The sequence below is a fragment of the Nicotiana tabacum genome, chromosome 23, assembly GCF_000715075.1.
Source record: "Nicotiana tabacum cultivar K326 chromosome 23, ASM71507v2, whole genome shotgun sequence".
Classification (NCBI taxonomy): domain Eukaryota; kingdom Viridiplantae; phylum Streptophyta; class Magnoliopsida; order Solanales; family Solanaceae; genus Nicotiana; species Nicotiana tabacum.
In genome coordinates this window covers 140326553-140387500 of record NC_134102.1, presented here as the reverse complement: position 1 = coordinate 140387500, position 60948 = coordinate 140326553, and the positions used below count along the sequence as shown (strand labels likewise).

The 60948-nt window shown below is 38.4% G+C and overlaps 1 protein-coding gene and 1 non-coding gene across 16 annotated transcripts; both read left to right on the top strand.

Annotated features, from left to right (window-relative positions):
• Positions 1-6845: 6845 nt before the first annotated feature.
• Positions 6846-15364, top strand: LOC107766807 (copper-transporting ATPase RAN1). Of its 15 annotated transcripts, none has more exons than XR_012705887.1 (7): positions 6846-6983; positions 7164-7302; positions 8360-8496; positions 9028-9132; positions 9228-9304; positions 9414-11210; positions 12467-14802. XR_012705887.1 is itself a non-coding variant. In XM_016585680.2 (7 exons), the coding sequence occupies exons 2-7, from the start codon at positions 12492-12494 to the stop codon at positions 15120-15122; spliced, it is 612 nt and encodes a 203-aa protein (XP_016441166.1). In that variant the 5' UTR covers positions 11010-11210; positions 12467-12491; the 3' UTR covers positions 15123-15364. The 15 variants fall into 15 exon arrangements, 13 of the variants coding, with proteins under 13 accessions (XP_016441164.1, XP_016441166.1, XP_016441167.1 ...); XM_016585680.2 differs by lacking the exons at positions 6846-6983; positions 7164-7302; positions 8360-8496; positions 9028-9132; positions 9228-9304 and adding exons at positions 14888-14986; positions 15087-15364 and having other exon boundaries at positions 11010-11210; positions 12467-12540; positions 14208-14450; positions 14521-14568; positions 14661-14797; XR_001643786.2 differs by lacking the exons at positions 6846-6983; positions 7164-7302; positions 8360-8496; positions 9028-9132; positions 9228-9304 and adding exons at positions 14888-14986; positions 15087-15364 and having other exon boundaries at positions 11016-11210; positions 12467-12540; positions 14208-14450; positions 14521-14568; positions 14661-14792.
• A 33457-nt stretch (positions 15365-48821) lies between these two features.
• Positions 48822-48928, top strand: LOC142177757 (small nucleolar RNA R71). Its single transcript, XR_012706314.1, has one exon. It is a non-coding gene; the product is annotated as a small nucleolar RNA R71 (small nucleolar RNA).
• Positions 48929-60948: the final 12020 nt, after the last annotated feature.

Genomic DNA, 60948 nt, shown 5'->3' with positions numbered 1-60948 from the left:
CTGAAGCAACAACATCTGGTATAGCAGGAAAAATGTAGAATCGGCCCTGACTGCCACCATATCGGTCTCCTCCTCTTGGGCGACCCCTAGCTGACCGAGCCCCACCCCGAGCTGGCTTAGCGGGTGGTGGAGCAACTGGTGCAGAAGTAGTAGCTTGACTCCTCTACTGAACTGAACCTCGCGTATGGCGGGGACAATATTTCCTCACATGACCCAACTCTCCACACTCATAGCACTCTATCTCGAAGAATGGTGGCGAGTTCTGATGCGGACCTCGGGAACTAGAATAACTACCAGAAGGACCTGGTACATATGATCCCTGAACTGATGGTGTACAAGGCATACTCGGGGCTGGAAGTGCATTGAGAGATGACTGACTCTGATAAGAACTGTATGAACCATGGCTAAATGATGTACCATGGTGAATTGGACGACCCCTGTTGTGGTATAACTGCCCTCCAGAAGGTACCCCACCAAAACCGCCCGAACCTCGAGGCCTCTTAGCCTCCCGGTCCCCACGCTCCTGGCTATGGACTATCTCTATCTGTCGAGCAATGTCAACCACCTCGTCAAAAGTGGCACCGGATACCCTCTCCCTAGTCATAAGCAACCACAACTGATACGTGAGGCCATCAATGAACCTCCTAATCCTATCCCTATCAGTGGAAACCAACCAAAAAGCGTGACGAGCCAACTCAGAAAATCTCATCTTATACTGCGTCACAGACATGCCATCCTAACTTAACTACTCAAACTGTCTGTGCAGCTTCTCTATGCGAGACTACGACACAAACTTCTCCAAAAAGAGAACGGAGAACTCCTACCATGTAAGTGGTACTACACCAACCGGTCTGCGCCTCTCATAAGCCTCCCACCATCTGAAGGCAGGCCTAGAAAACTGAAAAGTAGTGAACAAGACCCCACTGATCTCCAGAATACCTGTTGTTCGAAGCATCCGCTGGCACTTATCCAGAAAACCCTGAACATCCTCTGACTCAACACCGCTAAATGATGGAGGTCGAAGCCTCCCAAATGTCTCAAGTCTTCTCTGCTCATCATCTGCCATAACAGGGACTACCAGGGCCTGAGCGGCTACAACTGGCTGGGCTGGTAGTGCCTCCGGTATTTGGAGGTCCCTGTACTACCTGATATGGAGTACGGGCAACAAGGGTATGAGTACCTCCCCCGGCCTAAGAAGTGGTAGGTGCGGTCTGAGCCGAAACCACCTGAGCAAGACCAGTGCAAACTGTCAATATCTAAGCCAAAGTCTCCTGAAGGCCTGGAATCTCAATGGGCACAACTCATGCCTGAGCTGGTGCAACTGGTGGTACTATAGGTGCTGGCCCCACTGTGGTACGAGCTACACCTCGATCTCTACCTCGGCCCCGGCCTCTTGCGCCCCTAACTGGTGGCTGACTGTCCGATCTGGTAGTACGTGCCCTCACTATCTCTAAGAGAATATAATTACAGGATTTTTAGTTTCCGGAATCAACAAGTTCGCACGACTGAATACAATAAAGTGAAATTTCCTAAGGGTTCGACAGCCTCTCGAAGATAAGTACACACGTCTCAATACCGATCCGCAAGACTCTACTAAACCTGCTCATGACTCGTGAGACTTATGTAACCTAGGATGTGATACCAACTTGTCACGACCCTAAATCTCACATATCGTGATGGCGCCTATCTCAATACTAGGCAAGCCAACAATCTCAATAAACCACCATATCTTTTAAGTTTGAAAACAAAATAATTAAATTTAGCGGAAGAAACTCACAATTTCAAATATAACACTCCAATAAACCGGTGTCACTAAGTACACGGGCATCTAATATGAATACAAAGTCTAACGGATAAAAATCATTGTCTGAAAATATAGAATAGTACAATAATTAAACAAGAAAGGAATCAAGTCTGTGGACGTCAAGCAGCTACCTTAATAGTCCCCAACAGAATTAACTTCGAAATCTAGTAGCCGTCGTATCCGGAAGCACTTAGATCTACACACGAGGTGCAAAGTGTAGTATGAGTACACTTAACTCAATAAGTAACAAAACTAATCTCTGGGCTGAAAGTAGTGACGAGCTCCGCATGTACAGTCCAATATAAATAATAGTACAAAAATGTAGGCATGCTTTCAAGTTCAACAGTTAAACTTAGTACAAGTGGAATAGATCAATACTGCATGATATGAGGAATATGACATCTCAGTAGAAAGACCTCACGTAAATACTGGTCACAAATTATTCGGTCACTCGGTACAGTTTATGCCCAATCCAGTCCAGGGGTGTTCCAACCCGTATATAAATACACATCGACTAACAGTCAGTTACTCAGTACCGTACAAGGCCAATCCATCCCTAGGGTATCCCCAAATATAAATGATACGAACAAGATCTATGTCCAGGTAAATTCATTACAATATAAATAAGTAAGGCAAGTCCATGCCCTATAAAATCCATCCCGAATATGTATAATCATTTATGCTCACTGGGGTGTGTATAGACTCCGGAGGGGCTCCTTCATCCCAAGCGTGATATAAAGCCTTTATAGGCCTACTGCAGGCGGGCAATCCCGATCCGTATAATAATAAAGCCTATAAGGACTGATATAGGCGGACATCCCCGATACATAAAATAGTAAAGCCTATAAGGCCTACTACAGGCGGGCAACCCCGATCCAATAATAATAACGTATAAAGCCATTCTGGCCTGCTGCAGGTGGGCAGCCCCGATCCATTTAATGATCACATATATAAAGCCAATATGGCCTGCTGCGGCGCACAACTCGATCATATAAATATTCTCACAATGGACGAATATGACTGAGTGTGAAATGTATAATTTTGAAATAATTAATTCAATAACAACACGACCCTATGGGTCCCAAAGTATTGGAACATAGACTAAACACGATATTTAATAAGAGCCTCGGCTCAATTTCTCACACCTGGAATACGTTCAGATAATAACATGATTCATTAATTTTACAATTGCACAGGATTTATTCAAGACACAATTTCTGTGGTGCACGTCTACATGCGCGTCACTTATCGTGTGTGTCACCTCCAAACAATTTATATCATACCAAATTTCGGGGATTCATACCCTCAGAACCAAGATTAGAAGTGTTACTTACCTCAAACCGTGTAATTCTTTACTTCGGTATGCCTTTGCCTCGTGAATTGGCCTCCAAACGCCTCTAATATCGCTATAATTAATTCGATTAAGTCAATAAAATTTATTGAAATTAATCCCATAAGAAAATACTAATTTTCTAACAAAATCCGAAATTTAGCTAAAAGCTCGCATGTGGGACCCACATATCGGAATCCGATAAAAATTACAAAATTCGAAAGTCCATTCAACCACGAGTCTAACCATACTAATTTTACCAAAATCCGACCTCAACTCGACCTCCAAATCCTCAAATTTTATTTTCAAATCCTTAGGTTTAAATCCCCGATTTACACCTCAAAAACACATAATCTAGTTGGATTATTCGATGATAATTCAATATTATGGAGTAGAAATGATCAGAAGTGACTTACCTCAAGATTTCCCGTGATTTCTCGCTCAAGAATCGCCCAACCCGAGCTTGAAATGCCCAAAAATGGCAAAAGCTCGGAACTCCTCCAATTTTATTCTGTCCAGGGTCTGTAGCACCTGCAACTAGATTAGCCGTATCTGCGGTCTTGCAGGTGCGACGAAATGTCCGCATCTGCGATCATCCAGAATGCTCCCTCCGCTTCTGCGCGTTTCTTTTCGCACCTGCGACCTCGCAGGTGCGAAAATTTCTTCGCACCTGCGACCACTGCCCCTCTTTACGTCTGGTCGCTTCTACGATGGCTGGTGCACACCTGCGGCTTCGCACCTGCGATCAGTCCTCCGCAGGTGCGAAAATACTATAAGCAAAACTTTCAGCACTGGTTTTAAGTCCGAATTTGATCTGTTAACCATCTAAAACTCACATGAGGCCCCCGGGACCTCAACCAAATATACCAACAAGTCCTAAAACATCATACGAACTTAGTCGAGTCTTCAAATCACATCCACCAATATTAAAAATACGAATCACACATAGATTCAAGCCTAATGAACTTTGAAACTTCTAATTTTTACAAACGACGCCGAAACCTATCAAATCACGTCCGATTGACCTCAAATTTTGCATACAAGTAATAAATGACATAAGGGAGGTATTCAAATTTTCAGAATCGGATTTCGACCCCGATATCAAAAGTCAACCCCCCGATCAATCTTTCCAATAATTCGATTTTTGCCATTTCAAGCCAAATTCCACTACGGACTTCTCAATAATTTTTCGGACACGCTCCTAAGTTCAAAATTACCATACGGAGCTATTGAAATCATCAAAACTCTATTTCGGGATCATTTACACATAAGTCGATATCCGGTCACTATTTTAACTTAAGCTTTAAACCTTGGAACTAAATATTCCAATTCATTCCAAAACCTCACCGGACCCGAACCAATTAACCCGGTAAGTCATAAAATAACTGTAAAGTATAAATTGAGCAGTAAATAGAAAAACGGGGTGGTAATACTCAAAACGACCGGCCGAGTCGTTACAATATGATTCTAAAGGAGAAGCAAAGAAATAAATGAAAAGAAAATTATTTAAAACCTTTAATTATATACATATCCAACTGCTTAGCACATTAATGGACTTCACATGATTTTTTTCAATGGGAACTAATAGTGTTTTAATATATAACGATAGAGGTAAAATATTAGCAAAAACTATCGTTCCATTGTCAAATTTGCTTAATAAATTCGAGTTATAGATCATAATTAATAGGAAAAACTACACCGTATAATTTTTTTTAAAAATAATATCATGTAAATATATATTAAAATATTAATGTATAATAATACATATTTTTATATATAATCAATGTATATATTTTTATATATTTAACTAGCGAATATAATTATTTTTAGCCGACCGTCCAAATATATACGTGGCGGATTAAGAAAATAACACATGGCAAAGTTAAAGTCAAAAAATTGACCAGGTTAGTTCTGTTAGATATAGGGGTAAGTTTGAGCCCAAAAATAAATGTTAGAGGCATTTGCGGACCAAAAGATTAACGAGGGATATTTTTGAGTCATTTTCAATACGTTAGAGGTATTGTTGGCCCTTCTGTTAGATATAGGGGTAAGTTTGAGCCCAAAAATAAACGTTAAAGGTATTTGCGGACCAAAAGATTAACAAAGGGTATTTTTAAGTCATTTTCAATATGGGGTGTTGTTGACCCTTTTCCGTTTCCAATTTAGTGTTTCTTCCCCTTTGTCCTTGACGTGGATTTCCCCCCCCAAAAATTGTTGGATCTCACGTGAAAGCAAAACAGTTGCAAAATCTGAAATACAAGGAGCGAACGAGCTCTCATATCTCAAAAATCTATTTTACCTGAGAAATAGCAATATATAGTAGTAGTGGAGGTAACCTCATGCTTAATTTTATTTTTAATCATATATTGTAATTAGATATATTTTACTGGATTTAATTATGCGTATTATCTATAACTTAGATTATTTTCAAGTACAATGTTCTTATTTTAGTATGCATGTTGGTTTTTTTCTTTAGTCTTTTTAATTTTTTTGGTGAAAATATTTGATTTCTGATGTTGTGATAGTACGTCTACCTTTTACCCATCGTAAAGACAAAAAAGAAAATATAGTTTTAATTTGACCGGCTATGAGTGCACTAGCCCCCTTATGCAAAAGAAAAACAAAAAAACAAGTAAAAGAATTTACCAAACAAGCGTTCACTCAATCGCTTAAATTAAAAATAAACAGCGAAAATATAATATATATGCATAATTTTCGTTTAATATAGCCATGTAAAATCAAAATATAATTTACGGCAAAGGGCCAAATATACCCCTCTACTTTCGAAAATGGTCTAAAAATACCCTCGTTATACTATTGGGTTATCTATACCCCTGCAGTCATACTTTGGGTTCAAATATACCCACCCCTCATTTAAACGAAGGGATACGTGTCATCGTCCTGTTGGTCAATTCTAAATACCTCCTAATTAATTAAAAAGACCCATTACCCATACCCGAAAAATATTTTTTTTTTGTAAAAACTGGAAAAAACTAATTTTTGTTTTACTAAAAACTGGAAAAAACTAAAATATTTTTAACTAAAAAATGAAAAAAAAGAAAAAATTTATTTTTTCAGTTTTTACAAAAATATTGCTTTAGAAAATTACTTTTTAGTTTTTTTTCAGGTTTTACAAAAATATTATTTTAGAAAATATTTTTCAGATTTTTTTAAAGCAGTTGTTTTATAAAAACTGAAAAAAAAAATATATTTTCATTTTTTTTTTCAGTTTTTAGTAAAAACAAATTTCAGTTTTTTTTAGTTTTTACAAAAAAATTTCTTTAGAAAATTGCTTTTCAGTTTTTGTTTTTCAGTTTTTATAAAAATATTGTTTTAGAAAATATTTTTCAGTTTTTTTGTAAAAACTGGAAAAAAAATATTTTCGTTTTTTCAATTTTTAGTAAAAAAAGAAATTAGTTTTTTCCAGTTTTTATAATTTTTTATTTTTTGGGTATGGGTAATGATTCTTTTTAATTAATTAGGAGATATTTAGAATTTACCAACAGGACGATGACACGTGTCCCTTCGTTTAAATGAAGGGTATATTTGAATCTAAAATATGACTGCAGGGGTATAGATAACCCAACAGTATAACGAAGAGTATTCTTAAATTATTTTTGAAAGTAGAGAATATATTTGGCCATTTACCATATAATTTATATATATTGACTAGGAAAAATAAATAATAAATAGGACCGGCTATTCGGACAAAGATACCAAAGAAAGTAGTATAATGTCCCATGTCCCATGTATGGGTCTGGCCCAAAAGTGAATTAGCCATTTCCAGGTTCCTCCGCCGGACTTCATTGCTGCATACGACGCCGACGTGACCCCATCCCGTGACTTTCGGTAATTGATATCTTGACATTCTATGTTCTGTGAACTAACTTGAACACTATTCTAGCTTCACATGTGTTTATAATCAATTTCATTAAGTCTAGAGTTTCCTCTGCTGAGGAAATCTAAAATTTATTTATATTTCCACTGCCGCGAAGATCATTTCTGTAAATTTGGATAAAAAATTGTCAGGAAAATGACTAGAGAAGAAGTTGATAATGGGAGAGACGACATGTTAATAGACGGAGATAAAACTGAACAAAGGAGGCTAAAAACGCCGTTCCAGATCGATGGAATCAATTCAATGCCAATTATCTAAAAGCTTATTACGGTAAATCTTTATTTTCGTGCATGTTATTACTTGTTCATTTGTACACTCACATATGGTTATGAGGAGTTTATTTTTCTCTGTTAGACACCTGTATATGCAGCACTTCGAGCATACAAAGTAGGCTATTGCATGACTATATAGCCTATTATATAAACTGCCATTACAACAACTATATGAATCCTCACTTACTATAAGCCTATTATATAAACTGCCATTGGTACTGATTATTTCAGTAGGAAGTAATGCATGTAATATGCCACTGTGTGACATTATTATGGAATTATATTGATAGAGTAATGTTGGAAGGCCACGCTGAAGTTGGTACTTTTTATCTTCAAGCTTCGAAGATAAAAAAAATTCCCAACTAATAAGTAGAAGCTATATGGATCTTTCTCTTCTATTGTGCCCTATCTTTAGCTAAGTCTGCATTGATCCCAAGGATTTGTAGGTTTTTTTGTTTCATGTCATTCTGTATTGGAATAAAATGGGTCTGAGTAGATCAAGATGGATACAGGTGTTCCATCTTGTGAATTCCGACTAGTTTGTGATTGAGCCGCAAGTGACTGACTTCTCTGATGTCCACTTAACAGAATAGAAGTTGGCAGTTAATGTTGACGCAACAAACAGTTGCTACTTGAATGCTTGTTTTGGAATTGTTTATATGCCTCTTCAGGTTGGAAATTTTGAATTGCACTGTTTAAGTACAATCATATGTAAAATGTTCTTTTACTATCAATACACTCTGAAGGAAACCGTAGCATTTTCTCTGCCTTGAATGCATTTGAGTTTAGGAATTTGAAATTGATATAATAGAGCTACGTTGTGGCAAATTTCTACCTTCCCCAATCCCTCTTCCTCTGAGAAGAGGTCAGTAATTTTCTTCTGGTCTCCAAAACCATTTATGGATCCATATCTCAAGCTAAGTCTTCTTTGTTAGCAGGAAAGTTTTTCCCTTAATGTTGATATGTTCAGGTGGCTGTCTTATGCCAATGGTAAAAGCAGTTTCTCATTTCATATTCTATAACAGTGTGCTAATTGTGGGTTGGAAAGCATCCAGGTTGTGTTCACTTGGGATTTTTCTTTCACATTGGATAATTATCTTTACTTGCGATTTCAATCATTTTATACTGCATCCAAGCTGGAAAATGCTATCAAGGAGGAGTGTTGGACGTTGGGCCTGTCTGCAGCTTAGATGTAAGATCTTTGCAGCTGTCTTTCTCCCTGCATTGAAACTCCATTTTAGTGCTATGAACAAGGAAAAAGCTACTTATAGTTAGTCTGCTGCATTTGTTGCTATTATGTGTCTGAAGTAACTGGTTGTTAGTTCAGTTCAAAAGAAAAAGGGAGTTTCTTTTACCTGAACATGCATAATGGCTATACATATATTGAGTTAATTATATGCTTAGTCTCATACTGATGCTTCCCCTTAGCCTAAGCCCCAATTTCACGGTCTTCCTTCTTTGGTTTGTGAATCAGTAAGTTGTTTCAGCAGGATAGGTATATTTTGACCTTTTACTTAATACTTAGAATGCTTTCTTCTGTGCTTAAGCCTGCAAATTAAAGGCATGCCTATTCACAAGGCGGTGATAATATTTTCTGCCTGTTGAAAGAGACCTAGTTATTTATATTGTAAGCTCATCGAAACTGAAAATATCATTTTTTTCACAGAAAACCTGCCAATTCATGTTTCAGCTGAAAGTTTGCCACATACATATTTTACTGCAGGATATGTCAGATTATGATGATGTTAGATATTGCTGTTCAGGAGCTAATGTTTGTTCAGAGTGCTGATGGCAATTGCTATCAAGGTCATTGATACTTCTCTCAGAGGTACAGTATGACATGATAAACAAGCTGGTCTTTTGCCCTTTGATTTTTTATCCGGGAACAAATGTTGTATACACTCTCATTTTGTTGTTTAACAGATGACTTTGGGTTCAGCCAAATCCTGTGGGTATCCAGTGTTAGGCATGGTGTTCATTGTTGGGTTTGTGTCGAGAAGGTACTGCTCAACAAGTGTATTCTAAGATTGCTTTTTATTCTATTTATACTGATTGATGTGATCATTGTTCTAATATTTCTACTGTTCTTATAACCATCATCATAATCAGGTCGAACAATGAACAGAGGTCCGCAATTGTTGTCTAAAAGATACTTAGAGATGCTTTACATGCCTGCTAGCGGAAATTATGATAGCTTGAGGTTCTAACAGAAAAAAATATAGTATGTTTGGAGAATAGCAGTCAAGAAGGTTTCTCTAATGGGTCTCCCGCTTCATCCGTTCCTTGCGTAAAGTTTTATCCATCAATTTCCTCTTCTTTAGGTTTAGGTTGTACTCTTAGTCGTATTCTACTTTTGCAGGAAGTCGTATACTAAAGTCTTGAATGATTACTTTGAGAACAAACTGTTATCAAGTAAAGTTTGTTCTTGAATGAGGAGAGATTTTGAGAAGATACTGGAAATGATATCTGATGATTGTATGCAAGTTTATCTTTCATTATTTATTCTAATTCTTGTAAATCTCATTGAGTTTTTAGTGAAGTTGAGGTGATTTTGCAGCTCTTACTTCTGAGCTTGGGGAAAGGTGGCTGTCTAACAAGTGTTCAAAAGAAGAGATTAATGTTGCTTGCTGGGAACAACTAAAACACCTATTGCGATCCAGTTAACAGAATGTAGCAATCTTATACTAACTTGTACTTGGGGAAATAAAAGTTTTCAAATTGCATGACTCGAGTCTGGCCTAATTATTAGTCTTGAACCCATTTGCCCATTGAGATTCTTGTATTGTGTGTCGTTTCTCCAGAACTCAAGATCTATCACGTTCTTTTGCGAATTGAGTGAACCATGTTTTTTCTAATACTGTAGTAAATTAGCTAAAAGGTGTGAATGCATTTCTTGCTCTTGTAAGTTCTTATACGTGAAATTTGAACAAAGTGCTTTTTCAGTTCCTATTTTGTATTTTTCAGGTCCAGGGTTACATACAGTCTTATAAGTAAATTAGAGTTAATTAATATTTTTTTACCTTAATTTATACTTAACCATGGTAAATTAGTATTATTTAATGTAAGCGAGTAAGCTTTTACATATATTCATTGTCGCGAGTGACTTGCTGGGTGTTCCTATAGATTAAAATCTTAAGGCAAGATGAAAGGCAAAGAAAACAGACTAGGAAACATCAAGAATTGTTATATTCGTAAACATGGTTTAGATTAATGTTTTCTAATTTTTCTTTATGTTTGTTGGTCAAAGTGTTTCCAAGAAAACAAGTTCCTTAGAAATCAGGAAAATGACTTAGTGAGAGTAACTCCCCATCACCCTGACCCCACTCCCCCCGTCGCCTTCACCCACTCTCGTAGTGTTTTCCTTAATTATTCTACTTATTTAGAGCCCGTTTGGACATAAAAAAAAATTTCACTTGAATATGAATTTTGTAATTTTTTAAAAATTTAAAAAATTCCAAAAATATATTTTTCAAAATTTTTACTCAAATCACTCGCAAAACTTCAAAAATAACCAAAAATAATATTCATGTCCAAACACAATTTTTACTTAAAATTTTTTTTTACCTTTTTTATTAAATTTTACAATTCTTATGTCCAAACGCCCGCTTAGAAGCGGGAGTTAGCAGCTCTTCGTCGTCTGTAGGGGTATTTTGGTGCCACGATTCAAATGACTGTTATGCCCTATGTAATAATTTCTGACTTCATTCTTTCCCTGGCTTTTGTGTAAATAAAAGTAAAAAACAAGGGCAACACTAACCTAAAAAGGCGGCCGTACCGACGGACCCATCATATTTACAAAGCAATCCGTCATGTTTGACATGCAAGTTCACCCTCTCTCTCTCTCGTTCCCGGATATACCCTCTTTGTTGTTTGCTTTGGAATTGAAGGAATTTCTGGGCTGCATATGTAAGATTTTCTAAAATAATTCTTGTTTGTTGCTTTATTTTTTAATAAGTTTGTGTTTGTTCCGATTTTACTGTTAGTCGAATTGAAGGTTTTGATACTAGCTTCGATTTAGATTTCTTCTCGCTATAGGGAAGAGTGTCGTCATAGAGAATTTAATTAGAAATGGTCAAGGAATTGTTTGGAGCTTATTATTAGAACATTTAAATGAAAAAAATATGCTTCATAATCTCTATTTAGCATTTCCTGGGGTTTAGGGCCATTTCTTCAATTGGAATGTAATTATGTTTGTGTTTCCTTTATGTTTTGGGATACTAAGGATTAGAATGCATTTTTTTTTTCAATTTTAAAGTTTTGGAATTTCATGTCAATCTGAGAATTGTTTTTTGATAATTTTCTCAGTGTCTGAGCAATCCTTTAATCTTCTGTGAATGAAATCACTGTTGAGGGAGGTCTAATGTTTCGTCCCCCAGTCTTGTGAATGAGATGAGAACGTTTATTGAGTTGTTAGCGAATGCATAGAAGCTGCTTGATAAAATAATCTTGTATGCTTATATCTAAACCCCCTAACGGTAATCGTTCAAAATTCTTTTTTTCTTATTAACTGCAAAGGAAAGGGAAAGAACTGCTAAAAGATTCTGAGATTCTGCTTAACAACATGACCTGGCAACATAATAAAGTGACAAAATATATCCACTTCTCTGGAACTTGCTCTTGGTAAAATGCAAGGAAGTTAGATTTGTCACAATATTATGTAAGTTAGATTTGGTTGAGGTTCGCCACACTTAGCCTTGTCTATTAACTGTGGACCATGAAGAATGCTACCTTATATTGAGGCTGGTTATAATATACTCCCTCCATTCACTTGGACTTTGCACACCCCTTAAGAAATAATAAATGGAGTGCATAATTTACCATGATACCCATATTAATTGATGCATATTTTTAATGGATTTGAAAAAAGGATTTGAAATGAGTAGTTAATACTGTGGGTATAACAAGAAAAAAGAAATTGTCTTCTCTTGATATGCTAAAAGTGACAAGTAAAAGTGTCTATTTTTAGAATACTTGACTAGTAAAAGTGAACGGAGGGAGTAGATGATTACACTTCAAAATGATTAATGATTTCAGCAACTATGCTTGTTGAACCTTCTGAATTAACAATTGATAAATCCTACTTCGTCTGGTACCTTGAATGTTAATTATTTTTTCATGTCGTGATACGTGAAAGCTAGAAACAAATGAGGTTTATTGTGCAGCAGATGAATTGGCCAGATAACAGTGATGGAGCTTGGGCTAGACGTCGTCCTGTTCAGAATTTTATTAGAGAAAGGTATATTTGCTAATTATAAACCCCTCCTTTTCTTGAGAATACATGTACGAATATGAGAATATATTGGTGCTTTTAATTTGTTATCAAAGAGCAAAGTGTTGGATTATTTTCATTCCCAAATTTTCAATGTTTGAGGTCAGGGAGTTCCATTTGATATGAAAGCTACAAAGTAATCAACCAAAGCGACTAAATGCAAGTAAAGATGCTTCCAAGGGATAATCTATTGATAAATTTTACAACTTGAGAGATAACTTACCATCCTCTTATATTAGGAAGAATAAACTTCTATATAATTTTAAGGGCAAACATATGTGGTTAAATTGATATGAAGGATATAAAACATCTGTTGTCCTTTGTCCATACATCAATATCAGTTCAGCTTTGACTTCCGTTGTCTATTTAATTTTTAGCTGCAAATACAGTAATATCAGTTGTCTTTTTTCTTTTGGTTGTTTTCTTTTTTTGATAATATATAGTGAAGAGAGATGGAATGAATTGAATTCCTGTTTTATGTTTCATCTCCCGTAGTTGTAGTGATGTAGTAGCTTACAAAATTGGAAAAGGCATTACTTGGTGCAAACTGTTTGCATATATGATCCTCGTCAATATGGTATGTGGTAGTGAAAAGGTTGTACACTATGGATGATGGTCTTGTTTTTGAAAAGGATCCAAATATACCATCAGAACAAAATTTGCCTACTTGAGTATGTTGTTGTCCATTGTTCAACTGGAAAATTTTAAGGTGGAGTCTGGACAATTATTAGGATAAAGTTTATATATTTGTGCCAGGCTCCTCTAACATACCTCTGCTTTATGCTTTATTACTTTGGCAGTGTGGTCCCTTCCTAATGGGTGATTGGTATGATTCAGCTTGAATAACCTGAGAATGAGGATTTTTTTGCGATAAGCAAAAATACCTGGTAATATAGCCTATTAACCAATAGGTGTAAAGCTTACACACAAAAAAAGAAATTATGCCGAACTTCCTTTCCAATTTGATCAGTGTTAATAGCTAAATACTAATCATAATTTTCCTTTCTTGTAAAGCTAGTCAAAGTCATCTATGCTGATATGGGGTCTTTGAAAAATCTATAAGACCAATGAATTTAACTGCTAACATTTCATTGAAGTCCAAAAGTTTCAACATATCACTCCATCTTTGCTATGCAAGTGCCTTGACAATGGTGCAACCAAATAACAGGACTCTATGGTAATCTAGAAATATAGAAAGCAATGTAATAGAGCAAATTCGAGAATTATTTTATAATGGAATTGCAGTGTTCTTTAGTAGAGATGGATTCCTAACTACAAAATTCTTCCATTATTGCATATGTATCTTGTTTTTTTAAAAATCACTCTTGTGTACTATCTTTAGATCTCATTTAGAATTGCCTCCTCGAAATATTTTTATACACGAGATAAATTAGGGTTAAGTATGACAGCTAACTAACTTAAACAATAGAATTACCATATTGTTGTCTAGTAAGCTTAATTGAATGAGAGTACCTTGTTGATAAAAATTTCTCCTATATCATCAGAAAGCACCGAGTCTAACTCGGATACTGCTTTATGCTTTATTACTTTGGCAGTGTGGTCCCTTCCTAATGGGTGATTGGCTAAAGTGACTGTTGTCCAATTTGTCATTGGTAAGCATTTTTACGTTGCAGCAGGAAGAGCACTTCGAAATGGTTCCACAAACATGGATGTCTTAGTTGTAGTGGGAACTACAGCTTGCTATGTTTACTCTGTATATGCACTACTTTATGGTGCAATTTCTGGATTCTGGTCTCCAACTTACTTTGAAACAAGTGCCATGTTAATAACATTTGTACTTCTGGGAGAGTACTTGGAAACTCTTGCAAAAGGAAAGACATCAGATGCTATCAAAAAGCTCGTAGAACTGACTCCAGGTACTACTATATTGCTTGTCAAAGGTAAAGGTACATGTATTCATAATTTCTTTTATTGTTTCAATAACAGTGCCTACCAGGTTTTTTCGGTCAGAGATGCGATATACTACTGGCAAATGTATGTAAACAACCAACAACTTTTCCCAAAGTGAAAAAACCAATTCTGATAACAATGGACTCACTTTGAAGTTATGTTTGATCTGTCTATAGGTGGAAGAGTCATAAGTCAAAGAGAAATAGATGCTTTGTTGATTCAACCTGGCGATGTACTAAAAGTGCTTCCTGGTGCAAGAGTTCCTGTTGATGGCGTGGTTGTATGGGGTTCAAATCATGTTAACAAGAGTATGGTAACTGGAGAATCTGTTCTTGTTCTGAAAGAGGTCAATTCAGTAGTCATTGGTAGTACAATCAATTTACATGGTTCGCTTCACATACAGGCTACAAAAGTAGACTCTAACACAGTCTTGAGTCAAATTATATTGGTGGTTGAGACATCACAGACGTCAAAAGCTCCGATTCAGAAGTTTGCTGACTATGTGAGTATTATTTGGCATGTCTTTTGTCAAAATAGTGTCATGACACTTGCAAATTAACTGTTTCAGTGGTGTTGAACTTTATTATATCTGCTTGCTCTAGGACAAATTACCGACGGCCTTGGAAAAGCATTTATGAATAGAATTCACGAATTCTAAGAATGCCCAGATAGGAACTATAAACCGCCTTTCTTTCCGTTACATATGCTCCATTGTATGCTGTCAGATGTTCTCCCACCATTTCTATCTAAATGTTGTTGGAGACTCTTATGATTTATCCTCATGGATCTGGAAAGTGGTGCTCTGCGAAGCATGTTTCAATGTCTCAGTTTATTCTTTTGACCACATCAAATATTAGAATGCCGAAATGAGTTTTCAACAGTTTTGAGTAGCTGAAAATCATATCAGTTTAGGTTCGACTAATGAATTCTTTATTTTCAGTTTACTTATTGTTTCTTGACCACTAACATATGCTATTGAAGTTGTATAAACTCCAACCCTGTAACAAATTCACTCTTTACGTAGTCCCTTTATCACTGACTTTTTAAATAAAAATTCATTTCATTAGCAAGAAATGACAAGGACAGTGAAGGATAGAGTTTGAGCCATGGCCATTGATGTACAAAAATCTACCAAGTGTGATCTGCGATGTAATTTTTTTTTCTTTTTTTATTCACTCCTCATCACCTTGCTCTTGGGGTGATTCGAACTCGTTGGAACTGAAGGGTGCTCACTACTTGAGCAACCTACTCTTATCTTAAACAAAGGACTTGAAATCTAATATTACAATTGAAAGTCTACTACACAAAAACAACCAAACACAGAAGCAAATCGTCTATAGAAAGATCTATTGAATCATTAATACTCTCTTGACCACTCATCTTAAGAACCAAGAAAATTAATTTTTAAGAAAAATATTTTTAATGTACCCAATACAATATATTAAATAGATACTTCATCTGCTACTGTAGATAGACTGAAATTTTTAATCATGCCAAATCTTAACCTATGAGAAGATACCAAAAATAAATAAATAGGATTAACTCTACTTTTCACATTATCATTGGTAAGGAGCAAATCTGACTTCTGGCCTCATTGACTTCACCATTTCATGCTACATGAGTCAATACCAAGTAAAAGATATGAGCTAAAGATGATAGATGCATTAACTCATTTCTCTACTGGCCTACTCGATCAAAAGCTCTAGAAGCATAGACACCACTGCTAATAAATGTGGAGTTGCAATATTGCCACAAAGGACTATATCCCAAATAACACATAAACTCCTGTATTACAGTTCCTCCACAATTTGATCTTAATATACTCTATGAAAAATTATCCACTAAAATAATATAAAATTTTAACCTAATACGTTCGGGCTCGGGCTCAGCACGGACCAATCTCCACTAGTATATAAATATTCTTGAGATAATATTTTTTACTTACCAAAGATTAGAAAATAAGTTAAAATTTTTTTTTATTTTCGATAGAATATTTTCTAAGAAAATATTTTTCGTAAAAAACATTTTCCTTCGTAGAAAATGTACCCCAAGTGTGCAACAAAGAGGATAATAAGGTTAAGTTACAAATAATAGAGTAGCTAAACCCTAATGCATAGTTACTTAGGACCAAATGCCATGACTTTTTGCTTAATAGGAAGGAAAATCGAGTTTCTCGTTTACTTTATTTATAGTCTATAAGAACGTATTTTATACCACATTGTAATAGAAGTCAGCATTAATTTTTAAAGACTAATTATTACTTGATTAGTATTACATTTTTAATGTGATTTTGATGGCTAAAGGTATAATAGCTCCTTTTGTGTAACACTATAATTTTCCAAGTCTAATTTGGCATGGATGTTAAACAAAGTTTGGAAGTACATTTTATGGCGATTGAGCTAGTACTGTTTGGACATAAATTTCTCGAAACTTGAAAAAAGAGTGTAAAGTTGTGTTAAAAAATAATTTTTTGGAAGTTGAAGTTGTATTTGGACATGTATTTAATTTGAAAAAAAAGTTGAAGTTGTGTGAGTGGAAGAAAAATTTTGAAAACTTGATTTTTTTTTTCTTTTCAAAAATTGATTATATTCTACAACAACAACATACCCAGTATAATCCCACAAGTGGGGCCTGGAGAGGGTATTGTGTACGCAGATACCCCTACGTGGCGAGGTAGAGATATTGTTTCCGATAGACCCTCGGCTCAAGAAAAGGTGAAAAGAGAGAGAAGGGAAGAAGATGAAGAAGAAAGAGGAAGAAAAAAGAAAGAATAGGGAGACAAAGGACGATAAGGAAAAGGGAAAAAAGACGACGACGACAACAACAATAACAAATATAACAACAACAAAACAACACGTAAAAGAAAAAGTAGCATCAAACAGTAACAAACTAGAAAATACAATACACGGAGCGAACAAAACAATAAGCAGATACTAGAGGTCAAAGAATACGAAAAAAATAAGAGAGCTACTAATACTACTAAAAAAGAACGGGGAACTCTCGACTACCTACTAGCCTACTACCCTAATCCTCGACCTCCACACCCTTCTATCTTGGGTCATGTACTCAGTGAGATGAAGTAGCGCCATGTCCTGCCTAATTACCTCTCCCCAATACTTCTTCGGCCTACCTCTACCCATTCCCAGCCTCATCATGGCCATCCTCTCATACCTCCTAACAGGAGCATCCATACTCCTCATCTGCACGTGCCCGAATCATCTCGGCCTCAACTCCCGTATCTTGTCCTCCACGGGGGCCACTCCTACTCTGTGCCAAATAACTTCGTTCCTAATCTTATCTCTCCTGGTATTCTCACACATCCATCTCAACATCCTCATTTCTGCCACTTTCATCATCTGAATATGAGAATTCTTGACTGGCCAATACTCAGCCCCATACAATATAGTAGGTCTAACCACCATTCTGTAGAAATTACTCTTAGGTCTTGGTGGCACCTTCTTATCACACAAAACACTGGATGTGAGCCTCCATTTCATTCACCCCTCACCGATACGGTGGGAGACCTCATCATCAATCTCCCCGTTACCTTCGATTATAGACCCGAGATACTTGAAACTACCCCTTGTCGCGCCCCGTTTTCTCGCGGAAGCGGGCTTCTATGATTGACAACTCTTTTAAATGGGTATTAAAAGAGAAAAGTCGCCACCTAACAATTTTTAAGGTGCGTTAGGGAACCTATTTGAAAATAACTTTGTTTGACTAGTCAACACCACCAAAGATCGGGTAAGGGCTCAAATTACCTCAAAGAGAAGGTGTTAGGCACTCTTCGAGGTCCACAACTGTGGGTCCCGGTCGAAGTTTAAACTATGTGGATTGGATAATTAAGCTAGGTGATCAAATAAGCAAAGAAAGATGTAGAAGTTGAAAGCTCTATAACATAAGAATTAACTATATGACTAATTGATACAAGTCTTTAAAAAAATCACAAGGAGCACAATTACGCTGATCTATGACTAATGACTAAATGCGAACAACAAGCATATAAAGAAATGGGGGTGCTAAGTATTTTAGCCTAAAGGATCACCCCGTACAACATAAATAATACTTCGCAACTCCCTTGAGGTAGGGTTGTTGATATTATTCAGCGGGTACAGACTATCATCTCCTGCTACCCAATTACTATGTTGAAGTTATTACTTAAAGGTTCTCTAATTCAATTCTAAACCGTATCCTATGTGTGCACTACCCGTCCTATGCCTATGGTCCATGAAGCTTTGGACCTACTATTAGGTGGTTCTAGACTTTACTTAGGCTACTCAAAATGGTAAAACTAATCACACATTCAAAACAAATAGGACTGCACATAATAGCAATGAGTGGCTCATGTTAGCCTCCACACATAATAGCAAAGGCACGCAAATGGATTTCAGGTTATACAGTAGATATATATTTTTTAGTCGCATTAGAATCATTAGGTCTATTAGCATGATTTCTATATGATTCCGATTTCCAGTATTATACAGGCAATACTGCAACTTTTAGGCTAACATATAGGCAGATTAAAGCGTTACAAGTCCTATAGGCATGATTTCTAATTGTTGCATAATAAGGCAGTGAAGTCGCTTGAAAACACAGGATTAGCAGCATCGATAAACAGTTTCTTATGTAAATCATGACATCCTATAGGCAGGATTTCTAACAATTGACAATTAGGCTTGATTTTATAACACTTTATCCCTATAGGCATGTCATCTAAGTGAGGCAGTATAAAAGTAACAGAAAGCAGTTGATCAATTATTAAAATCTTATAGTCATTATATCTAGATTAGTGAAGGCATGTATTATCGTATCCTATAGGCATGCTATCTAAAGGCGTTGAGTAGTAGACATGGAAACAAGTGTAGCAACATATTTTGACAAGTTGAGTGAAGTGTGTGCGTAATTCCTATAGGCATGATTCCTATTAGTGTGCGACACACACTAAACGAAGCAACAAATAAGGCATGTTGGGCGTAATAGCAAATAGAACACATAGACCCTATAGGCATGTTTTCTACCATGTCATGCAGGTATTAGAATACCCCAGCCCCTCTTTATTAATTTCCCCATCATTTGTTATTACAAGTTATTACATACCATATTAATGATTACATGTCCAAATACGAATACAGAATAACCCAGTAATACATCTGGGCCTTCAAACAAGCTTAGGACTTCATATGGACTGCATGCCCAAACTCCAGATGCAGACAATGCATTTCAGACTTTCAGTACCACAACAGGTCCAACATACAAGGCCCAAACGAATAACTTACTTACCCAAATGGATGCCGAATTCAGCCATACAGGTGACAAAATACTTATAGAATTTAACTGAACAGCTAAAACACTTAATTCTTATAGCTATAGTTAACAACATCTCTAGTCAAGACATATAAACAGGATCATGGTAAATTGAAAGGTACGTAAGACACATATGAGGCAAGTTTATGCTTGTAATTACAGAAAGAAAGTTTAAGCGTGCCAGGATTGACCACCATAGGATAGTAAGCCATTCAAAAGAGTTTCAAAATGAAGCATGTTTCAGAATCAACCTGTAGAACCTTAGATCACAGACAAGAAACAAACAAAGCACAACCTTTAAATGAAAGTGTCTATCAAGAAAAACCTAATGAAAGGGACAGCATAACAGAACAAGTTCATGATCAAGCAATTACTTAACTCCAGCATGCTGAAAATCAGCCACAATATAAGAGGCATGTCAGTTTCCAGAAGCAAGTATTAAACCTGGTACTAGTTGGCCACATATAGAAGGAGAGGCTAGTTATGAGATTTATCTTAAGGTCTCAAATAATACTAAAGAACACAGGATTGCACAAGTCAAAGACATACACTAGAACTCAAATGATATAGAAACAAACCTTAGTTAACAGTCCAACCTCAGGAACTTAGCAGGTTGGACAGGAGTGACTCGACAAGGTCTAAAACACATGAATTGATTTATCATAAAGATACAGAACAAGGCAAGGAGATGAATTCAGGATGGGTAGAAAGTATAAACATTCAAACACACAAAAAAACATACTAGTATGGGCATGCTTAAAGTAGTGAGAATCATTCATGCTGGACACATATAGTAGGCATATATCAGAGTAAGAAATTGGACAAGCTCCGATGCTAGCAAAGTCCCGAGTCAGAAAATAACAGGGGTAACACAGTAGCATATATATTCACAAGGTTTAAGTGACATAGATGTACAAAGCATAAAAAAAGCAAGAGATAATGAAATTGTGAGAATCAAAGGTACTTACTGGCTACAAATTACGAACAAGCAAATGAGAAGAACAATTTCCAGCAGTAATTCGATTAACAATAGCGAAGAGCAGCAGAATCCCAAAATCCCAGTGCGTTAGAGTTCTCAAGGGTTTCAAATGAACCCCAGGCAGTGCTCACACTGAGAAAGAACACAATCGAATTCTAAAGGCCTTGGCTTTCAGCCGACCAAGGTCTCAAGTTTCAGAGTATAATAAGTGAGAGTGAATGAATAATACAGTGATTAAGGTCTGTCCAAAGGGAATCAGAGAAGGGGTTTATATAGTAGTGAAATTCAAACGAACAAATAAAGAAAACCGTCAATCAAACATAATAAAGGAAAGAATATCATGCAAAAATCAATTTCGAATTAGATTAGGAGAAAACCCAAACAAATCCTAGTTCAACAGAAATCAAAAATCGACCAAATATCTTGGTGGATCGGCCCCATATCACCTTGCTATGAATGTATACATACGGAATACCATCTAGATCTTGAAGATTGAAGATGATTGTACACGATTCAGGGCCTGGTACTTGCCAAAAATAGGCAAGTATTAGGTGATACCATAATCGTGTAAGTAACAAAGAGACAGATCATATATGGAAAGAAAATCATGGAGGGATTCCATATTAAGGTCGGAATCGGAGAGGATTAAGGGATAAGACGGCTAGGGTTTCTCAGAGAAGAAGAGAATAGAGAGGATTCAAGGGCGGCGGTTAGGCGGAAATGTCTCTAGGGTTTGGGTTAGGGAGATATAAGGAAATGAGAAGGGTTATTGTGGTCCGTTGATCATCTAAGATCAAAGGCCATGATTCAAGGGGAAGTGGGGCGGGTTAGGAGATGGGTATAGGGTAATGGGCTACTGATACTGGGTTAAAGGGGTATTGGGCCAAGGTTTTGGTCCGAAAATTAGCCCTACATTAGGCTAAGAATTAAATACATGAAAATCGTTTTAAAATAATTTATAAAAAAATCATTAATAAATAAAAATGTTACTTATGCAGTAAATGCTTGAAAATAATAGCCTAACATTATAAAAATAAAAAAAATGCTGTTTTAGCATGAATAATATAATAAATGTAATTATGCATAGGATATAGGCTATTATTGCAAAATTATGTAAATAGCTCAAAAATACAAATATAATTATATGAAATGAAGTAAAAATATTATAAAACATATATGTGGATGTAAATAATGAATTTGAATGATTAAGTCATTACAAAGTAATTTGAAAGGGTAATTAATAAATATTTGAACAATTTAAATGCAAAAAAAAAAAAAAAAATCAATTTTAAAGCTTTGAAAATTATGGAAAATACTTATATGACCCTTGTAAATTAGGTAATAATGCAAAAATGATATTTTGAAAGTATATAGGATATTGATATGAATATGAGAGCAAAATTGGGTATCAACACCCCTCCTCGGGATGACTTGGGTATCAAGTTTTACATACATGTCCTATTCATGAGTCTTGTCACTGAACTTACGCTCCAAGTATTCCATTTTGGTCATGCTCAACTTGAAACCTTTGGACTCTAGGGTCAGTCTCTAGACCTCCAGCCTCGCGTTAACCCCACCTATCGTCTCATCCATCAACACTATGTTATCGGAAAATAACGTGCACCATGGCACCTCCCCTTGAATGTACCGCGTCAGCACATCCATCGCCAGAGCAAATAGGAACGGGCTAAGAGCCGATCCCTGGTACAACCCCATCACTAATGGAAAGTGATCTGAGTCACCTCCCATTGTCCTCATCCGAGTCTTAGCACCATCATACATGTCCTTGATTACCCTAGTGTATGCTACCAGAACGCTGCTAACCTCCAAACATTTCCACAGAACCTCCCTCGAGACTTTATCGTACGCCTTTTTTAGGTCTATAAACACCATGTGTAGGTCCTTCTTTCTCTCCCTATACTGCTCTACCAATCTCCTCATCAGATGAATGGCTTCCGTCGTCAATCACCCCGGCATGAATCCGAACTGATTCTCCTCCTCACCCTGACTTCCACCACCCTCTCCCAAACTTTCATGGTATGACTCAGCAGCTTGATACCCCTATAGTTATTGCAGTTTTGGATATCATCCTTGTTCTTGTACAAGGGAATCATCGTACTCCATCTCCATTCTTCGGTCATCTTCTTCGTCTTAAAGATAACATTAAACAATCTAATAAGCCACTCCAAGCCTGCACGACCCGCACTCTTCCAGAATTCTACCGGGATCTCGTCTGGCCTAGTCGCTCTACCTTTGCTCATCTTATGCATCGCTCCCATAACCTCTTCGACCTTAATACGCCTACAATAGCCAAAATCACGCCGACTCTCGGAGTGATCCAACTCACCCAGCACAATACTTCTGTCCCCCTCCCCGTTCAACAGTCTGTGGAAGTATGTCTGCTATCTTCCTCTAATATGAGCGTCTTTCATCAATGCTATGTCGTCCTCATCTTTGATGCACTTCACTTGGTCCAAGTCACGAGCCTTTCTCTTCCTCACTTTGGCTAACCTGTACAACTTCTTGTCCCCGCTGTTGCTCCCAAGTTCTTCATACATGCATCCAAAGGCAGTAGTTAGCCGCCGTAACTGCTAACTTCGCCTCTTTCTTTGCCTTCTTATAACATACCCAATTCGTCCTTTTTTCCTCCTCGCTTGTGCTCTCCACTAGTTTCAAATAAGCCGCTTTCTTGACTTCAACTTTACCTTGGACCTTGACATTCCACCACCAATCCCCTATACGTCTCCAAGTGTATCCCTTTGTAACCCCTAAAACCTCTCTCGCAGCTTCCCTAATGTTTCGTTGTCATGGCCCACATCGCAATCGTATCCCCACTATTCTTCCAGGCCCCCATTGCTAGCAACCTCTCCCCAACTCCTGGGCTTTGTCCTTAGTCATGTTTTCCCACTTGATTCTAGGTTGACTGCACATTGCTCTCTTCTTTCTATTCCTCTTGATCCCCATATGCATTACTAGGAGCCTATGTTGGGTCGTGAGACACTCACTCGGTATGACCTTGCAATCCGTGCAAAGACCTCTATCACATTTCCTGCAGAAAAAATAGTCTATCTGAGTCCTGGCCACCGTACTCTAGAAAGTGACTAGGTGCTCCTCCGTCTTTGGAAAACTCGAGTTAGCTACCACCAAATAAAAAGCTCTAGCGAAATCCAATAACGAAGTACCTCCCTTGTTCCTACCTCCAAATCCGAACCCTCCATGCACATCGTCATAACGCCCAACATTAGCCCGGTCATTGAAATCCCTTCCAATGAAAATCTTCTCGGTGCGCGGAATACTACGCACCACTTCGTCCAAGTCATCCCAGAATTGCCTCTTGACCTCCTTGCCCAAGCCTACTTGAGGAGCATAAGCACTAATCAGACTTAAAGTAAGCCCCCCAACCACAAGCATAACAGCCATCACCCTGTTGCTTACCCTCCTAACCTCGACCACTAGCTCCGTAAGATCCCTTTCAACTAAGATACCGACCCCATTCTTGCCCCCAACACCTCCATAGTACCACAGTTTATACCCGTTAACATCACGTACCTTAGTACCCTTTCACATGGTCTCCTGGACACACGCTATGTTGATTCTTCTTCTCTAAAGAATCCTACTCAACTCTATAGTCTTACCCGTCAACGTCCCTATGTTTCAGGACCCAACTCTCAGCCTAGAAGCTTCCTTGTCCCCCTTCCCACCCTTACCCGAGGACATGACTTTACTCTCACATCGTAAACCACAACTACTATAGACTAGGGGCACTACTTAATCACTATCACTCAACCAATAGAGAGCTAGAATAGAGGAAAATATGCTAAGAATATGAAAACTTAATAAGTTAAAAGTGTCAAGAATAAGTACAGAAACTCAAGCAAGTATTAACACAATTAATCTACCTGAAGAGACAGATGTAACATGCAAGGTTGAATTGAATACAAGGCACTACCAATAAAGAAAATATGCTAAGAATATGAAAACTTAACGAGTTAAAGGTGTCAAGAACAAGTACAGAAATTCAAGCACGCACTAGCCCAATTAATCTACCTAAAGAGAAGGCAAGGTTGAATTTAATACACTGCACTACCAATAAAAAAGCAGGCGGATGTAACAGGGAACAAATAAACTAAAACATTGCAACTAAAAATGGAGAGATAGAACCCGAAAATCGGAGAGCTGGCCGGAAGTTGGGTGGTTGATTCCGCCGGAAAACCCTAGGTAGTGGTCGCCGAAAATCTTCCTGAAGGTGTCGCCGATTGTGGGATCACCGGCGGTGACCTAGTATGCGGTTACCTGTGGCCGCAGAGACTGCAAACGGAAAGAAGAAATAGACGGGAGGGAGGAGAAAAGAGTGAAGGCTGCCAGAAAAGAATCGCCAACAGTGTGTCGGACTACCCTTATCTAGGGTTTAAAAACTTAAAGAGGGTAAAGAAAGAGACGAGGAAGAGAAAAGAGGCGATGCAGGAAGAGAGGAGAGAGAGACGAGGAAGAGAAAAGAGGCGATGCGGTAAGAGAGGAGAGAGAGATGAGGAAGAGAAAAGCCAATTATATTCTATGAACAAATATTGTTTTCAATTTTTTTTTTTTTGTAAAAGAAAAGATAGCTAAAATCTATAAACAAACGGGAGCTCAATGTGTAGTTAGAAGAATTAGAAGACATCTCAATGGGATATCTCTAGATTGAAGGGAGAGCTTTGAAATTATTTGATCTCTAACTAAAAGAAGAAAAGACCTAAAGGAAAGTGGTAAACAGGTAATGACGGTAATTAGCTAAATTGGGTAACACAAGCCATACGTTAAACACTTTAATTTCAGAACTCCACCAGACTTGGATTGGATCCCCCTCTACTGCTCAATTCCCATACACACAGTTAAATAAAAAACATTATTATGAACAAAAGTCAAAAGTATCATCCATCCAATTTAATTCATCCTAATGCTAAAGATTTATCCATAATGGAGCTAAAGATAGACTTCTTGTTCTTTAATGTACGTTTCAATTGAGATTTCCACAGTGTCCTTTAAAGTTTTTAAGATTGAAGTTAGCTGTCAGTATAGACGTATCTAAAATTTGAAGGTGGCGAATGTCATAATTTCCTTTAATGTATACCTTGTAATGACTAATATGAAATTTATTAGGAATATTTATTCGATTTTTTTGAATTTATCCGGATCAACCTAATAGGTATTTTTATTGCAAGTACAAAAATTACATCTCAGATATTAAAAAAATAAAATTAATTAGCATTTTTAATAAAGGATCACATCTTTATTATAATAACACAAGTAAAATCAATATTTTCACTAGAAAAATATCTTTTTCTGTATATTAAAAATAAATTTACATAAGTAAAATAACATCTTCAACAAGGGAATTACATCAATTAGAATAATAAAATTTAAAAAACTATCTTTAATAGATAAATTATATCCCATAAGTATATAATTAAATAAACTACAAGTTCCTAAAAATCAAAATCATAAATCTCTTATTTTAAAGCAATGCTTACAAAATTTTTATCATAATTTAATAGTAAAGAGATTTAAATTATATTTAATAACTATAGAATAACATAAATTTTTATTATATAATAAGTAAAGATGAATATTTTTTTTTATCTCAATCCAAAATTCCCATTAAGGCCCAAGTTTTTCTGATTTGAAAGAAGAAAACGCATAAACTTGAGATAAAGAGGAATGCTTATTTTATGGAATTTTAAATTTTTGGAATCTCTTTTTTGAGTGTTCTTGCTATAAAAATAATAAAACGATAAATAAAAAATTGGGAGGTAACCGAAAGAGGAATAACCGGGACAAATGAAATAAAAAGTACAAAGAAAAGGAAAAGTCGGACAAGGTTCAAGATAAATTCCAACTTGAACTTTACACACGAAAATAACTTTTCAAAAAGGTCTATCAGTCATGACACCTTTATCTAGTTTACGGATGTGGGTGACACGATCATATATTTAACCTATTTTAAGAAAATTTCAGCATAGGTATGTAAAATATTTATCATCTTAGCAGGTGCCATGCCACCTCCAACCTAAAGGGGTGGATCCGCCCTGTTTATCAAAACTTTTTATATGAAATTTTTTTGACAATTGCCATGAAAGTTTTAGGCGATTTTCATGAAATTTTCTGGCAATTGCCGTGTTTTTGCAAATCCTGACGGTTACCATATGAAAAGTTCTGGCGCTCATCATGCTTTTTTGTGACAATCCTCTATTGGCTTTCGCTTTGTTAAATCGGATCGGAGATGATTCGAGCATGTGTGTTTATATATATATATATATATATATATATATATATATATATATATATATATATATATATGAGAATGAGATTTCATATCAATATATGGGTACACTGATCTCCGTGTGATATTTATTTTGTAATTTTCTTTTTACGATATTTCTACTCATCTTGAAAAGAAGCCTCTCTTAAGTTCAAGAGTTTAGAAAGGCTCTTAGCATGGGAAGGAGCTCAGACTTCCTTAGAAGGAGATAAGCTAGAACTATCTTTGTATGTACGGGTCTCGGTATCGAAAATTCTGACGACCGCTTTCTAAAATTCTAGCGTAAATTATTTTCTCAAGACTTTTCTTCAAGGGTGCCAAAAGTCAATAGCGACATAGAAATGTCCTATTTCTGTCAATTTCCCAATTCGTCTAGCGTAAGTTTATGGATTATGCCTTGGAACATTTGAATTCAATATTTGGGGTTGCTGATTCCGACCATCACTATTTGCTCAACCAAGAGTCACTGGGCCCTTCCTATGTGCAAAGGGCCTTCTACATGAAGCCCAGTTAGGCAGTTGATTGAAATTTTTTTCTATATATACTAAATTATAAATTTATTTATTCCTTATAAAGAGGTTATTACTTAATTACATTATCATATACAATTTACTATTTATATCCAAAATAATATATTAGACTCCAATGTTATCCATTTTGGACTTTATTCTTCTTTATTTTTCTTCTCTTTATAGATATTTCTCTCTTAGTTCCTTTTCAATTCGCCTTTTGTAGATAAACATGTTCGGAGCTTTGAAGAATGATAAAGATAAATGATTCAACTGGTTAAAAGCCATATAATGCATACATTAAGCACCAATACAAATGGGTTACCAGAACTTTTTTTTAGATGAATAAACAAGATATTGTCTACAGGAGTGGCGTTTGGAACTAAAATAAACTAATTGACAGTGTAATTCACCCCATTTTTCCTCCGTAGGATGCTGTGACGACACGTAGTCTCTAAGACTAGGTAAGCCTAACAAACATGCGGAATAACTGAAACAATAATTTAAAGTCTCAAAACTTCAACAAATATATAAAATAAAATCTGCAACTCAACGTGTACAACTCCCAAAACCTGGCGAAATATAAGTCACAAGCTCTATTGTTACGCCCCACAGTATTATGTCGATGTTATGCCCCGCAGTATTATATTACGACGATATTACATCCTGTAGTATTATACGTGAAATTGTCGTAAGATAATTGACCTCAGTTCAAGGACAAGATTATTTGGAGATTATAGGAATTATGCTATTTTAAATAAGTGATGAGTAAATTCGTGAAGGTGAGAGGATAAGCAAATCGAAGAAAATGAATTTTCAATGAAGTTTGACATTTTGGGATAAAATGTGGCTCGAGCTAAAATACCCGATATTTATGGACTAGTGTCAGACAAGGTACTACATGACCATGATAGTAAGGTGTACAAGGTATGTTAAAAGTGAGTAGTATTTTAAGTAGGTTGAGATAATTCATAATTATGTGGGCAATGAGATATTACCTAATTAATTAGGGATATATCGGATAAGGATTAAAATGGATTATGTGCCCCCTTCAAATTAAGTGACTCATACATTTAGTTGAAAGGTGGCAAACTAAAAGGTTAAGTACAAGACACTACATCTTCCTACGTGTAAAGACATAAAAGTTTGGCATTTGGACTTTAAATATTTAAGTAAGTGATCTTATAATGTTTTTCCATTTGCAGAGATTACAAAATATACGCTAAGAATATATAAAGAGAATCCATAACATTTCAACCAACTCCTACAAGGATTATTATTACATAAGTTAAGAGAAAATCACATAAGCTTGCAAAAAGCTTACGAATGAAGCTCTAAATTCCAAGAATCTCTTTACTTATCTATAAAACTCCTAATTCACAAAGAAACGTGAATTGGAATTAAGCAAAGTAACGGATGGAGCCTCAAAATAGTCCATATGAACCCTTATAACGCTACAGCAGCGGGAGATACAATCCTAAGAGAGCACAATATAATCTTTCTCAAGAATATCATATGGATTTTTCCCTCCTTCGATCCGCCGTTACGTGTTTTTCGCAAAAGACGTGGGTTAGAGGGATTGTTAAGAGAATCGGCTCAAGTATGTTAAGGCTATCCCTTTTTTTATTTTGACATGATCCATACGATACAAACGAAACGAGGAAACACACAATTTCCATAAATGAATTTATTCATAGAAATACTAGAGATTCTTATGTTCTTGATTCCCCATGTGTCATATTATTCTATCATCTGTTCATGGGTCTCAGAAAATACGTAAGTTGATAAAGTTTGTTTCATGATATTACTCAAAGGCATAATGGTCTTATGACACTCCAAAAGATTTTATTGACGCACTTCCCATGTATTGCATTCATTTATATTGACCCATGACCAGATGGCGTTATATACGCGTATATATTTATATTATATGTATATGGGATATGAAAAAAGGTTACGGCGTTATATATGCACCACCACCTGATCAGCTGGTATACATTGATGAATTGCCCACAGTGGCCGAGATGACATGATGGGATGCCCTTAGAAGCTTGATGATGTTATGAACGCATATACCTATGCATGGTATGACATTTATATGCATATGAATGACATTATAAATATGAAGTGATTCACAGAGTTATTCAGATATACATGTCGAGTCTTTTACTCCATGTTTCTCTCATGTCTATTGTTTACTGATTTTCATTCCTTACATACTCGGTACATTATTTGTACTGACGTCCCTTTTGCCTGGGGATGCTGCGTTTCATGCCCGCAGGTCTCGATAGACAGGTCGAGAGTCCTCCAAGTAGGCGATCAACTCAACAAAATATATTGGTACACTCCATTTACTCCGGAGTTGCTTATTTAGTCAGTATGACTTAGATGTGTATTATTTGGTATGGCGGAGCTCTGTCCCAACCTTTATGATAATTATGTATTCTTAGAGGCTTGTAGACAGATGTCATGTACGCGAAAGATTGTATGGCCTTGTCGGCCTATGTTCAGTATACGAGTGGTTATTTTGGTCTTATAGGCCCATATGTATTATGTATAAGTTGGTATTACATGTTGTATTCTACCTATCTCACGGCAGCCTCTAATTAAAATTTTAAAACTCAACAACTAATGCAAAGAAAATCTCCTCAACTCAGTATATAAGTAATAACCCAAAACTCGGTGAAATACAAGTCACAAGCTCTATGAAGTGATACTGAATATCCCTATGCAATAGTGTCTAAATAAGGATAAGGAAATAAAATAATCTAGGTGGAAGGGGGACTCCGAGGCCTGCGGAGGCCAGCAAACATACCTTGAAGTCTCCACGTACGGACTCAGCTCATTGATACCTGGTCTGGTATGAAGTACCTGGATCTGCACAAAAAAAATTTACAGAAGCGTAGTATGAGTACACCACAACGGTATCCAGTAAGTTCCAAGCCTAACCTCGGTAGAGTAGTGACGAGGTCAAGTCCAAGCCCTACTGGTTTTAATTAAATTAAACGACTGAACAAGTATACGGCAGTGTAATAATGACAGTAATGAAATTTAAACAACAAATGGCATATCAAGGTTGGCTACATGGAACTAAAGTAATTTAATACAACACAGAGAAAACAACTAATAATATGCTAAGAAAATAACAACCAAAGACATGTGCAATAATAGAGAAATGCCAACAAGAGTCACTACTGAGGTACCGCCTCGTAGTCTCTAATCATAAAAATAAATCACAATCTTTCCTTATCTCATCGCGAGAGCCTTCACATTTAGTTTTGAAAAATTATTTTCCCGAAATAGCATCTCGTGTTTTACCCAACCTTATCATACCGCATGACTTCTAGTAGTTTCCCTACTAGCCACGCATATCAAGCCACCCTTTATCTCACTGCATGCGTCTCAACCCCAAAATCTTATATCACTGCATGCGTATCAATATCACAACGTATTACAATTCGCACTTCAAGTGTCCAATATCACCACTTGCTAGAGAAACCAAACAAATACAATATTTTCACAGTCAAGAGCCCATGACTCAACCACAATGTACATGAGAGTCTCAACAATAACAACCAGAATGGACAACTCCACAGAATGGTATTTCACAGCTCAACACTTTGCCTCAATGTGAATCACGGCCTTTATATCTCAATATCAATTTCAACAATCAGATATTCCATGATTTGACAACTTCAAGTAAAGAGTTCAATAATTACGTAATGAATACAGAATAAAGGAAACAAGAACTTCAACTAAACATGTAGGGCAATTAGCAAGTAAGAGATAAGACAAATAAAACACGTGAAAATAGACTAATGATGACGAATATAACATGATAGGGTATCTACATTGCTAAACCGGTAATTTTCACATTTAGCCCATGTACACACTCGCCACCTTGCGTACACGGCTTTCACATATCACAATTATCACAACCAATACAAATCCTAAGGGGTAATTTTCCAACACATGGTTAGGCAAGTCACTTACCTCTAATCACACTAACTCAGTCAACTAGTAGGCCTTTCCCTCGATTATCCAACTCCGAACGACTCGAATCTAGCCAAAACTCTCAAGGTTATTTCTGAAGTGCAGCACCAAATTATAGCAGTAAGATAACTAATCAGTGGCAAAACCAGGAATTCATGTAAGAGTATTCAAAAAATTACTTAAGTATTACACTAAGATTTGAACCGATGAACTAAAGCGATTTTTGTACCCCTTCCCTTACGTCCAGCGGATTTGACAGTCCATATAAAATAAAAGAATTGTTTTTGCCCTATCTACGCACTACAATTATTTGACGAAGAGAATTTAATTGAACCCCTTCTCTCTTGTGGCACCGCCTTGGGAGTAGTCATTTCTTGCTTAGAATAAAGATGGCAACTTTTACTAATATAGAGCCTGATTCCACAAATAATAGTTAGAAAACAAGCAAAAACAGTTTTCGCGCCTCTAGTTTATGAAAACTGTCCAACAATGACTGTTTATATTGCTTGCTTGACAAATTCCTCTAAATTACTAAAATATAAGGATCTAAAAGGCAACAACTGTACTACAATTAATTAGTAATCCTTCAAAAACCAATAGCAAAATGCGCATTGAAAGCTATAATGAAAGTGGTGTCAGAATATTTGTTAGAAAACATAAATCTGCACAATATAAAAAAGTAAATTATCAAAGAATATTCACCTCAAAGAAACTAAAAAGTTTTTAGAGTGTATATGGTTAAAACCGAGTTTGCCATTCGTGTGACTAATCAAGATTGGAACATGATGGACCGAGGTTCATCATTATAATATCAAGCTGTAATGTAAAGTTGGGTTGTCAAGTTCGAGCCCCAGAGACCAATCAAGATCGAGATCAGTCAAGATCGAGTTCGAATCGCAGAGACTGGTCAAAATAGAAGTCGAGCAAATAGAGACCAATCAAGATCGGGAGCGGCCAAGATCGAGATCGAGCCCAGATAGAGGTCGGGTAAATAGAGACCGATCAAGATCGGGAGCGGCCAAGATCGAGATCGATCCCAGATAGAGGTCGAGCGAATAGAGACCGATCACGATCGAGAGCGGCCGGGATCGAGATCGAGCCAAGAGACAGAAAAGACGTTATAACCGCAATTGAGGGTAGAATCTCGGCGGAAATCACGGCTTGAATTAAGGAAAAGCTAATTAATTAATCTATCATGGGATCTCCACTATGTATTTTTAATTGTATCCAAAATGGAATTCTCCCACTACCCCCCCAACCCACTATATTAAGAGTGGTTATCATCTGTACAAAGGGGACATTGATTGATTCACACATTCAGATTTACATAACATCCAACAAATATTATTCTTTTTAGGATTTGACATTGATTCATCTTGTTCTCTTATCAATCACTCTCTATTAAATTTGGGTTTGTATTCATTCTTTTTACAGTTAATTTAGATATATCTTTACTTATTTTTTCGATTTATACTAAGTTATACCGCGTATCCTTAGAACTACGTATAAATTTAACTCTATCCGTTTTTCGGGTAAACAGTTTGGCGCCCACCGTGGGGCCAAGGATAATAGTGGTTATTTGGTACGAATCTCTATAAAAGGCACTATTTTACACTTGCTCTTGGAAGTATCTTTGATTTCAGGTTAAAAACGACAAACTCTCAATTAATGGCCCCACCTATCGATAACAAAGCTGGCATTCAAGATGAGAATAACAACCTGACGCCCGGGGATGAAAGGCCACTCGTTGACCCCGTTGGAACTCGAGCCGTAGATCTAATTGACGTTAATTCACATGTGGCCAATGATGCGAACCAACATTCCGACCCTGAAAACAACATTCATGGTGGAACTCGACCTGCAATTCGAAATACCCAAAATGTTGGAGAAGACGGGATTAGCCTGCGTATGATTTTCGAAATGTTGCAAGCTCAACAGGTAGCAATAGCTTAGTTGCAGAGCCAAACCCAGGCACCGAGCAGACCCGAGCCCTGTCCACCCCGAGAAGTTACCCGCAGAAAGGGATCAGCTGTAGCAAGGTCAAATGAACAAGAATCGAGGACTAACCCCAGAATTATTAAGATGCTCGAGGAACTGACAAAACAGATAGAGTCAGGAGAAATGGGGATTAAAGCAAATGACAAAAAAGTAGAAACTTATAACTCCAAGGTTGATCATATTCCAAAAAGTTCGTACAAAAGCCCTTCCCCGCGAGCGCAGCTCCCAAACCGATCCCCAAGAAGTTTCGCTTGCCCGAAATTCCTAAATATAATGGAACGACCGACCCCAACGAACATATCACCTCTTACACATGTGCTATTAAAGGGAACGATCTATAGGACGACGAGATCGAATCCGTATTATTAAAGAAATTTGGGGAAACCCTGTCAAAGGGAGCAATGATATGGTATCATAATTTACCACTTAACTCTATCGATTCTTTTGCTATGCTTGCAGATTCTTTCGTAAAAGCACACGCTGGAGCCATAAAGGTCGAGACCAGGAAGTCAGACCTTTTTAAGGTAAGGCAAAAGGATAACGAGTTGTTAAGAGAGTTCATATCTCATTTCCAAATGGAACAAATGGATCTTCCACCGGTCACATACGATTGGGCTATTCAAGCTTTCACCCAAGGACTGAACGAACGAAGCTCGATGGCTTCACGGCAGTTGAAGCATAACTTGATTGAGTATGCGACTGTTACCTGGGCTGATGTACACAATCGATATCAATCGAAGATTAGAGTCGAAGACAACTAGTTGGGTTCTAGGTCCATTATTAAAAGGGACATCGACCCAGAACCGAGGTCGAACAAGGATCGATATCGACCGTATAACGGAGATCGTAGGGGTAGCAAACCAGGACGTAACTTCGTACGAGGCGAAAGGAGAAATGATCGAGGCCAAAGGTCTCGAGGGCTGATGAACAAGAATTGTTTTGACAGGCTTACTAGACTTAAGGAAGCACCGCGGTTATCAGAGTATAACTTCAACATCGATGCATCCGCCATCATATTGGCTATCGGACGCATCAAAGATATTAAATGGACTCGACCTCTGCAGTTCGATCCAGTCTAGAGAAATCCCAATCAAATGTACAAGTATCATGGCACCCATGGACATAGAACGGAAGATTGCAGGCAGTTAAGAGAGAAGGTAGCCCGGTTATTCAATGAAGGGCACCTTTGAGCGTTTTTAAGTGACCGGGCCAAGAACCATTTCAAAAATAGAGAGTTCAATAGACAAAACGAACAAGAAGAGCCACAACACATTATCCACATGATCATCGGAGGGATCGATGTCCCCCAGGGGCCAGTGCTTAAACGCACTAAGATGTCGATTATAAGAGAGAAGCGATCTCGAACTCTTGATTACATACCTAAAGGAACCTTGTCCTTTAATGACGAAGACACAGAAGGAATCATGCAGCCCCAGAATGATGCACTGGTAATATCTGTACTTATGAATAAAACTCAAGTTAAACGTGTGCTAATTGATCCAGTTAGTTCGGCCAACATCATTCGATCGAGGGTCGTAGAGCAACTCGGTCTACAGGACTAGGTCGTGCCCGCAACCCTGGTACTAAATGGATTCAATATGGCATGTGAAACTACTAAGGGCGAGATAATTCTGCCAGTAAATATGGCCGGGACCATCCAAGAAACAAAGTTCCACGTGATCGAGGGTGACATGAGGAATAACGCTCTGTTCGGGAGGCCATGGATCCACAACATGAGAGCAGTACCCTCGACCTTTCACCAGGTTCTAAATTTCTCCACACTAGAGGGAATCAAAACAGTCTACGGGGATCAACTGACCATAAAAGAAATGTTGTAATCGATGAAGTGATTCCTATATCGTCACTCTCATCAACAAAGGGATCAAATTTGAAGGAAAAACGGGATACCAAATAGCAATCACAAACGTCAGCCTCGACCCAACTAGAGAAGCAGAAGACTGACGAAGGTGATGATTATGAGATCCCTCGATCCTTCGTGGTACCCGATGATTCCGACGCTACCAAATCAATGGTCGAAGAACGGGAGCAAATCAAACTAATCGAACGTCTGCCCGAACAAAAGGTATACTTGGGCACGAGTTTAAATCCCGAGCTCAGGAAGAAGCTTATTCAATTTCTTATAGCTAACATGGACCGTTTCGATTGGTCACATCTTGACATGACGGGGATCCCACCGGAAATCACCACTCATAAACTAAGCTTGGATCCGAAATTCCATCCGGTAAAGCAAAAAAGAAGGCCCTAGTCCGAGATCAAAATGCCTTCATCAAGGACGAGGTAACCAAACTTCTTAAAATAGGATCCATTCGAGAAGTAAAATACACCGAATGGCTAGCAAACGTGGTGGCAGTCCCTAAGAAAGGAAACAAACTTAGAATGTGTATAGATTATAAAGACCTGAATAAATCATACCCAAGGATTCTTTTCCTTTGCCTAATATCGATCGTATGATCGATGTTACCGCTGGCCATGAGACTCTCAGTTTTCTCGATGCCTACTCCGAGTACAACTAGATACGGATGAACCCGTAGGATCAGGAAAAAACCTCGTTTATCACTAAGTACGGTACCTACTGTTATAACATAATGACATTCGGTCCAACAAATGCTGGTGCAACTTATCAACGCCTAGTAAACCGAATGTTCGAAGGATAAATTGGAAAATCAATGAAAGTTTATATTGATGACATGTTAGTTAAGTCCCTGCGAGCAGAGGACCATTTAAAGCATTTGCAAGAAACTTTCAATATAGTGAGGGAGTACAATATGAAGCTCAACCCCCAAAAATGTGCATTCGGAGTTGGCTCGGGCAAGTTTCTTGGTTTCATGGTGTCTATTCGAGGAATCGAGATTAACCCCCATAAAATCAAAGCTATCGAGGATATCTCGGTAGTGGATAATGTAAAGGCCGTGTAAAGGATAACGGGACGGATAGCCTCCCTAGGATGATTCATTTCGAGATCCTCAGATAGGAGCCACCGATTATTCTTACTACTTAAGTAGAAGAGTAACTTTGCATGGACTCCGGAATGCCATCAGGACTTGGAGGATATAAAGTGGTATTTATCGAACCCGCCGCCGCTTCATTCCCTGAAAGTGGATGAACAACTTTACCTGTACTTAGCTGTCTCGGAGATAACGGTAAGTGGAGTCCTGATTCGAGAAGAACAAGGTACGCAATTCCCTATTTATTATGTCAGCCGGACCTTAGGCGAGGCCGAAACTAGATATCCACACTTAGATAAATTAGCACTTGCTTTAATAAGCGCCTCTAGGAAACTAAAATCGTATTTCCAATGTCATCTGATATATGTTGTAACAATTTATCCTCTTCGAAATGTTTTACACAAACCCGAGCTTTCGGGTCGATTGGCCAAATGGTCCATAGAAATCAGTGGGTATGATATTGAGTATCGACCCCGAACAACCATCAAATCTCAAATCTTGGCGGACTTCGTGGATGACTTTACGCCGGCATTTGTACCCGAGATGGAAAATGAACTACTGATAAAATCGAGTACATCTTTGGGAATCTGGACCCTCTTTATGGACGGTGCTTCGAACGCGAAGGGGTCCAGACTAGGCATCGTACTAAAATCACCCACAAGTAATGTAGTTAGACAGTCTATCAGAACTACAAAATTGACTAAAAATGAGGCCGAGTATGAGGTCATGATTGTAGGTCTTGAACTAGCTAGAAGCTTGGGATCTGAAGTCGTAGAGGCTAAATATGATTCCCTCCTCGTGGTAAAACTAGTTAATGGGAATTTTGAAGTCTGAGAAGATCGAATGCAGAGGTACTTGGATAAATTACATGTGACTCTACATCGATTTAAGGAATGGACCTTGCAACATGTACCCCGAGAACAGAACAGTATGGCCGACGCTCTTGCAAACTTAGGTTCGTCGGTCGAAGATGACGAACTAAACTCGGGGACTGTCGTACAACTCATGAGATCGGTAATCGAAGAAGGTCATGACGAGATAAACTCCACAAGTTTAAACTGGGATTGAAGAAACAAATACATAGAGTACTTAAGGAACGGGAAGCTTCCATCAGATTCAAAGGAATCGAGAGCTCTACGCACAAAGGCAACACGATTCACTCTGTCCGAAGACATAACATTGTCTAGAAGGACGTTTGATCGACCATTGGCAATAGGGTGCGGGCATTCGATTTTCGGTTCGGTATTTAAAAATTTTGGTTTGGTATTTCTGTATTCGGTTTATCAATTGTGTATACCAAATACCGTACCAAAGTAGTTCGGTACGGTTCGGTATTTCTTTATTTGGTTCGGTACGGTTTCGGTACGGTTTCGGTTTAATACGTATTCATGTGTCACGTACTGCTAAGTGCTAAGAGCCTAAGCATTAAGCAAGCAGAAACAAGCCCGACGACGTACAACAAGAACAAAGGATCAAGATTTTGCTACACCATCTCCAAGAAAGTCGAAAGCTTTCCAAAAAACCAAATATATTTCCCCAAAACCAAAGAAAGAATGGAAATTCAGATGCTTCTTTCAATACAAACCAATGATATACATATGAAGTATATTCACATGCATAGGTAGTGAGATATGTGACCTCCACAGCTCTACTCCTTGTCCAATACATATAAACAATTATAACAAATTCTTTATACTTATATAATACTAAATAAACAATCTGCCTAACAAAAGGCGTGTAAGAATCATTCAAATCAAATGCTAATAAAAAATTACAGATTCTCAACAACATGCAGCAGCACATACGTGGCAGATGCACACCTGATTATCACAACAAGTACTTAAAAGGAAAAAGAAGTAAATAAATTATCACAGCAAGCTAAGTGTTTCCAAATATGAGAGCGTACTTTAAGAGCACAGGGCATGATTGCACTTGAACCTAAAAAAAGAAGAAGATAAATCATAAGTTAGAATATTATTTTTTTATAATAATAGAACAAAACTATAAAAGTATATCACTAAACAAATAGAGTATTAAACTTACCACTCAAGTTACAAGTTGCAACTATACATCAAACAATACTAGTAGTGGTTCCATTATTTTCCATATCTAAAGATAATTCCAAATATGTCATACAAATAAACAAGTATGAAGACTTTACAGTTCCTCTTCAAAGACATATGAAGACTTTACAATTCTTCTTCAAATAAACAAGTATGAACTGTACATATGAGCTAATTAAAATGGTCATATGAAGACTCCACGAGTCATGACACAATGAAGATTTTATAGTTCTTCTTCAAAGACAATTCAGCAGATCGCAAGTCCCAGGAATAAATTTTAAGTAGCAAATAAGGATATAAAAAATTGAAGGACAGCATAAGAAATCTGCACCGATGTCTTTAATCATCTAAGCTTCCTTTATCTCAACTTGTGAGATTTACTCTCTAATTTATCAGCTAGAAAGCTACAAAAGATGAAACTCTCAACAGGAATTAAGTATACATTTAACATCAAGGATCCAGTTTTTTCGAAAAATAAAAGCATTGCAACTTAGTTGATGATGTTTTCCACTAAAAAATTATACTTTTTGAATAAACATCAAAATAAACATACGCCTTAAAGAAAACTGAGTGCAGTAACACATTTTTAATGCTTCCCATAATCTTAAAACCCCAATACCAATCAACAGATTATACTTTAATCAGTAAAGGAAGAGTTAGCTAGGCATGGATCACGCAACAGATGCTCATAAGACTGATTTGATGACCATAACAAGGTTCGTGTTGAATGAGCAGAGAAAATACCCTGAATCACGTGGCGACTTCACTATCTTGCTCAGTCACATTGTGACGCCGTGACGTCATCTCTATCGCACTCCCAGACTGTAGGCGCAGACGCAGTCATATGCTCACAAGTCACAGCCGATCTGTTCACTTCTTTCTTGACACTTGAGAGTTGAGAGTGGAGAGAAACCTAATTCTAATTCCTATGGTGAAAATAGGGAAAGAGACTAAGAGAGTAAGGGAGTTGGGCCTAGTCTTATTGGGATAGAGATACAAACTTAAAATTTTAGGTTGGGCTAGGGCAGTGTAGGACTAGGATAGGAATTAGGAAGCATATGAAATTCTTTAAAAATTCGGTATTTTGGTATACCGAAATTTCAAGATCTTAATACCGAGGACCGTACCGATATACCAAAATACTAAAAATTTAATACCAAATTATACCAACAACAATAAAAATAACCACAACAACCACCCAGTATAATCCCTCAAGTGGGGTCTGGGGAGGGTAGGATGTACGCAGCCTTACCCCTGCCCCAGGGCAGGGAGACTGTTTTCGATAGACCCTCGGCTAAAGAAGGTGAAGGAACCCCTGATATCAAATAATAGCAAGACAAATAATTAGAGAACTAAATCTAATATAGCAACAGAGAATATGAAAGGGGTGCCGATAACAAGTATTAGCAAGACAGTATAATAATACCAAATTATACCGAAATACCAAAAAAACCGAAATCGAAATACCGAATTAATTCGGTCCGGTTCAGAATTCGGTTTTTCGGATTTTATGCCCACCCCTAATTGGAAATAGTTTGGGACAGGGAGATACCGACTACATCCTACGGGAAATTCACGAGGGCACTTGTGGAAATCATAACGGTGCCGATTCGATGATTTACAAAGTAATCAGAGCAGCGTGTTGCTGGACCGATATGGGCAAGGATGCAAAAGAGTTCGTTCGAAAATGCGACAAATGCCAAAGGCACGCGCCCATGATTCATCAACCCGGGGAACTACTCCACTCGGTCCTATCCCCATGGCCCTTCATGAAATGGGGAATGGACATCGTCGGCCCTCTCCCATCGACCCCAGGTAAGGTTCAGTTTATTTTGTTTATGACTAATTACTTCTCTAAATGGGTTGAAGCACAGGCTTTCGAGAAAGTCAGAGAAAAGGAAGTCATAGACTTCATTTGGGACCACATCATATGTCGATTTGGGATGCCCTTCGAGATTGTATGTGATAATGGAAAACAATTCATCGGTAGCAAAGTAACTAAATTTCTCGAGGATCACAAGATCAAAAGGATCCTATCAATACCTTATCATCCCAGCGAGAACGGACAAGCCGAATCGACTGACAAAACCATCATCCAAAATCTTAAGAAGAGATTGACCGATGCCAAAGGAAAATGGAGAGAAATACTGCCCGAGATCCTTTGGGCATACCGCATAACATCGAAATCCAGTACCGGAGCAACACCGTTCTCGTTGGTTTATGGCGCCAAAGCTCTGATCCCGGTCGAGGTCGGAGAACCTAGCATCGGGTTTTGATATGCAACAGAGGAGTCGAATAACGAGACCATGAATACGAGCCAAGAATTGTTGGATGAAAGGCGTGAAGCCGCTCTCGTCCGATTAGCCGCCCAAAAACAGCGGATCGAAAGGTACTACAATCGAAGAACCAATCTTCGATATTTTTACATCAGGGACTTGGTGTTAAGAAAAGTCACCCACAACACTCAAAATCTAAATGAAGGGAAACTGGGTTCAAACTGAGAAGGACCGTATCAGATTCTTGAAATCATCGAAAAAGGATCCTACAAGCTCGGCATAATATACGGCAAACAACTACCGAGCAATTGGAACGTATCGCACCTAAAACGATAATACTGCTAAGTTACGAACCTCCCATGTTCATTTATATTTCAAAACTAACCCTCGTAGGTGTCCGACGAAAAACAATGGTGGATTCTTCAACACAAAGCCTTTAGGTTTGAAAGCATGCGTTGCACTCTTTTTCCCTTAGACCGTTTTTGTCCCAAATGGGTTTTCAGGCAAGGTTTTTAATGAGGCAACCATTGATCGTGCTAACTTATAACAATTCAACAGTATCTGAGGCCTCTTTACAGTCAACCTTGAATATTGGAGGGCATTGCCCTCGTATATCAAGTTCGATGCAATGAAGTTACTTCATGGCAACATGGTCTCGATAGGTAAAGTTTTTAAGGACGAAATGGTCAAACGAACCATGATTGCGTAGTTTGCTCGAGCCCTGGCACAAAACATGTACGCATGTATAATGATTTATAAAGAGAAATTTCTTCTTTACCAATATCTCATACCTCAGAAAGGTTCTTCTACTTTGTATTCTAGATCTATTATACAAACATGCTTAAGGGCTGACCATGACCGGAGTCCAGATGATTACCCCCACAAATCGGGGACTGCCGTCCGAAAAATCAACGAGTTCGAATTATATAAACTCCGAACATAAGACCTCTTAGGCAATCTTCGATTTTATAGGCTATGGCCACCTCACTCAGGGACTGATACTTCGGGCAAGCTCGAAGTAAAATGGAAAAATAAGCCCAAGACACAAATCCCGAACTAAAAGGGCTACGACCGAATTAATACGAATCGGAGACGTCCAAATTACTTAACAAAACAGACCTTCGAAATATTTTCATAAACCGGTTTAAATGTGCTTCCCCCGGCAAAATCATAAAAGGCTTCGATAATATCAAAGCCTCAAAAATTCTTATGAGTACAAAATTGTTCGAACTCTCGAACAATTCCTTATATCATGCCAAGGCATTACAAGTTTCGCAAATACGAATGATAAAAAACTCTTTCAAGCCGAAAAGGGGACAAAGCCATAAACAATCTTTTTTACAAAAGCCTAAGGGATGTTTTTTGTCTCAAGTTCGAGAGACCATCCTCGCTCAAAAGAAAAAAACTAAGGGTTACTTTACTTCGAGTTTGAGCAAGCACTCACTCGACCATAAAGCCTAAGGGTTGTTTTTTTTTCTTGAGTTCGAGAGACCGTCCTCGCTCAAATAAAAAACCTAAGGGTTACTTTACTTTGTGTTCGAGTAAGCACTCACTCGACCATAAAGTCTAAGGGCTATATTAATTCAGTTCCAATCAAATTGCTTAAACCTCGGATCTTAGAATATAACTTCATAATTATATAAGGCGGAAAGAAAGAAAGTTTTATATATATATGTGTGTGTCAAAAATCATTTACAAAGGCACCATGGCCCGATCAAGTTTCTCTACAAAAGATCGAAATGGTCTTAAAAGAAGCACAAAAAAGAAAAAAAAATATACTAAAGGACTTAGTCCTCTCCAGGAGCAGCATCTTCACCCCCGAGGCCTCCTTCACTTTCAGATCATCAGGAAAGGCCAACACTCTGGCTTCAGCTTCAAGCTCCTTAGCATTCTCGATCTCGGTTGTGAGATTGAAGCCACGATCATGGATCTCCTCGAGTGTCTCCCTTTGAGATTGGCATTTAGCATGCTCGGCAACCCAGTTTGCTCGAGCTTGAACAGCCTCATCAAACTCCTTTGCTCGAACTGAGCAGCTTCAGCATCAGACAGGTAAACGGCCACCATTGCATTAGCATTGGCCATGGCTTTTTCGACCTCCGATTTGGCCGCTGCAAATTCTGTGGCCAGTCTCTCTCGATTAGAAGTTGTTGAGCCCAACCGAGATTGGAACTCCTCGATTTTTCTTGGCTTGCACCAAGGCTTTCTCTTTCAAGCTTCGGAGTTGGGTCTCAGCCGAGGCAAGTTGAGCTCGGGCAGCCTCCTTTTCTGAGGCAAGGCAGTCCATGTTCTTTTTCCACTCCCCGGCCTCCGCTTTCACTGCGTCCACTTCAACATGAAGCTGTGTGATCATATCAAATCTTTGCTGGACCTGTGGGACTGAACTGTTAGCCATCACGCCCGAGTTAGTGTCATTAACTTCAAAGATTCATTTTACCTGCTCGGACAAATCGACTTGTTCTTTTTGAGCTGCTTCTAGCTCAATTTGAAGTCCTTTTGCTTCTCCTTCTCTATGCTCACTGAGAAGCTTGAAGGCATCTCTCTCCTTAGTAAGCCCTTGGATTTCGGCTTTGTACTGGCTCATCTCCCCTCGGGATCGGAGAAACACCTCGTGATGAAGCACAGAGGCCTACAAAAATAGAAAGAAGGAATTATGCAAGGAAAGAAAAATACCGGTATGAAAATTGACAAAATGAACTTACCCGATTCAGGGCCTGTTGAGCTTCGTTGAAAAGACAAGAAACTCCCGCCTCGCCCGAGCTCTTCTTCGGAGACTCCGAATCACCAAGACCTAACATCTTCTACACCGACAAAATAACCACGGAAAGGATCTTCCTCTTCATGGGCTCCCTCCCCGTGATAAGTCTCCACAGTTTGAGCGTCGCGTATCATCGACTGGAAAAATGAAAGAAAAGATGGGGAATCCCCTATTTCTATTACCCCGAGTAGGTCTTTTTGGGCACCGCCTCCGTCTTGGGGAGCCTCAAATTCGGTGTCTGTACCGGCATCCACTGCCTCTTCGACGATCTCTTTGCCACGAGGTAAAACATCCTCGGTCCCCATCGGCTCGGGAACTTGGGTCGACGTCTCCTCCTCGAACTCATCAAGCATGGACGGAGCAGTATCAACTTCCGCTGGTACTGAAATTTTATGAATATTGGAGCTAGCTTGTGCACGGGCCACCAGCCCAGAGTCACCTTCTTCTTCTTCTTCTTCATCCCTTAGACTCAGTACCGACTCCATAGTCGGTGTGATTGTGTTCCCCTTGGGTTTACCGGTTGATCTCTTCTTGGGTTTTTGACCCTCGGAGTCTAAGGTCCTTTTTCTCTTAATAACCTTCGCCGGTTTTAGGATATGAAGTAAAGCTTCTTCATCACCTGACGGGGGTCTCATGGCCGCATCCTTTCCGAGACCTACAAAAAAAAAGTAAGTAAAACTTATGCTTGAAAACATACTTGAATGATAGGCAAATCGGTAAGCCAAGAAGTGGTTTACATGAGTACGAGCCTCCCACCAGCCCTTTTACAACTCGCGCCATGCGCGCTCGGTGTATGTTGACGTCGAAACCAGGCTCCTGACCCAGTTATCGATATGGAAAACCGCACCCAGCATCCAAGCAATGACTGCATCAAGAAAAATACTGATAATAAGGGATGAAGAAGTAAAAACAGTAAACGGAAATTAAAAATGACATCATACTTATGTTTCATATTCCATTTCTCAGGAAATGGCATGCTCTCGGCCGTGATTAGGTTCGTGGTCTTCACCCGAATGAACCAGCTCATCCAACTCTGATCTTTGTCTTCATCGATACTCGAGGTGAACGCCTTGGTGGCCCGGCGTTGAAGCTTTATCAGCCCACCTCGGTAGAGTCGAGGGCTATATAATCTTACGAGGTGGTCAAGGGTAAAGAGGAGCCCGTCGATTTTGCTCGCGAAGAAACGGAGCAGTATTACGATCCTCCAGAAGAAGGGTGAATTTGGCCGAGGGTCACTTGGTATTTCTTTCAGAAATCGACGATTACCGGATCGAGGGGACCCAATGTGAAAGGATAAGTGTAAACACTCAGGTACCCTTCCACGTGGGTAGTGATCGCTTCCTCCGGTGACAGTATCACAATCTATTTGTTTTCCCAATTACAATCTTTCTTCACCAAATCAAGAAGGCTTTGGGGTATCGAGAATATATATCTCGACACTGGATCGCATCGACTAGCAACCGATGTGGATTTCTCGACCTTAAAGTCAGAATCGATAACACACACCCCCGGGAATGAGTTCTTCAAGGCGTGGCTCCACCACTGATTTCTCACCGACCGGTCGATATAAGGAAACAACCTCTTTCTGTAGAACGATTTTAGATATTTTGGCCATCTAAATTTTTGTGAACAAAGAAGAAGGGAGATTGAAGTATTTTGTGTTTTGAGAAGAACAAGCAAAGAAATTTCAAAACCTGGAAATAGGGAGCTTTGGAGAAGGAGAAGAACTGTAAAGATTGGAATGAAAAAGATTTGAAATAATGAAGAAGGGGGTTATTTATAGATTTCACAGCGACGGTTCAAAATTGGCAGTGGACGACCATCGACTAACGCGCAATTAATGCCTTGGTAACTGGACCGACGAGATGTTTGTCACATACGTCACAATCGGGCTTGTCGCACACGTCAATATTCATCTAGTCAGAGTTTAAAAAATCATATCGTTTCTCGCCACCTTCTTTTCGAGAAATGAGGGGACTATCTATATACGGTCAAAACCAAATTTTCCCTTCTTGTGACTAATAAAGATTGGAGCATGATTGACCGAGGTTCATCATTATAATATCAAGTTGTTATGTGAAGTTGGGTTGTCAAGTTCGAGCCCCAAAGACCAAAAAAGATCGAGATCATCTAGGATCGACTTCGAATCCCAGAGACCGGTCAAAATAGAGGTCGAGCAAATAGAGACCAATCAAGATCGGGAGCGGCCAAGATCGAGATCGAGCCCAGATAGAGGTCGAGCAAATAGAGACCGATCAAGATAGGGAGCGGTCAAGATCGAGATCGAGCCCAGATAGAGGTCGAGCAAATAGAGACCAATCAAGATCGGGAGCGGCCAAGATCGAGATCGAGCCCAGATAGAGGTCGAGCAAATAGAGACCGATCAAGATAGGGAGCGGTCAAGATCGAGATCGAGCCCAGATAGAGGTCGAGCGAATAGAGAATGATCATGATCGAGAGAGGCTAGGATCGAGATCGAGCCAAGAGACAGAAAGGCCATTATAACCACAATTGGGGATAGAATCTCGGTGGAAATCACGACTTGAATCAAGGAAAAGCTAATTATGGGATCCCCACTATGTATTTTTAATTGTATCCAAAGTAAGATTCCCCCCGCTCTATTAAGAGTGGTTATCATATGTACAAAGGGGACATTGATTGATTCCCACATTCAGATTTACTGAGATTTATATAACATCCAGCAAATATTATCCTTTTTGGGCTTTGACATTGATTCATCTTGTTCTCTTATCAATCACTCTTTCATTCTTTTTACAGTTAATTTAGATATATCCTTACTTATTTTTTTGATTTTTACCAAGTTATACCACGTATCCTTAGAACTACGTATAAATTCAACTATATCTGTTTTTCGGGTAAACAAAAGCGCTTTACCTCCAATGTGAACCTTTTAATGTAAATTCGAATTTAGTTGAGCCTCGATAGGGGAACTGGAAAACCAAAAGAGAGAGAGGGAGAGAGCAAGTTTTTGGAAAAGGGGCATATTTATACCTATTCCTAATAATTAAGGGGTATTATCACTTTTAGGCCACGCCAGAAAATATTTACATATGGTAGCCAAAAAAGTTTATAAAATTTGTATAATTTAAGAAAATATATTTCTACTAATTTATCATTAATTGCCTAATGATCACGCCCAACTATTCCTTATAAAAAGGACAAGTGGTCGTCGCAAATAAATCTCGGCTAATAAGTCCAGAGTCTAATCCCACAGGGAATTAACCTATCAACCAAAGCTGCTAGAATCACACATATTCACGCAATCAATCTTCAGAAATATTTAAATAACACTTTGGATGTTTATTAACTTAATATTACGTAATGAAAATGCAATAATAAATAACTAACTACGAACGGTTTGTAAACAGGAATTGGAATGATCTAAGGTTGTGATTTTTCCTATTGTCGGAATCTTTTCCGCTACGTTTTCTATAAATTCGCCTAAGTCTTCTCTATCGATCATGAGCACTATGACTGTCGTAACTCTCTCCCGAGTAATTACCATAATTTACTAGACATATTCTCTCGAATTACGCTAGCTGGCATTAAGTACGGCTCACTCAGATCGCACCAAGGTTTCGTTATCCCTAATCCCGCCTTTAAACCCTTCGTATTGATCCCTCATATACGTTAGGAGTGATGTTGTTCAACAACTACCTAAATAGGCACAGCTAATTGAGGGGCCTTCAATCAACCACATGAATAATATAGTTGAAAAAATAGAGAAAATACTATGGCAAATTTATATTAACGTAACAAGAAAATCATCCTTCAATAGGTTCCATAAAAACCCTAGATTAGGAGTTTAGCTGCTCATATTCATAGTAACAATATCCCAAACTGCACTACAGGTCTATGTCAATGTAACAGTGGACAGGTCTTGGAAGTCAAATTTTCGAGACATTAAATCTTTCATCATTTTGGCATACCCAGGCATCTCTCACAACACATCAATCAATGGAATGTTCACATGTATTTGTTTCAACATCTCCATGATTTCTTATATTGCTCGTCATTCTGATATTTTGCTAATCTATGTGGGAATGGTGCTGGAGGTCGCTTCTTTCCTGTGATTTGATTTTTATCTTGCTCAGGCACTGCTTCTATTGTCGTTTCTTGTGCTACCTCAGTCTCCTTTGCAACCTCTTTTTCTTTGCTTGTGCTCTCTTGTGCATGTTGTACCATCACCTAAGTTAACCCTGTTGAATCATCGATCTCAATGGGTACTGGTACAAGTGTTTCAGTAGGTCGGCTTTCGCGAGCAATCTCTTGCTCCAGATCTAGGTCTCTACCATTTCATAGGCTCACTGCCATAAGCTATTTCGATCCCTGATCTTTTATATTGATTTGTGTGTCTGCAGGTAACGTTCCTTGGGGATAATTGTTTAGAGCCATAGAAATCTATCCTAATTGAACCTCAATACCCTTTTATCGTTGATTCATATGAGTCTACTCTCTCTTGCATTTTTCCAAAGGACCCAATCAGTTGTGGCAACATTCTATTGTTGTTATTCAACATTCCCTTAAGTTCAGTGAACCCATCATCTTGTCTCCAAATCTGTTATTGTTGAGGTTGTTGATAAGCCATCTGCTGATTTTGCTAGTTGTAACCTTATTGCCTTTGGTAAGGCATCACTTGACCCTGTGGTCGCATAGCTCCAGGATTGTTGTTGTTATTGTACTGTTGCTGCGCTGGTCTATATTGTTGATTCTGTTGACCCCAATTCTCACCACCTTGCCTCTGTCCCCCATAGTTGGCCACATAGTTCATATCTTCCTGATAGTGCTGGTTGTCACCTTCCGCACTCCACGAGCATGCATAATGTTGGTTAATGCATGGTGTACATAAGCCCCCATTAGTCGCATCAATTATGTGTACCTACTGCTTCTAGCCTGATTCATCAATCTTCTTGGTGAGAATACCCATTTGTGTCATCAGAGTGGCCATATTTTCAGCTATAGAGTTGTTTGGATCCAAAGCTACAGAATGAACCACATGAGTGATCGTAGAGTCTCTTGTCATCCATCCTGATTTTTGAGCCATTTTATCGAGTAGGATCTTGCATTCTCTGAATGATTTTCTCCAAAAATGCTCCACCCGCTGAAGCATCAACATTGGCCTTTAAGTTATCTGCCAATCCCATATAGAACCTCTGCCCCAACATTTGCTCTGGAATGCCATGATGTGGACACTTAACTAGCATACCCTTGAATCTCTCCCACGTTTCTTGTAGTGTTTCTGTTGGTCTCTGCCTGAAGCTCAATATCTCATCAATTTGTTTGGCAGTCTTATTGGGTGGGTAGAACTTATTTACAAATTGCTTGACTAATTCCTCTCAAGTAGTGATGGAGTTTATGAGGAGTGAATTAAGCCAAGTCTGAGCTTCTCCCGTCACCGAGAATGGAAACAATAACAACTTTATTGCGTCTAGTGTCACATTAGGTTGCCTTGGTGTGACACATATCGACAGGAAATTTTTCAGATGCTGCTGAGGATCTTCAATGTAAGACCCTGAAAATAGTCCCTTGTTCTGCAACAAATGTAGCATGTTGTTTGTGATTTGAAATGATTCTGCTTGTATTTGAGGGAATGCAATTGCGGTTGCCAGATATTCGGCGGTGGGTTGTGCCCAATCATACAATGCTGCTTCTGGCACAAGAGGCGCCACACCCTGATTGTTCGGGTCATTTGGATTTTCTATTACGTTATCCATGTCTGTATCGATTTGTTCTGTTGAGTTCTGTTGCTTTTTTCCCGTTTTGTTTTCATGATTCAGTGCCTTGAAAACTTTCTCAGGATCTGATAATGCTTCGAACAATTCACCGATTCTCGAGGAGATCCTAGGCATGCACCTGTAACACCCAAGACTACAAACGTTAAAATTTCAATGTATTTGGTTTAAAATGAAGAAAATTGACTACACTAAGAATTCTAGCAATTCTTTTAGCTGCAATTAATACACCATTAACTCTCCGGCAACGGCGCCAAAATTTGATCACGCCCAACTATGCCTTATAAAAAGGACAAGCGGTCGTCGCAAATATATCCCGGCTAATAAGTCCGGAGTCGACTACCACAAGGAATTAACCAATCAACCACAACTGCTAGACTCGCACAAATTCACACAATCAATCTTCAAAAATATTTAAATAAAACTTTGGATGTTTATTAACTAAATATTACGTAATGAAAATACAATAATAAATAACTAACTACGAACGGTTTATAAACAAGAATTGGAATGATCTAAGGTTGTGATTTTTCCTATTGTCGGAATCTTTTCCGCTACGTTTTCTATAAATTCGCCTAAGTCTTCTCTATCGATCATGAGCACTATGACTGTCGTAACTCTCTCCTGAGTAATTACCACAATTTACTAGACATATTCTCCCGAATTACGCTAGCTGGCATTAAGTACGGCTCACTCAGATCGCACCAAGGTTTCGTTATCCCTACTCCCGCCTTTAAACCCTTCGTATTGATCCCTCATATACGTTAGGAGTGATGTTGTTCAATAACTACCTAAATATGCACTCTCTCCCGAATAATACATACTAAATAGGCACAACTAATTGAGGGGCCTTCAATCAACCACATGAATAATATAGTTGAAAAAATAGAGAAAATACTACGGCAAATTTATATTAACGTAACAAGAAAATCATCCTTCAATAGGTTCCATAAAAACCCTAGATTAGGAGTTTAGCTACTCATATTCATAGTAACAATATTCCAAATATTTTGCATAATTTAATTACAAAGTAAAAATGAAAGGATATAGAAATCGATGATTCTAACTCCCAAAGGGTGATTCCACAAGCTATTCTTGCCTCCGGTTGCAAAAGTCCTCTAAAAGTAGCGTTTTTAGGTCTATTTATATGTGTAGGAAAAGACCTAAACGCGTAGGCAAAGTCCTAGTCAAACCCGGAGACAAAATAAGTCTTCAAAACTCGGACTGTGCACGCCCAGACCTGGCCTCGCGGGACCTAACGCCTGGTGGACCTCGCCCCAGGCCTGGCCACGCGGGACCTAACGCCTGGTGGACCTCGCCCCAAGCCTGGCGTCTCCAGGTATAAGGCCTGGTCAAGCTCGCCTTCTGCCCTGCCTCGCCAGGTCTCTCGCCAGCTACAAGCCTGGCTTTGCCAACTTCTTCTATTCAACTGCTCCTGCGCACGCTTTCGACTTGTAAGTATCCTTTGTTTCTCTACTTGCATCTCCAATTTACCTACACATAAAATAGACTCCGTTACGCACAATTAAAGTATAGTTTATCATTAAAGCATATAAAATGCAAGGCAAATAATGTATGAAATTATGAAATTATAGCCACACATCACCTAACTTGGAAACAAGAGCAAAAACCTAGGAAAAAAAGGTTAACTAATATTAGCAACACCAAAAAAAAAAAAAAATTAAAACGATGAAAAGAGACAAAGAATCGAACGAAGACTTGGATAACAAAAAGAATGGGGCAAACCAACTCTAGAAAATATGGAAGAAGACAAAGTAGGTTAATAGGTTGGAGATTTGAAGTTAAAATAAAAAAAATAATATGGAGTAATAAGTAAGGGCATAATTAGAATAGAAAATAGGAAACGATCCCACCACACCAAATCGATTATTTCATAAAATGGGACTTTTGGTTGTTCCGGAACAATGGATTTAACAATACGATACAATCAATTTTAAATAAACAATCAAAACAAATATTATTTTGGGATAACAATACAATATGATATAGTGGTCAACAACCATCCAAACAAGCTGTTAAGAGTACTATATAGAGATTAGTCGGTATTTATTTCAGGATATTTGTAACCCGATAAATTAAATTTAAAAATTAAAATTTAGGACAAAAAATTATAATTTATTGATTTTTTCTAAGAAATTATAATTTTATTAATTTTTAATAAAATTTAAGACGTTATAGTTGTACCTCATAACAATTTTAATATTATAGCATTATTTATACTTATAAAAACATACTATATATTTTATTTCCTCATAACAATGTACTTTCACTACTTTTTGCATTATTATATTATTTTAGTAATTTATAGTACAACCGAGTATGAAGAAGTCAAAAGACACGATTACTAAGTGTAGACAATAAATTTGCGCCGAGAAAATAAAATCAAGACGGAAAATATTGCAACAATCGTAGTATTTATATCAAATATTTGAGTGTACAATCTCTATGAATCCTCTGATTCTTCTTTTCAATAGTAAATAAATTCAAGGGCCTTTGAGCTTGATCTTGAATCTATATTTGTTTCCACGAACGATGATCTTGAATTCAACTAGCACGGACTTTGATTTGAATTCGTACTCCTTGAATCTTGACTTGTTCTTCATTCTTGAGCTTGAAGTTCTTCGTTCTTGAGCTTGAACTTGATTTCTTGAACTTGAACTTGATTGCTTGAAACTTGAAACTTATAGAGAAATTTGCGGTGTTTGATCTACGAGCTCTTTCTTGCTTCTTGTTATAACTTCTGGTCCCTTTTCTGTGTTATGAAGACCCCTATTTATAGTTGTGGGAGGGAAGAGTTATGATAAGAACAAACTCTTTCCGACCAATCAAATCGAAGTGTGACAAGGCCGCATTTGATTGGCCAGAACATGTCACTTGCACACGTGGTGTAATTTCATTAGCCTTTTAAAGTGACTTAGCACCTTGCAATTTTTGACACGTGGCATGATCTTATTGGCTCTTCCGCTTGACTTGGCGTGCCACGTCATATAACACGTGGCACCAAACTGGGCCTCTAGGAAGATGACATTTTGGGCTTAATGAAGTGGGCTCATCACTTTAGCCCAATTAAATGGGCTAGCCCAATGGATTATGAATTTAACCCAAAATATTTATTTGGATCAATATATCTTAAATTTAAAATATAGTCCAAATTAATTTTTGAATTTAATTCCGTAAATTTTATACGCCTACAAATGCCCCTATTTCAAGATTTGTTATGGGATTTAAAAGACTAGGCTTGAAGTAAAAGAACTCCGTACGTACGTATAGTCATGAAAAATATCCCATGCAGCTTCTAGCAACGTCTATTTTTAATGTATTTGACTTGAATAATGGTATTAGGCTAAATCCACGTAGATATCATCATTGTATTCCTAGGATATTCTTTCCCAGATGGCATGGAATATCACATTGAATGTTGAACCTACTAGTAATCATTATATCACATCCACTTAATTATATATGTTCCTTCATTAATTCTCTGCTAGGGACAACACATGCCATATATTTCAAGGCAAAGTAAAAAGCTCACTTTTACCGTTTAAATCCTGCCGCCGCACAGCCTTTATCCTCAAGCATCGTTAAATCCAACTAGGAATCAAATTCCTTACTAATTTTAGTTTGGACACATAAGGATTATGTCATACCGCCTTTATACAGCAAATCCCACATCGGACCATGACTTATTAACGTCTCCTCTCCAAATCTATATAAACCCCTGTACTCGCATTTGTTGAGTATCAATTGCAATAGTAGCAAGTCACAACCCACTTCGTGTTTTGAAAATCAGGAAGCACTAGTGCGAAGGTAATTTTTTCCTTTTATTATTTTGCACTTTCTTTTTTTTTTTTCTTTTTTTTTTTAGGTCAAGCATGAATGATATATTCTTATTTAACGAGATAATCCATGTATGAAAAAGATAATCTCAGGGTACTCATCACGACCCGAATATCGGAGAGATTACTCTCAATGTGGCTCGACTATCGGAGAGATTATTCTCAATGTGGCTCGACTATCAGAGAGATTACTCTCAATGTGGCTCGACTATCAGAGATATTATTCTCAATGTGGCTCGACTATCGGAGAGATTACTCTCGATGTGACCTGACTATCGGAGAGATTACTTTCAATGTGCCCCGACTATCGGAGAGATTACTTTCAATGTGACCCGACTATCGGAGAGATTACTCTCAATGTGCCCTGACTATCGGAGAGATTACTTTCAATGTGCCCGACTATCAGAGAGATTATTCTCAATATGGATCGACTATCGGAGAGATTACTCTCAATGTGTCCCGACTATTGGAGAGATTACTCTCAAGAGACTTACATGTCCATCTTAAGATTGGAAAATATAGTTTTCTTTTAAGGACAACCCCACAAAGAGGCCAACTTAAGGTGCAAATGGACTTATATGTCCACCTTAAGATTGGAAAGTTATAGTTTCCTTTTAAGGAAAAACCCATGAAGAGGCCAACTTAAGGTGCAAAGGGATTTATATGTCCACCTTAAGATTGGAAAGTTATAGTTTCCTTTTAAGGACAAACCCACGAAGAGGCCAACTTAAGGTGCAAAGGGACTTATATGTCCACCTTAATATTGGAAAATTATAAAGTTTCAACTCGAAGACTTCGTGAATTTGACGACATTGACTTGAATATTTAAAAGCTTTGAAGATATGACAGACTTTGCAGGCTTCAACTTGAAGAGTGGCGAACGTGAAGACTTCAACTTGAAGACCGATAGACTTGAAAATTTCAACTTGGAGACTTCAACTTGAAGACCGACGGACTTGAAGACTTCAACTTGGAGACTTGGAGGGTTTAAACATTACAACTTGAAGAGCAGCAAACTTGAAGACCGGAGGACTTAAAGATTTGGTGAACATGAAGACATAGTAAATCCCTGAACTTCAGTGCAAATACTTGGTAGCCTCTTAAAAGACTATAATCGCCCTATTGAAGATACTGGTTTATCATGAAGGCTTGCCCTTTCTAAGTCATATGAGATCTAAAGTTCAAAAGAAGATGAAATTTCAGCCTGATTTTCAAGTGTTGTTTGAATGACATACTTTCATCATACTTCATTTGGACAACGACTAGGGCAATATGTATCTTTTGAACTTATGCGACTGAACTCAAAATGAAACTCTAAGCTGCCTACGTACCTCGGTGAAGAGGATCAAGTCATGCCGTAGTTCAGAATGGGTGATTTTTTTAATTATTTTATTTTTATTATTTATTTTTTTTATGTCCTAACTTTTGCCTAAGCCACTTCTTTCGAGATTTTCAACCTAGTGGACTCTTTTTTTATGTCCTAACCTTTGCCTAGGCCGCCTCTTTCGAGGTTTTCAACCTAACGGACTCTTTATTTTTATTTTTATTTTGGGTCGTACAAAAATTAGACTCATGCGGGCTAGGAGTGTAGGAACATGCAATTTAGGATTGTGCGTCAAGGAGCGGTGTAACTTCAAGGATAATACTTCTTCAAAAATGTGCCATTGATAGGGCCGATTCTCATGCCATCTGCATCAACCAGCTTGTAAGCCCACTTGAGTAAGCTTCTTGTACGACATATGGCCCATTCCATTTTGAAGTGAACTTCCCTACAGGTTTATTTGAAGTAATTATAGGTCTTCGTATGGCAAGAACTTGATCTCCTACTATAAAGGATCTTGGGCGAACTTTTTTATTGAAGGCGCGAGACAATCGAACTTGATAACATTCAAGACTCTGTTGAGCTTCCATCCTCTTCTCATCAAGAGCCTCCAACTCTGCTAATCGAAGTCGAGCATTTTCTTCATCAGTGATCCTTTCTTGAATAGCCAGTCGTAATGAAGGTATTTGACGCTCGAGTGGCAAGACGGCTTCGACTCCATAAATGAGTGAATAAAGAGTCGCTTGTGTTGGCGTGCAGTGAGTCGTCCTATATGCCCATAGAGCTTCATCCATACGGTCATTCTAATGTCGTTTGGATTTGGAGACGACTTTCTTTGACAAGTTGCATAGAGTTTTGTTGAATGCCTCAGCTAGACCATTGGCGTCAGCATTGTACATCGAAGAGTTACGTTGCTTGAAGCCAAAGAGATCACAAATCTTGTTCTTTAACCTATTATTGAATGGCTTTCCATATCCGTTATTATGTAACGAGGGATGCCAAAGCGATAGATTATGTTTACTCGGATGAAACTTGCAACATTTTCCTTCTTTATCTCCTTAAGAGCAACAACTTCAACCCATTTTGAGAAGTAGTCAGTTGTAGCCAAGATGTATAGGTTCCCACCAAAGGACTTTGGCAGTGGTCCAACAACATCCAATTCCCAAGCATCAAACGGCCAGGATGCCACAATCGGGTGCAACACTTCAGGAGGTTGATGAATAGCAATCTTTTACCATCGTTGGCCAATAATATCCCATCCTTTTTATATGGAGGTGGAGCTTTGGTCCAGACTGGTGTGACCCACATACCCCAGAATATGCCTCTTGCAAATCTTGGAGTGCTTCTTCTTCCCCTAAGCATCGCAAAAGTACTCCCTCGAATGACCTTCTGTATAGAGTATCTTTGTAGTAAAGGAAGCGAGGTGCACGACGACGGATTTCAGTCCTTCTCCTCAGATTTTCTGGAAGTATCCCATAGAATAAGTAGTCGATAATGGGTTGTCGCCATTCTTCTTTCTCCACTTCAGAAACAGCGACAAGATGCTTGAGTTCATTTTCTTCACCTTCAGCCTCATTTGGAGGCGGTACTACCCATTTTGGAAGACAGTAACTTGTGCTTGATCAGGCAAGGTTAACGAAGAAGCTAGGGCAACTAAAGCATCAGCCTTCTTATTTTCTTTCCATGGCACTTGCTGAATAGTCACATCACCGAGCCACTCCATTAATTTTTTAGCGTAATCATGATATGGGCGTAGTTTAGGATTCTTGACCTCGTAACTACCTAGAAGCTGATTGACCACTAACTGAGAGTCACCAAAGACTTGTAATTGAAACTGCTTCGTTTCGACAGCTATTTTAAGCCCAAGTATTAGTGCTTGATACTCAAAAACGTTGTTAGAGCAGAGTTGCGTCAACATAAAAGAGTAAGGCAGAACTTCACCTTGAGAAGTGACAAATACTACACCAGCACCAGCTCCTCCACGATGTGCAGTACCATCAAAGTACATCTTCCATGGAGGCTGAACTTCAATGACCATTGTTTTCTCATCAGGTAGTTCGTCAGTTAGCTCCCAATCATTAGGTATAGGGTGATCTGCCAAGAAGTCCGCTAACGCTTGTCCTTTTATAGCCTTTTGAGGGATGTACACGATTTTAAATTGTTGAAACTGGAGGTACCACCTTGCTAGTCGATCACTAAGGATTGGTTTTGACATCACGAACTTGATGGGATTTGCTCTAGAATCAAACGAACGACATGAGCTTGAAAGTATTGCTTTAACTTTTGGATTGAGAAGACTAGCGCCAAACATAACTTTTCAATTGGAGAATAATTTAGCTCATTTGGTGTCATCATCCTGCTCAAGTAGTAAAGAGAGTTTTCTTTCCCTTCACTATTTTCTTGGGCCAACAGCGCTCCAACAGATCTTTCTTGTGCTGAAATGTATAGTATCAGCGGCTTTCCAAGTATAGGGGCTGCCAAAACTGGAGACTTCATCAAGTATGATTTAATGCTCTCAAAGGCATTGCTACACGCTTGGTCCCATTTGAAAGGGACACCTTTCTTCATAAGGCGACTGAATGGTTGGCACCTCCCAGCTATGTTTGAGATGAATCTCCTAAGGTACGCTAACTTTCCTTGCAGACTTTTCAATTCGTGAATATCCCGAGGCTCAAGCATTTTCAAGATTGCATCTACTTTGGCTTGATCAATTTCTATCCCTCGATGTCGGACAATGAAACCAAGGAACTTTCCAGAAGTAACTCCAAAGGCGCATTTCAATGGATTCATCCTAAGTTGGTACCTATGGAGCAACTCAAACACCATTATCAAGTCTTTCAAGTGGTTGCCCCTATTTCTTGATTTTACCACCAAGTCGTCCACATAACATTCGACATTTTTGTGGAGAAGGTCGTCAAAAATATTTTGCATAGCTCTTTGATAAGTAGCATCAGCATTCTTCAAGCCAAAAGGCATTACCCTGTAGCAATAAATACCCTTGGGGGTGCGAAATGCAGTAAGCTCTTCATATTTTGGTGCCATGGGAATTTGGTTATAGCCTTATGAACCATCCATAAACGACATTGCCTCATACCCAGTAGAAGCATCGATCATCAGCTCTGGAATAGGAAGCGAGAATTCATCTTTGGGACACGCATTGTTGAGATCCCTGAAGTCGACGCACACTCGAATCTGGCCATTCTTCTTCCTTACAAGGACAATACTTGAAACCCATGTTGGGTATTTAACTTCACGAATAAAGCCAGCTTCGATGAGTTTGTTAACTTTGGTTTCAATCAAGGGAACCAAGTCCGGCCTAAAGCGCCTTTGGGCTTATTTAACAGGGCGAGCACCATTCTTGACGGCAAGGTGATGGGCTACTACTTTCGGGTCCAAGCCAGGCATCTCTTTGTAGCTCCAAGCAAAGACATCCCTGAACTCCTTGAGTAACTCAATATAAGTGCCTTCTTTATCCACTTCTAGTAAAGCACTTAGGTAAGTGGGTCTTGGTTCTTCATCGGTGCCAAGGTTAACTTCTTTTAAGGCATCAACTGTAGTCTTCACTCCTTCTTCAAGTTCAGGTGGAGCATCTTTTGCATCTTCATCTTCTTAAGGGTCCCTATCATTGAAGGATATGTGATAACACGGTGAAACATCGTCCAATTTCTCGTCATCCTCCATTAGAGATAAAACACCATGCTCGCCTTGTGCAGTAACATGATACAAAGAACCCACACTTTCTTCGTCTTCATCACGTTCTTTAGTGTATACCATAATGTATGGCTTCACCTTCAGTACCTCATCACACGAAACCATGACTTTTGTTTGTCGCTTCATTCTAGAAGGAACCAAACTTTGGAAATCTTTAGAGATCTTCTGAATTTTGGGCAAAGCGGCTATTTTTATATTTTGATAATTTCTCTGGAACTTATTCCCCTTCTTTAATGGACCCAATCTCTCAAATACAGAAGTTCTCACAGTTGATTTTCCAAGTCGATCAAAGATAGAAGGCCTGTTAGAAGTGGCAGATTCATCTTCTACGGTGATATAATTGCTGCTCGCCCTTCTTATGGAGATGCGCACTGGTGACGGTTGCTTGTATCCCAAACCTTCACGTGGTTGCCTCGTCGCATCTTTTGATAGGAGCTTCCCTAACTTTGACTGCTCATTGGGATGTATCCAGATTTTGCAAATAGCCTATAAGTATTAGGATCAAAACCTTAATCTGTTCGCTTTGAAGGGAGTGCCACATTCTGCAAACGATTTTGGGCTACAAATCCTGCAAGTGGCTTTGAGGACAACTTTACTGCCTCAATTCATTTTACCGGAAGAGTTAACTCCTTTAGCATGTTAGTTTAGAGATTAGACGATTCACCTTCATCTTTCTTTGTTTTAGGGACATATTGGAGTGCAAGACTTACTTTCTTGCCATAAGACGTAATATCCCCTCTATGAGATTTATTCGCGTTGGGTTGTACCTCCTTAGTAACAATTTTGGCTCTACCAGCAATCACCTCAGCTCTTTTAGTTGTGGGCTCGTCATTCTTGCTTTTCATGCCATCATCAGCCTTTAGCTCCTTCACAATGCGGTTCTTCAAGTAAAACTTTGCATCAGTGAAGTGTGACTCAGCCTTGGTGAATGGCTCATCATCAGCAACTATCTTCTTCTCGACTTCACCCTCGTAGTACTTCAAACATTGATGGTAGGTAGATGGAACCATTTTATTCTCATGTATCCAAGGCTTCTGAGCAAGATATTATATGAAGTCTTTGCATCGATCATATGCAGCCATGCACTTGATTGCATATCTTCAATGGTGATTCCCAACCTGATCGCACCTATGGCTCTTTGCCCCCTTTGGTTGAATCCTTGGATCATCACACGACTTTTTGAGAGTTCGTTCATGGGAATACCAAGTTCTTTCATAGTGCGAATTAGCAAAATGTTCACTGAGGATCCTCCATCAACCAAAATCCGATTTACCACATATAGCCAACCAGGTACAATGGGCGGTTATGAAGAGTGTCACCTAGCAGAAGATCGTCATTTGTGAACGTGACTTTTTTCTCACAAGCATTAACTTCTTGAGGAGTGGACTCGATGAGCTTTTCCGAAGATGGTGCCAATGGTAGGTCATCACTCTTTTCTTCCCTTTCGTCAGCATGGCAACAGGAGGCATCAATACCCCCACGGGAAATCTTCGTGCGGAACAAACTTGGTAAAAACTTCTCCAAGGTCACTGGATGTCGTGGATTTTGAGGGTGGTGCACCTCCACTTTTGCTTTCTTTAAGTGCTTAACTGGATTCTATCTCCTTGGTCTTTTTACCATCATTTTCCTTGTTGGTTGTTCTACTGATTCTTTTCGTGGGCTTCTTCTGCGGTGCCTACGACGAGTCACCAACGTCCAACCTTCATCATCCTCAGGTTGATCGTCTTCAACTTTGTTGTTCTCCAGTAATTCTTCATCTTTACTTTCTTTAAAACTACATAATTCGTCTGGACTGAATGAGCCAAATGTGATAGAGACTTGGTTTGCACTTGCTTTCTCATCTTCAAGCACGATCTTCTTTTCACGAGCCAAGTCTATAACTTTGTCCTTGAAGACAAAGCACTTATCCAGAGGGTGGCTCACAAGTCGATGATATTTACAGTAATTCGGGTCATCAATTTTCCCAGATTCATTTGGCCGATTCATCTCCGGAAGCTCAATGAGATTTAACTTGGGGAGTTCTTCGAAAATGGCTGGCACATCAGAATCCACAAATAGGTACTCTTTCCCTTGCATTTCTTTTAGAGTCAACTTTCCACTTGGCTTATCTTGAAACGAAGTGGATTTCATACTCTGCTTCTTGATCACCTTTGTCATGAACTTCACAGGTGATGTGATGATATTCATAGCTTCTTTGTTTTTAGATCTTGGTACAAACTTGCTCCATTTTTTGACTTCTTGCTTGTCGTTCCCTTTGCGAGGTTCATAGATGGGCAGCCTTTCATTTCCAGCAGAGGCCATGCTCAATTCCATGTCATGGGCACGAGTTGCAAGTTCTTCAAATGTGCTAGGCTTGATGCCTTGCAAGATGTAGCGCAATCCCCAATGCATGCCTTGGATACACATCTCTATGCCAGAAGCTTCACTAAGCCTGTCTTTATAGTTGAGGCTTACGTTCCTCCAACGATTGATAAAGTCGATAACTGGTTCACCCTTCCGTTGATGAGTATTTGTGAGTTCCACTATGCTTACAGTGTGCCTTGTGCTATAAAAGCGATTGAGGAACTCTTGCTCTAGTTGATCCCAGCTATCAATAGATCCCGCCTCAAGGTCTGTATACCAATCAAAAGCATTTCCTTTTACCGAGCGGACAAACTGTTTGACAAGGTAATCTCCATAAG

What these genes read in the sequence shown, in the direction of transcription:
- LOC107766807 (XM_016585669.2), top strand. Translation starts at nt 12,492, where the DNA reads ATGGAGCTTGGGCTAGACGTCGTCCTGTTCAGAATTTTATTAGAGAAA. An exon ending in GCTCGTAGAACTGACTCCAG is followed by an intron (nt 14,451 to 14,520) that starts GTACTACTATAT and finishes TTTCAATAACAG; the next exon opens with TGCCTACCAGGTTTTTTCGG. An exon ending in GCGATATACTACTGGCAAAT is followed by an intron (nt 14,569 to 14,660) that starts GTATGTAAACAA and finishes ATCTGTCTATAG; the next exon opens with GTGGAAGAGTCATAAGTCAA.